This window comes from Nuphar pumila, chromosome 15, assembly GCF_984573655.1.
Source record: "Nuphar pumila chromosome 15, dmNupPumi1.hap1.1, whole genome shotgun sequence".
In the NCBI taxonomy this organism is placed as follows: Eukaryota; Viridiplantae; Streptophyta; class Magnoliopsida; order Nymphaeales; family Nymphaeaceae; genus Nuphar; species Nuphar pumila.
In genome coordinates this window covers 81,140,393-81,206,583 of record NC_143263.1, presented here as the reverse complement: position 1 = coordinate 81,206,583, position 66,191 = coordinate 81,140,393, and the positions used below count along the sequence as shown (strand labels likewise).

At 37.2% G+C, this 66,191-nt stretch overlaps 2 protein-coding genes across 3 annotated transcripts; one reads left to right on the top strand and one right to left on the bottom strand.

Moving 5' to 3' along the window:
- Positions 1-27,803: 27,803 nt before the first annotated feature.
- On the top strand, positions 27,804-35,848 carry LOC149815752 (uncharacterized). 2 transcript variants are annotated; one of them, XM_089989166.1, is made up of 3 exons: positions 27,805-28,280; positions 31,134-31,223; positions 35,645-35,848. In XM_089989166.1, the coding sequence occupies exons 1-2, from the start codon at positions 27,848-27,850 to the stop codon at positions 31,199-31,201; spliced, it is 501 nt and encodes a 166-aa protein (XP_089845292.1). In that variant the 5' UTR covers positions 27,805-27,847; the 3' UTR covers positions 31,202-31,223; positions 35,645-35,848. The 2 variants fall into 2 exon arrangements, with proteins under 2 accessions (XP_089845293.1, XP_089845292.1); XM_089989167.1 differs by lacking the exon at positions 31,134-31,223 and having other exon boundaries at positions 27,804-28,280.
- A 16,799-nt stretch (positions 35,849-52,647) lies between these two features.
- LOC149815751 (uncharacterized) lies at positions 52,648-54,639 on the bottom strand. Its single transcript, XM_089990624.1, has one exon. It carries the CDS (start codon positions 54,637-54,639, stop codon positions 52,648-52,650), a length of 1,992 nt encoding a protein of 663 aa, XP_089846750.1.
- Between the last annotated feature and the right edge of the window lie 11,552 nt (positions 54,640-66,191).

Genomic DNA, 66,191 nt, shown 5'->3' with positions numbered 1-66,191 from the left:
TTCATGTAGTTCTTATCAGGTCCGGGTATAGTTTTTCTTATAGTGGACCTGATTAGACTTGGGTCCAAACCCGATATCATACCCGAAAATCTGGTTTCACCTGGGTCTTAACCAAACCCAACATGCTGACTTCATGTGAGGGGCGTTATTTTTTCTTTTGGCTACACTAAGGGGGATAACCTCCTAGCACCGGCCACACGTTGGCAGGCCTCTGGTTGGTAAAACCATTGTAATTACCTCTGCCCATTTGGGGGAGTACACCCAGTTATGGCCTTGTGGCAAGCCATGCCTCCCATGGGTTGTGAACTCGTGATGTCCCTTCAGCTTGGTGACTTTCAGAGTCACCCCTACTAGATGACCAGCCCTCCATGGTTGGTGGTTGTCTTCTTGTTTTGGGGGGAGAAATAAGATGGCACTGTTTTTTTTTTTTTTTACCTATCTAAAAAAAGTCATTGCCATCTTGTTCCTCTTCCTTCATATTAACAGGAAGACAACCACCAAGGAGTGTTGGACCAAACTGCATGTGGTTTTTAAATTTTGGGGATCCACAGAATGAAGAGCACAGTTGGACTACTCGTCTAGACATTGAAACAGGAGATCTATGGGATTTTAGCGCTGCAAGGTCAGTTTGGTCTTTTTTTTAGTATTTTCGGATATTGGATGCACTTTGAATCCAAAATCTATTTCTGTTTTTCTTCTAAGGCTTTAAAAAATGCACAAAAATAAGGAAATAGTTAGTTTTCTGCTGACCTATTTTCGTTTTTCGAATCATATCTCGTCACCACTCTAATTTAGAAAATCAGTATTTTTACATCCATTGAAAAACTGAGATCCTGATCTAAAAGTGCTGTGTTTTGAGTTGGAATAAAAAACCCCTCTAGGGTTGTCATTTATGGGTTACAAAACCATTAAGACTTTGCTGGATCTTCTTGAATATCATAGTGGCCATCCTAGCCAAAATAATTGGTCAACTTTGGCAAGTTGATTATGTACCAATCATGGTTAATGAGGAAATGATAAGTCACTATTAATCAGCTAAATCACATATTCAGTTTTTGGCAATAATAATCAACTAAATCTTGGAAGACAAACTTTTAAAAAAACCTAAAAATGCTCTTAAAATTCAGGTCATGTTAACCTTTCTTTTGCAACAAAAGTTTAGGCATATTGGCATTCTCAAAAACCTAATGTTTGCAATTCCTGTTAATAGAACCAGTTATGGTATCGATGTTAGGTGTCAGCTGCCAATCACTAGCATAAGTTTTACTCTTCAACTCACTTTCTGCAAGCAAGAGCAGTTGCAAAGGTTGTCAGACTTGGTTTTGTACATGACCACACCATGTCTTCAAACAAGAACCTGTCCCTTGATCACATGGACCTACCAAGCTGCATAATGTGATGAAGTTTTAGAATGGAATTTGAATTACCCCCCAGCATAGCGCAGCACTTACTGAACCTACTAACCTTGCAATGATCATTCATTTTTGTATTGCTTCGTACAGTGCCTTTGGCCTTTCAATATTTCAACAAACAGTTTATCTGCAGAAACCGAAACCCCAAAAATTTCAGCATGTCAAGCAATACTATTGGCGACAAGGGATGAAAAAAGATAGGGTGCCATGTGATGGCACATGCATCTGAGCACTTGGGCCCCACAACTGACAGACCCTATCTTCAAGATGAAGGGCGATCAGGTGCAGTGTGTGCCATCACAGGGATCGCTTTCCAAATGATTCGTAGAAAGAGCTTGGCCCTGTTTGGAAACTAAGAGCTGGGATAAGAGTTAATGCATTTGGCAAAAACTTGGTCAAACTACCTTGTGGTCGTTTGGAAACTAATAGCTGGGATGAGTGTTTATGCATTTGGGATGGGAAGTGAGGTTCCCTCACTTTTGTATTTACACTAAATAATGAAATCCACAGCTACCACCTCCGATGGCACCAAGAGGTGGTAGCTGCCAAATTCAGGATTTGGCAGTTCCCACTTCTTCAAATGACACTTCGTGTCCCAGCTACTATTTTCCAAACAGGGCCTTACATACTAAATCTTTGTCTTTTAGGATAGTCGAAACAAAAATAATGTCAAAAAAGATTATCAAAATCCAAAGAAAATATGTGTTTGGTAACCCTCAAGCAAGTACCTCTTCTTTTTGTGCAAGAAAAAAGGAGAAAAAGACCAAAAACCCTTGCTTCTTTTGCAAAAATAGAACACTATCTAAGTGAGAACTTATGTCACAAGGATTCGCCTAGATCAGGACATATGACACTGGTTAGACTTGAAAGTTCCAATATTTTTTTTGGAAAACAGCACACGAGGACACTAATTTTTTTAAATGTTTAATCAATAAAAAATAAATTTTTAATAGTTTAACATTAAAAATGTATTTTATGACAGGTGATAACCTAATAGACACACCTGCTAAACAAAAGAAAGATTGGTTAAAAAAAATGCTGACTAAATAATTTTGTAGGTATTTTTTAAAAAATAATCATATTGTCCTTGCAAAATGGCATGTTTTCCAAAAAACTTAGCAATTTGACATAATCTCTCGCATAACTAAAATCATTGATTCTCAACTTTTTTATGATATTTTTTTCTTCGCACATGCGAACTCGTTGAGGTTCACACGATTAATAGCTACAATATAGAAAGTTTGCAACCCTTTAATAAAAAGGAGATTCAGTAAACATCTGCGTATGGATGGTAGTGGACTGGGGGACAATGGGCCCCTCCCCACCTCGCCCCATTTGGACTGGGTATGAAGGACATGAAACAAGGATGGAGGCGGGGATGAAGGTTAAAATCCATCCCCGTGCGGAGATGGACTTACGCTTTCCCCCACCTCGCCCCATTCTTGTTTCAATCCCCGTCCCCAATCCTTCAAGGAATGACCATAGACCGAGGAGAAATGGGGCCCTGCCCCGCCTCGCTCCCGTTTGGATCGGGGATGAAGGTGGGGGTGGAGGTTAAAATCCATCCCCGTGTAGGGATCGAGGCAGGGATGGAGATTCGGATTTTGAGATGGGGCGGGGGTGGAGACCTTGTCCCAACATTCATATGAACTTCACGAATATAACCTACGAACCTCACTTAAGTAAATACTCTTCAAAGGAGCTCTGCAAGTGTTTGTGGTATTCACAAATACCTGTTGTGAGTGTCTTTGACTTTCGCACTGTGAGAAGACCTCTACAAATATAGTATGAACTTTACAAATATTACCTATGAATATCCTTTAAGTAATTATTCTTTGAGGAGGTTTGCAAATACAATGAGACCTTCACAATTACAATACAAATTGCACAAGTGTAACCTACGAACCTTCTTTAAGTAAATACTCCTTGAGAAAATATGCAAATGTATACTTACATTGAAAAATATCAGTATATGTTGATCTTGTGTTTCATTTAAGGACTTTCTGAACATTTGCACATTGGACATAAGATTCACAATTTTTTTTAAGACTTAAATGTGAATCTTTCTATTATTTATAAATGTTTGTACTAGCATTGAATGTGGCACTTTGATATTTAAAAAGCGATGGTTCACATTTTAGCGTTTTTTTTCTATTTTCAGGCTTTATTTGTAGTCCCCAACCCCTTTTGCCCCATTGTGTTTTCCTTGACAAATTTTTTTGGCATTTTTTTGACAATTATTTTTGGAAACTATTTTTCTGTGACTATTTTCTACGGTACTTCTTTGACAATTTTTTAAGCGTTCGGGACATCATCGACAATAGGATATTCTGGTAAGTACAACTTTAACGGTCGAAATACTTATTTTTTAAAATTTCTGGCAATGATTTGTTATTTTAACTGAACATTGACACAAATCAGTTATTTTGGCATTATCTTCTCTTGTTAAATGAATAGATAAATGTACAACACTAAAAATTACTTCATATTTTACTTATTTATGTTATTTTGACAATCTCTTTTTCAATAAGCACATATTTTTAACATTATCCTTTTTCTATATATTTTTTGACTTTTAGGCATGTTTGTTTATGTTATGCATTGCATTTTATTTTCTGATGCTACTTAATTCTACTCTTGATCATAAATCTAATATATTTTGTGAATCTTGATTTTGGGCTTCATGATAAAAAAAATTTATGGTTTAATTTACTCTAACATTGTCTTATTTTAGTCTATGTTGAAAATACAAGAAAAAACTAAAGTTTATATTATAAATACTGATAATTGCATAGCTTTGACCACTTTTGAAAACTAATATAAGTGTATCTAGTGGGAATCCACAAAAAAAAAAGGAAAAGAAATGGTGATTTATTTATGAAATAACAAGTTTTAAAGAAAAAATAATAATTAGACAAATGATCTTAAGTTTCGATAATTCCAAAACTGGTATTTTTTGGATGAGTAGAAATGTCATAAGAATGTTAGTCTTTTTTGCTTGCCAAATTTTGACTCAAGGTTGCTATCAACTTCTCTTGTCAAAAGTTGCTTGGCGGGGGGGGGGGGGGGGGGGGCAGAGGGGGTCGAAGTTGGACTCTCCTTTGCCCAAGGTTTTTTAAGAGGTGTTCCCTTATCATGTTCTCATCCTAACAAGGGGTGAATAGTATTTTACCATTCCACGGACGCAATGGACGCCTAGCATTTGATGAGTACATGCCATTAAACACACCCTTAAAGTATATCCAGACCATGACAATCTAATGTAAACTACCTTATAGAAATTGTAAACTATTTTGCAATTTAATAAGCGAATGCATATTTAATCTATTTTTTTTGTATTCTTATATTTTAAGGGTTTTGTATTTTAATCCTTATTTTTATAATTTATGGAGTAAATGCATGCTAATTTTTTTCAATATTGCTTTAGATTTTAGGAGTTTGAATTTAAATCTCTAATTTTATAATTTATTGAGTGAAAGAGGCTAAATCAAATTTTTTTGATATGCATTAAAATTTAAGGATTTTGTATTTTAATTCTTATTTTTATAAATTATTGAGCGAATAATGCTAAATCAGTTTTTTAATGTGTTTTTAGATTTTAAGTGTTTTGTATTTTTAAATATGGTTTGGATTTTCAGATTGCATGCTAAATCCATTTTTTTATGCTTAGAATATGCCTTTTTTTTTTTATCAAAATACACAAATTTTAAACATTTACCTCCAAGTTGTTCTCATGATGAATCAAATGCAGAGACACATGGACAATAGTGTTCTAACTTAGTCAATGCAAACAATAGACAAAGACATCATGTTTTGGACGGGGTCAGAACAGAACATAGTGTCCTTGCGCAGCATTGTCCGTGAATCAAACTTCCCCTAGTGGGCCGCATCTTGGTCAACGGCCAAGTGGGTCCGGTTCGTTGCCCACCATACTTGGCAGCATTACGTGATGGACTGGATTTATTCGTTCTTTCATTGTCACAGAAGTGACCACTCTTCCATTTGCAACATTGCATTTGCACCTATTCAAAGAGGTTTCCCGCGTACCTCACAAAATTTGGAGAGGAAAGAGAAAGGATGGAGAAGGATGATCCATGGGATGGCTTGGACGTCGATGATTCCGACCTCCAACCCCTCGTCCGACCCTCCACTCTCCTCCCTTCGAAGCGTCCCCCTCAAATCTCGAACACCCATCTCGAGAAAACCCTCAACCCTTCGCCTCTTTCCCTCAATTTCACCCAACTCCCGTCTCTAGAACCCTGTTCGCAACGCCTTCGCACCTCCGCCTTTCAATCCGAGCGGTGCCGAGATGAAAACCCAATTCGAAGTTTCGAAAATGCTGCTGCCGATCGGCAGAATTCCGGGGAAGATGTGAAATTGGAAGCGATTGGGGCTCATGGAGCTCACGAATTGGGCAGTAGGTTTAGGGTTCGCCATCGGATTCCTGGACCAGCTGGGGATGTTCAGTTGGCTATGCAGGGAGATAGTGAAGTTGGTCGGGATCGATCTCGGTATTGGCAAGATGGTGTTTCTTTCGAGCTAACTGGATGCGAAGACGATGAAGATTTCAAGAAGAATCCATGGCTATACGCCATGGATTTTATCGAGAAGCAGAAATCTGAATTGGGTATTGCAGTTTTTGTGTTCTAGGTTTTTTTTTGCAGTTTCATTGTTTCATTGAATAATTTAAATTAAATGGTAGATTTTGTGTTCTTTTTAGGCGAGAAAGGAGTTTCACATACAATAACGATAAAATCGATTAAATCAATTGCTCAGAGTGTCGATCGTTTGCCTCAGGTTCTTCCTTCTTTCTTTTCAGATTTTTTTTTTATATAATTGGTGGTTGTGGTTTGCAGAAATAATCACGTACTGATTTCAGGTGCTTTTCGAAGTTTTCATTAAAAAGTTCTTCTTTTGTAAATTGAGATTAGGAATTGAATAAAATCGATATAAGATGTTCGACGTCAATTGAATTGCATTATCTGTGTTTGATTTTTAGGTTGTGGGGATTATTAAATCCTGTATGCTTGATGGGCTCGGACATACTTTTGTGACTCTAAAGGTACTCTACTAAGTAGGGAGTTCAAGAAAAAAAAAACATGATATTTTGGGACTTGAATTCGACTATTTTGGAGTAAATTTTGTATTGTTTCATTATTTTAGGATCCTACGGGCACTATTGATGCAAGCATTCATCGTAAGGTTCTCAAGGAAGATAAACATGGAAATGATGTTTCAGTTGGATCTGTTATCATACTTCGCCAGGCATGTGTATTTCTAGCCATCAGAATTTCTAGTCTTTTGTATGTTTTTTACCCATGACCCTGTGCTTTTTATAAGGATTGCCAATGCAGTTGTTTGACTATGGCAATTGACATTTGCAGGTTGCTGTTTTTTCCCCTCGTTGTTCATCTCATTATCTCAATATAACATTGAATAATGTGATTAAGGTAGTCCCTGTTAGCAACAAATTTTTCTTGGGTAAATTTCAGGGAGCTAGATATCTAAGATGGTACATTTTCACCATTATTTTGCAACCACATTTCTCAGGGAATTTGAAAAGGTTCCTACAATTTTTATGCATTATGTTTCTTTGCTTCTTTCTCCTGTTCTCTCACTTCATCCAAACAAGTTTCAACGTAATTTATACCACGGAGATTGAATGGAGGTTTAATTTGTAGTCGAAAAGTTTTAAGGCATCAAAAGGCTAAAACTAGTAGAGTTACCACATGCAACTCTATCCTCATGTAACACCCATCGGTTTTCAAGCTTTATTTTCCTGTATTTTTCGTATCCCGTGTTTGGTTTTGGTGTTTTAGGGTTCTTTGGATCCGAACTCGGATCCGTTTAGTAGGACATGGTGGTGACATGGGACTTGAACAGAGGGTATTATGGGGATGAAAAGGGCGTATAGGCCATTTTTTTTGGCTCCAAGGGTGGGATGGGTAATTTACATGGATTAGAGACTAATGGGTGTGCCAATCATCTCCATTCAACACCTCACCCTAGGCCATCATGACCCCCCCACCCCCCCTTTTCCCTTTTCCCTTTTCTTTCTCTTCACCTCTCTCCCTCCCTCGTTCAAACTCTCTTCTCCCCTCTCCCCCTCGCTCTTTCTATCTCTTCTCTACATCCACCCCAACTGAAACCCCATTTTGGAGCATTTTTGTAAAGTTGATACCGGGGAACCATCATTTTGCTTGTTGGAGTTCATCTTTTTGGTGGCTTGTTTGGTGGAGTCGTGATTGGAGGTGCTTCTAATTTTTTTTGGGATGGTCTAGAGATATGTTACCCTATGGCTCACTTGGAATCTAGCATGAGCATGTAATAGGGATTTTTGTGGTGTGAATAGGTTCGGTTCTGGCATGTTATCATGTGTAAATTTTTGTTGTTAATTGTGGGCATTATTGAATTAATAAGTGTATGCTTTTCCAAAATATGTAAAACCAGTTCATGCATATGAGCATATGTTGTTTTTGTTGTTATATTGTTAGCATTATATATATTGAATGTTCAGAAATAGAAAACCGGTTCATAAATGAGTGCATGTAAGATTATTTAGTTGTTTTGGCTATAAATTTAATTGTATGATTTTCTAAAATGGAAAATCGGTTTATGGATGTAAGTATGTGAAGAATTTCTAGTTGTTTTGGGGCTTTTAAATTAAATCTTATGATTTTTTTTTCAGATTTAATCAAAACTGAAAAATCAGTTTTTTTAACTTAAAGTGTACATAGGAATCCTATGAGTAAAGATTCAACAAATTTTTAAATAAGTATTCTTTGATTATACCAAAACTGAAAATCAGTTTGGATCTATTATAGGTGTAGGGATTCAATAAGTTTTTATGGAAATGATTTTAGAATTTATCAAACTGAAAGATCATTTCTAAATTTACTATACAGGGGTAGGAAACCTATGTGAAAAAAAATCCCATTATTAGTTAAGCATTTTAATGTGTAGCTACTTGGCATGTAAATCTGATATACATATGATTTAATAAAATCATATTTGAAAATTTTAATATATGTAACTACTTAGTATGTAAATCTGATATGCATATGATTTAATAAATTCAAATTTGATAATTTTAATATGTGTAGTTACTTAGCATGTAAATTTGATACACATGATTTAATAAAATAAGATTTGAAAACTTTAATATGTGTAGCTAGTTAGTATGTAAATCTGATATGCATATGATTTAATAAAATCAAATTTGACAATTTTAATATGTGTAGCTACTTAGCATGTAAATCTGATATGCATATGATTTAATAAAAAGAAATCATAGATTTTAACTGCTCCGGTAAGGTTTTGTTAAAGTATCTTCAATAAGATACTATGATCAAGACCTCAATATTCTTGATAACAAACACATGCACATATGCACAATAGGCACTCTTAGAACACTTGTGCACAAAAGCACAACTCACTAAATCTCACAAATGCAGAAAGGCATAAAAAATAAAAAGCTTTATTATCAAATACTTGGGCTTTGACCCAAAGCCATGAGAAAATACAAGGGAGAGGGGCTCAATTTATAGATCACTTAGTGGGCCTTGGAGGGGCTCCACATGTAGTCGTTGGAGCCCCTCCAATAGTCGCAAATGTGACTGTTGGAGGGGCCCAACGACTATATGTGGCCCCCCCAAGGTACACAAAGTACAAGGAATTAAAAAGAAAAAAGAAAAGAAATAAAAAATAAAAAAAGTACAAACATATTCAAAAGATGAATATGCGTAAAAAGAGGAAAAGACTAAAATACCCCTATGACTGATATATATTTATATATATAATTAGATAGATACATATATATATATATGTATATGTATCTTTCTTTATATATATAAAATATATATTACAATGATAATGGATTACAATTTAACAGTTTTTTCCCTCTGGGGCTTCTCGACGACCGTCTTTCCCGTGAGATCACTGACTCTGTTCCAGCCTCCTTCTTGATTGCCCTTTCTCGTCCTGGTGCTGGTGCACCATAACCGGCGGGGCTCTCTCTCAATTCTCCTTCAGCTAGCGTGCTAGAAGCAGTTGAGAAGCGAGGTCTCTTCCTAGGTCAATCACCCTCCCCCCGTGTCCCACTTGGGGAGGAGGATCTTGTTAGTGAGATGATTGTTCGTGTCGATGAACGTCATTCGTTTGGCGAGCACGTCCAACGTGCTGCAGTCATTATATCATCTGGCTTGCCGACGTTTAGTGTCCTGCCGGCCTCTACCTAGGTAGGCGTAATGTCGCTCGGTATGGAAGCCTACTTGTTGAAGGAGTCTGCTTGCTTCTTCAACTCTTGGGAGATCGGCTCTGAATGATCACCAGGAGTTTGGCTTGGTTTCAACGACAATCAGATCTGGCTTAGGCGTTCCTCCTCCCTTAGGTTTCATCTTTTGTGCTTGTGAATAAAGACTACCACACTTCTCATGCGCAGGGTTCTGATACGTAAAAGTTCTGGACTTTCTGTACTTTCATCTCGTTTTAGGTATTATGAGTCTTTTGTACCTCATCATCATGCTTTCCTAGCCCTAATTCATTCTTGTGTTGAGCCTGGGTTCTATGTAAAAGCTGCGGGAAAAGACTATGATTGATAAAATGAATGCACTGGAACGAATGCAAGCATGAGAACTAGTAAAACCTCCTCCCAAGAAAAATATTATTGAGAGCAAATGGGTGTACAAGGTAAGGACAAAGGTAGATGGGTTAGTAGAGAGGTATAAAGCCAAATTGGCAGCTATGGGGTACAATCAACGATTTGAAATTGACTTTACGAAAACCTTTGCTCCTGTGGTTCATATGACCACGATTCGTACTCTTCTAGTAGTGGAAACCAGACAACAGTGGTACCTTTGGTAGTTAGATGTCAAGAATGCATTCTTGAATGGGGACTTACAAGAAAAAGTGTATATGGATCTTCCATAAGGATACTCAGATCCAGAAGGCAGAGTGTGTAGACTTCACAAAGCTTTATATGGTCTTGAAAAAACACCTCGAGCTTGGTTGGAGAAGTTCAGTTCAACAGTAAGGCCACTTGGTTTTGAGCAGAGTCATCATGATCCTGCCTTGTTTCCATCTTCCTCTATTCTTGGAAAATGGATATTACTTCTTTATATAGATGATATGGTTCTTACTGGAGATGACATAAAGAAGACTGAAGAGACTAAAAAGAAACTGGCCAATATGTTCGAGATGAAATATTTAGGGCGTTTAAAGTACTTTCTTGGGCTTGAGATAGCTTACTCTTCAAGGGGGTTGTACTTGTCCCAATATAAGTATGCTATAGATTTGGTTGTGAAAGCAAGATTGGTGGATGACTCAAAACAAGTAAATTCCCCCATGGAGGCAAATTTGAAGATGAGAGCTACTGATGGTATTGAGTTAGACGATCCTGTTGTATACAAGCAATTAGTTGAAAGCTGACTATATCTAGACTAGATATATTACACTCAGTTCATGTAGTAAATCAATTTATGAGTGCTCCCCGATCAGTTCACTTGGCAGCAGTACTCAGGATCATAAGGTATGTCAGAGATTCTATGCATTATGGTATATTTTTCTTTTCTTCATCAGGCAAAGAGTTGATAACTTTTTGCGATGCCTATTTTGGAAGCTCTAGTAAGGATCGCCTTTCCACTACATGATTTTGTATTTTCCTTGGAAGCTCCCTGATCTCATGGAAGAGCAAAAACCAACAAAGGGTGGTCTTGACCATTGTTGAAGCAGAATACAGAGCGATGACTCAAGTTGTGGCTGAGACTATTTGGATTCGATGGCTATTAGGGGAATTGAGAATTCCATGTGAAAAAAACTCAGTTATATTGTGACAATATGTATGCTATTCATATTGCTAAGAATCCAGAGTTTCATGAGCTCACTAAGCACATTGAAATAGATTTTCATTATACAAGAAGAGCTTATAAAAATGAAATTATAGATTTAGAGCGTGTCAGCTCAAAGAATCAAATTGCAAATGTGTTTACAAAATGTCTTTCTCCCTTGCATTTCAGTTCTTTCCTTTCTAAACTTGGAATGATTCCTTTACATCCTTCCAAGTTTGAAGGGTAGAGTATCATAGTTTTATGTAAAGTAGTCTTATGTAAGTTAGTATGTAATACCCTATAAAGAAAGGGACATACTAGTCATTTTATTCTTTTTACCTTTATGTTGTATTAAAGGGGATCAACCCTCTTAGAGATGTGCTTTTTTCTCATTCACGATATTAATTTAGAGAAACTTTGTTATCTCTCCTCTAACCCTAACCTCTTTTCTCTTATTTCTGAAATTGACTAACAATAGCCAGCCTATGTGATTATATTGTGATAATCAAGCCGCACTTCACATTGCGGCCAACCCGGTCACCTTATTGGAGAAAAGATCCAAGCAGGCCTCATCTCCACTGCTCATGTTCCCACTAAATTTCAATTGACTGACATTCACTAAACCTCTTGGTAAGGAACAATTTCACCTCCTAGCAAACAAGTTGGGCATCACAGATTTACATACATCAACTTGAGGGGGAGTATTAGAGTTACTGCATGTAACTCTATCCTCACGATCCTCATGTTATCGTTATCCTCAGCCATATGTAGACGGATCAAGGGTGGCACCAATTTGGGATTTTCTGTTTCTTTCTCTTTGACGGATCAAGGATGGCACCAATTTGGGATTTTCTGTTTCTTTCTCTAGCTCATTCAAATCTGTGGATTACTTTTCATTTGTTGTAATTTCTTGTATTGTAAATCTGTAGATTTTAATCAAGGGATTTTTTCTGTTGGTTGTATATATGCTTAATTGATCTAATGAGATAGACATACACATTTTTATCCTTTCCTGGGATAGCTTCTTCTCAAAAACTGTTGCAGATTGTTATTCTTCCTTTTCTAATGAGATGATTAATTGTGTATGCTTGCTGTACCATGTTATTTGTGAATCTGAAATTCATCTTAATGCTTTATTTACAGATGGTGATTCTAGTCCAGGAAATTCTTTTTTGCTTGCACCACAGCATAGTTTTACCTGTTCTGCATATTGAGGCATCAGTTAGGAACTTAGGATGAATTAGAAAAGTTGAGTTACCCGAGAGCTTAGGTGCTTGTACAAGGTATTGTAGATAGATTGAAAACAATAATATAAAAAAGTTATGTTGGTTGCGATTGATGGCAAATTTTGCATGCAATGTGTTTTGAAAATGCAATGTATAGCTGACTTCGTTTATGCTTAGATTATAGACTGTTTATGTTTCATTAAATGCCAGTATGCCAGAGAGAGTCTGGAGAATAATTAGAGTATGCCAAAGGCAGACAAATAAATGCTCACCAGAATCCTTCATTTGTTCATGGTGCATGTTGGGATGGTGGATGTATGTGAAATGAATATGATAGTTATCCCCACTGAATAGAGTAAACAGAATGACCTTTGGCAACTGGGTCTCTGGTGCTCATGTGACTCCTCAACTGTTGCTTGTTGCTACCCGGAGCCCAAGATCCGGTATCCCTAGAGATAGGATCAAAGGGCGATTGCGGAGCCGATACACCTGCTGTACCCCCTAGGAAGCAGGAGTTGAGGTGCAGCCAAGTAGGTGGGGGGCTCGGGGGGAGGACCCCTGTTGCTTAGTCAACAAAAAAAACCCAGGCCCAAAGGCCTGGTTTTTTGACAGTGAAACACCTCTTTTTAGGGAACTCCCAAAAGGAATTCCCTAAAAAGAAACCTTGCACCTTTTTTGGGGAATTCCCGAAAGGAATTACCCAAAAAAGATCCACAAACTTAGTGCCCTCCGCATTGTTGCTGTTTTACTCATTATGAAATGAACAAGTCAAACCCCACTATTCCATTGAGAGAGTATGGAGACTAATGATGTAACGATCCCGACTCATACCTGTTGAAAGGTGAACTTTTTTTTTTAAACAATTGCGTAAACAATCCCAAAGACCCGGGTCTTATAATCATAACCACATTCACAACCAAAAGGTATCTTACACTACCATCAGCGAAACCAAGTCAATTTTATTCATTAAAACCATAATGTCTACGAACAATGAACATAAATAAAAACAAGCCTAAAAGTGAAGCCTCTCTGTCTAAAGCAAAAACTATTAAGCAATCATGTAACCCTCGTAGCTCCCCGAAGCAGCAAGTCCCATCACTGAGTCTCAGAGGCTGTGAAAAACATAAAAAGTAGGGTGTCAGAATCAAAGATCCTGCGTACGAATTTCTCTAACAATTCAAGTAAAAAGAACATAAATTAGATTCAAGTAATATTTTAGAGGAAATATAACACTAGCACATAACCTGAACAATTATTCATGCATTTATGAGCAATAATCATGCGACACATTATATCACAAGTAGAAAAACAGTAAAGATGCATGATCTAATGCAAAGCAGTAAATATTCATGGACTTAATGCACATTCATGAATAACTTATTAAGTTATTATTAGAGTTTTCCTTTTATATGCATGGTCTTATTAAATTCACACAATTTTAATTTCACTTTCATTAAAACTCGCGAATACTCAAAACGGGCGCAACAAATTCTCGAGTTCAAGTTAGGTTCTCAGTTGTAACTTAACATAATTTATATTTTATTACTGGGTTCTACACTTGACTCTCAACTAATATCAGGAATCAATATCATCCATCAGAACATTAGAAATCAACATCTAATGTCTGGATGCCAGTGAAATCAACACCCACTGATGCCACTTTCTTGGTATACCAATAACAACAGTTTTGTCTATACACCACTTCCAGGCAAAGTGACAAACTATCCTTAAAACTGTGGCCGAGAGGTGAACCACTTAGTTGGGTTCAGGGGCACAAACACACACAAAATTTTAGTATCCTCACGGTTCCCCAAAATCGCAGTCCATGATTTTTAGAGATATCTAGGAAAAACATTAATTACACCGATTTCTTTTTTTATCTTTTATTAAAAGAATGATTTATTTAACAATACTTGTTTTGCAAATCAACACGCAAAACACAAAAATATTCGTTTCACAAATCAACATATGAAACTTATCACGAGACCTCAGTCCGTTACAATATGAAATAGTGCAATTTAATTCAAAGATTATCAAATTGTTTTTTGCGATGCATAAAGACTAAACATGGATCAACACCTGCTTCAGGCCCACACGGCCTACAGTGGTTCACTTTTGACCACCGATGCATCTAATGCAAAAACCATAATGAGCATGCCACTTATGCAATCATTCAACATGCTCTCAAATGCACACTCATACACACTACATAAGAATGTACAATAATAACAAATTTCGCATGCATATGATCACATGATTGCGAAGATACATATTTCTTTTTATAATTCATATCATGCTTAATATGCAAACATTCATGTGATTATGCAAGAGCAACAAAAAAACCCAAATTTCAGGATTTACATTTTCATTTCATGAATATGTATATAAACAACATTTTATATGTCAAGTTATGCATAACAGTCCAATCATGCAAAAAATCTGCAAATGTACCGACCTGAAAATCTGCATTTTGCATATGTATAATTCTAATATTTAACACGTCTCATATCTATATTTTTCACACCTAATTCTGGCCATAATTATAGGCCTTTCAATTATGCAGATCGTGACATAACTATGCTCATTCAACATACTTGAATCTAGACAAAATTATGCGCATTCATCATACACTCAACATGCATATGTAAATCTGATCCTAAGTCACATGGGTGCGGGTGCGGGGGTGCGGCAGGGCAAAAATGTAAATATATATATATATATATTATATATAATTTTGAAATTTTAACAGTTAACATTATCATAATTTAACATTTAACATTGTCATAATATCATTCATCATGCATACAATATATCAACCTAAATATCAATCAAATAAGTAAAGCAATTACATAAATCAACCTAAATATCAATCAAATAAGTAAAGCAAAAAAGAACTAAATTACATACCAAAAGTAATGGATTTTAATAATTTTCTTCTTGATCATCAAATACATCATTAGAAGGAAGATTGGGCTCAGATAAATCCATGTTTGTCATGTTGAAATCATGGTCTCCCTCGAAGTTACTCTTTTGGGTTTATATCCCAAAATTTGGATGTTCCTTGTCTGCGTTACAAACCCAATTTGAAAATGTTAAATATAATAAAAGTATATTTAAATAAAAAATCTAAAAATTAAAAAAATAAATAATCAAATAACTAATAGAGCAAATTAGTACTTGTATTCATCATTAGTTCGCGAAAGTAGTCTAAGATTTGAATGAATATATACTAAATCCTCTGCACGCTTGCTTGTGAGTTTGTTTCTCATCACGTTGTGGATTTGAGAATATGTGCTTTAATTTTTTTCACAACAAGGTGAACTAGCAAGTTGCGATAGCAATCATAATGCAAGACGTTGAAGAAGAGGTGTTTCTGATCCAAATGTTGACCACTATGTAATAGGATCTATATTATCCTCCTCTCTCGCGAATAATGATGGTCCATATAATCTCGAAGATAAAATTTTTCCAAACTCTTGTGTGACTTGATTTAGAAGATACGCTTCAGGAAAAAGTCTTATTATACACATATTTCTATGTCTTGATAGCTCTGGGTTTAGATTTGGAGGGACACGACCAATACCACCTGCTTGCCACTTTTTTGCATAATATTTTGGATTAAGAGAATGTGCTATGCAATGCAAATGAGTGTTGCTCTTATCCCATATTCTGACTAAAATTGAATAAATATGGTTAAAAAATTCTGAATCATCTAATGCATGATTTTTTTCTTCACGCTTGAAAAAAACTTTTATTTTTTCAATCTTATTATCCCACATTTCATAAATTCTGTGAAACATGGGCTCATTCTTATCAACTTCTCTCAACATTTCCCAAATAGGTTGGGTAAATTGAAGAAAATATACTACTTTGTCCCAAAACTCATCATCAACAATGAATTTCTTAATTTCTTGAGCCTTGACATCATCATCAACACTATAGAATGCCCAATTTTCATCAGTCACCATGCTAACCAAATCATTCTTTACTTTTTTAATCCTCTTCGCCATCACAATGATGGACGCAAAACATGTTTTAGCAACCTTAGCACGATGGTGGTTAACAACAAAATTTCTAATGCTTTTGACATTTCTTTTTAAATCTTCAATCCATGAACATAAAGCATATGCTTGTGATTTTTCTTCTTTTTTGGGGTTGTATATGCTCTTTAGGGTCAGATTTAAGCTGTGTGCTACACAGGGAGTCCAAAAAATATGAGGGTAGTCACTCTCCAAACTCAACGCTGCACTTTTACAAACTGGAGCGTTGTCTGTAATAATTTGTACAATATTTTGATCACCCACTTCTTTTATGACTTCTATAAACAACTCCTTCAAATACTCTGCATTTTTATATTCTCCAGATGCATCAACTGCTTTAAAAAATACTGGGTCAATAAGCGAAGAAACAATGAAATTGATCAATGGATGCCTTTGAATATCTGTTCATCCATCAGACACAAGAGAAACTCCATTTTACTCCCATGACTATTTTTTAATCTCCAACAACCTCTTTACATTTTCCCTCTCTTCTTCAAGAAGTGTGAGTTATATTTTTTTTGAGCTTGGATGTTACAATTTGCCAAGAATGTTACTAAATCCTCCAACAACCTCCACATCTTTGCACATAGCTACTCAAATTACAATTTGCCAAGGATGTTACTAAATCGTTCCATTAAGGATTTCTAGCCGCATTAAATGGGAGTGAACTAGAATAAAAATACCTCCCAACTTTTCAATCCAATTCTTCTCTTCCATATGTATTGAATGCTGCTTGTATCGTTCCTCTACCTTCTACATTGACTTTTTTTTTCCCAGCATCTTCTTGGTGACTTGCAAATGACACACTAACTGCACAAGAATCGGTCATTGTCTTTCTCTTCTCATATTCTTCTTATATTTTCTTGTATTGTCTTCGCATTGCCTCGTCAACTTTTCTACATCCTGAAATGCCATGTTCTGGTATCTTCAACAAATGAGCCTTCACTATTGTGTAAGACACAACAAAATTTCTTTCACAGAGCTTGCATCGAAATCTCTTGTTTCCACCACCTCCTTCTCCAGTTTTTGCAAGTTTATCTACATGTATCCATAGTGGCCCTACCTCATCAGTCCCACTACAACTATCAGCAAAACTAGCAGCAAAACTCAAATGTTGGGATGAGGATGACGCAAGTCCTTTCCCTTTATCCGTCATTTTTATCCTGAAAAAAAAAAAAAAAAATACATTCAAAATTTCAAATCAATTATACAAACATTATCTTGATATAAAATATATATATATATTATATATATATATATCCCCTGCCAAAAACAGGGAGGGACTCAACCCATCCCCTGAAATAAGAGGTAGCAGGGAAGGGGGCTCGACCCCTACCCTGCCGACCCAACAAGAGAGCGAGGGGGGGGGGGGGGGGCTCAACCCTCTCCTCTGCCGAAAACAGAGGAAGCACGGGGGGGGGTCAACCCCTCCCCTGCCGACCCAACAAGAGAGCGAGAGGGTGGGCTCGGCCCCTCCCCTATCGAAAACAGAGGGAGTAGGGGGCTCAATCCCTCCCCTGCCGAAAACAAACAGAGGGAGCACGGGGGGGGGGGGGGGGGGCTTGGCCCCTCCCCTGCTGACCCAACAAGAGAGCGAGAGGGGGGGCTCGGCCCCTCCCCTATCAAAAACAGAGGGAGTAGGGGGCTCAACCCCTCCCCTGCCGAAAACAAACAGAGGGAGCAGGGGGGCTCGGCCCCTCCCCTGCTGACCCAACAAGAGAGCGAGAGGGGGGGCTTGGCCCCTCCCCTGCTGACCCAACAACAGAGCGAGAGGGGGAGTTCAACCCCCTCCCCTGTCGAAAACAGAGGGAGCTCAGCCCCTCCCCTGCCGACCCAACAAGAGAGCGAGAGGGGGGGCTCGACCCCTCCCTTGCCGAAAACAGGGAGGGGTCGAGCCCCTCCCCTGCTGAAATCAGAGGGACCAGGGGGGCCTCGACCCCTCCCCTGCCGACCCAACAAGAGAGCGAGAGGGAGCAGGGGGGGCTCAACCCCTCCCCTGCCGACCCAATATGAGAGCGAGAGGGAGCAGGGGAGCTCGACTCCTCCATTGCCGACACAAGAAGAGAGAGAGAGGGAGCTACATGGTACCTGCGACGAGGGAGAGAAGTAGGTGGTGTCGGGAGGACTCGAGCTGAGCTGCATGGGAGAGGAGAGGAGATTAGGGCAATTTTTTTTTGCCTTAATCCTCCCTTTTCATCATTTTTTTTAACGTCCAAAAAATTAGACAAAAATGACCCTCGGTGCATTGACCGTACCCAAGGTCATGTTGATCGCACACTCACCCGCGTCGCGTTGCGGCGACAACGCGACGCGGGTGCAGCACCTGCTTTGCCGAGTCTCTGTGACTTAGATCTAATCCTACTTGAAGAGTAAATCTAGCCGTATAATATGTAAACATGAACATACATTACATGTGATTCTGAGTAACCCTGAAGTGTTCACTATATATATATATATATATATATATATATATATATTGAACATGTAACATATAGCAATCTGCACATTTATCTATCAGTACGCTTGACGTGTACAAGTCTGGGACTTTAGCAGGTATCCCAATGTATGTAAAATTCTTCTTTTTTTTTCTCTGCTCAGCCGAACTGAGTTCGACTGAGCATGGCAACCTATACCCTTGCCTCTCCGAACCTGGATTGGCTGGGCCCGACAGGCCCTACACCTGCCCCTGACAGGTCCCGAAATATACAATTTTTTCTTTTTTTCATTTGCATGCTTAGCCGGACTGAGTTCGGCTGAGCCTAACAGGCTGCCCACCTGTCCAGCCGAACCCAGGTAGGCTGGGCCTAGCAAGCCACATGCCTGCCCAGCCGAACTCAGGTCGGCTGGGCCTGGCACGCAGCGAAACAACAACAACAACAACAACAACTACGCCTTCATCCCAAAACAATTGGGGTCAGCGATATGAACCAAAAAAGAAATTCATTTTGGGTCTTCCACATGAATCCTTTTTCTCCAATCATTTCTATCCAACGCCATGTCCTCGGTGAGGTACAAAGCATTCATATCCTTTCCTATCATCTCCATCCAAGTCTTCCTAGGCCTACCCCGACCTCTTTTAACTAATATATTTTCCCATTTCTCCAACCTTCTAACTGGAGCATCATTAGGCCTTCGCCGAATATGTCCAAACCACCGTAAACGATTCTCTCGCATCTTATTTTCAATGGGTGCAACACCTACCTTCTTACGTATCTCTTCGTTCCGAATCTTATCTTTTATTGTATTTCCACACATCCATCTAAGCATCCGCATCTCAGCTACACTCATTTTTTTAATATGATGTCGCTTGGCAGCCCAACATTCCGTACCATATAGTAAAGCGGGTCTAATAGTCGTCCTATAAAACTTTCCCTTCAACCGCAATGGCATTCTACGATCGCACAACACTCCAGTAGCACTTTTCCATTTCATCCACCCAACCTTTATCCTATGATTTACATCTCCATCAATTTCTCCATACTTTTGAATGATGGATCCCAAATATTTGAAATAATCATTCACCGGTATATCTTGCTCACCAAGCTTCACTACACTCCCATCACTACTTCGTTGCTTACTAAACCGACATTCCATATATTCAGTCTTACTCTTACTCAACTTAAAACCTCTAGCTTCCAATGTCTGTCTCCATAATTCTAACTTAGCATTAACCCCAGCTCTAGACTCATCAATCAAAACAATATCATCAGCAAACAACATACACCACGGTACATTTTCTTGAATTGATCTCGTAAGCTCATCCATCACTATCACAAATAGGAAAGGGCTTAAAGCAGATCCTTGATGTAACCCAACCGTTATCGGAAAATTGGTTGTCACCCCTCCACAAGTGCGGACATTGGTTACTACTCCTTCATACATATCTTTAATTATACTAATGTACTTGAGAGAAACACCTTTCTTCATCATTGTCCACCAGAGAACGTCCCTAGGTACTCTATCGTATGCCTTCTCTAAATCAATAAAAACCATATGTAAATCTTTGTTCCTCTCTCTATATCTATCAATAAGTTGTCTAAGAAGATGTATAGCTTCCATAGTTGATCTTCCAGGCATAAAACCAAATTGATTCTCCGATATCATGACAACCTTCCTCAACCTAGACTCAATCACCCTCTCTCAAAGTTTCATAGTATGACTCATGAGTTTTATACCACGATAGTTTGTGCAATCTTGTATATCACCCTTATTCTTATATAAAGGCACCAAAGTACTCTTCCTCCACTCATTAGGCATCTTATTTGTTCGCCAAATCAAGTTAAAAAGATTTGTCAACCATTCTAAACCTTTCTCTCCCAAGCATTTCCAAGCCTCGATAGGTATACCATCTGGGCCAACTGCCCTTCTTGATTTCATTTTCTTCAAAGCCTCTGCAATCTCTTTCTTTTGAATCTTGCGCATGAAGTCACGATTTATCTCATGAAAAGGAATGGAGAAGTCTCCAAGATCTTGAGCATGACTATCATTAAATAGCTTATCAAAATAATCTTTCCATCTCTCCTTAATCTCCTCATCTTTGACTAAAACCCTTTGCGTTTCATCTTTGACACATCTAACCATACCCAAATCCTTCGATTTCCTATCTCTCATCTTTGTTAATATTTGTTTTTTTTCCAAACCATAACCACCATAGTACTGTACTCATCCATTTTTTCATATTTCACAACCCCCTTTTAGATTTGTACAGATCTGTCCACCATCATAGTGGACAGATCTGTCCAGATTGGACAACAAGTGCGTTGGGACAGATCTGTCCCATTCTGTTCAGGGTTGAAATGGTCAGATCTGATCGATTATTTCATGGACAGATCTGTCCGCATACACACACACACACACGCACGCACGGATATGCACATAAATTTGAATCAAAGCATGTTGTTATAAGGAAATCGAATCCTAAATCTGAAATAAAACTAGATCATCATGCATATATCGATTTTCCCTACTTTGAATATGGAAAACCGGACCAGATTCATGATTTTCTTTAGAAAATATCGCCTAAATCATATTTAAGCTCTTTTTCCCTATTCAAATAGAAAAAAACGGACCCATACCTTGTCATGAAGCTTGAAAAAAAAGCGATCGGAAGAGCTTCGAATGTTTGGAGAGGAAGATGGCTTCTTCCTTCTTCCCCTTCTCCTTCTCTCCTTCACACGGTCTCTCTCTCTCTTTCTAATACACTAATTTTTTTGTTTAAATAAAGAGTGCCCCTAGAGGGTGATGCCCCTCTAGGGTTTCTCATATGGTGGCACTCTATCTCAAATCCCCCTTTTTCTACCTTTTCTCTAACTTCCTTTTTTTCCTTTTTGTTAAGTTTTTCAAACTCTTACCTTTGTTTAATTTTTTCTAACCTTTTTACTCTCTTTACCTCGTGTCCATGTTGGACTCTTCTAGAGGCTTATCATTAGGTAACTGCTGAAATTCAGAATTAATTACCATTTAATATTAATTATTTATTAATAATTAAATATCCAGAACCTTCTAGAGGGTGCCTTATCCCTCTAGGAGTCTTTTTAATTTTAAATATCTCTAAATTAGACATGTATTTTAAATTTAAAGTTGTATTTTTGTTGGATCTGGATCTGGATCTAAGATCCAAATTCATAACAAAAATCCATTTGGATTTTAAGTTGGATCAGATCCTAATTAATATGGGTCTTGGACTGAGTCTAGATCCATATTAATTTGGATCATATGGATCGAATCTAGTTTGTTCCAAATCTGAACCTGTACTGTTGAGGCATGCTTTTTTTGAAAAATTGCATTTTTGGGCCAACAGTAGCCCGAATTCGGAAAAGTAAAATACCATTGAGCTCAATATTCTAAGACGCATCTAATGGTGTATACTTCAAATTTGGCCTCTGAAATTCACTCGAATTTTGCTTGAATTTAAAGGTTGAAAATAAAACTTTTTATCACCCTTCAATTGGTTCGTTTCGGTCTTTTCAATGAGACCTGGGCCACGCCTAGACTCAATTATCACATCCTAATATTTAGAATTTATCGATTTTTCCTCAACACTTAGCCAAATTTCAGAAATCTGAACATCTAACTAAGTATGAAAATACACGATATTACAAATGAGACCCGATCAGGAAGGTGGAAAATGAAGTTTGTATCGGCATCCATGTTTGCCCCACCAAATAATCATTTTTTCTTTTGCAGTCCAAAGGAAACCAGTTTTCAATAATTGTTTACTTCAAAAGATTGCAACTTTTCCCTCAAGTATATATTATGTCCAAGATTTGATTAATGCTTTCATATTTACACAAACAGGGAATCTGTTTTGTATTTCATGAAAGGAATTGTTTTTCAGCTATAGGTTTTTGCCACTTCAGAAATCTGCATCATGTTTGATAGTTTTTCCTCTAATCCTTTTATGGGCTTGTTTAATGAGCAGGTTATCAGTAAAGAATGCTGCTTAGTAAGTGAAATGGATTCATCTACAAGAAAATGTGTGGCTGGCAATAGAGGTGGACAACATTTTGTATATCTGTACTAAATTGCATTTACTTTATTAATGGTGTTTTATTAGGAAGACAACACGGTTTTATTTGAAGTTTTTGACAATCAGAAACATTGGCTGGAGTTGGAGCATCTCAAGATGCAAGGATGGCAGAGAATGCTGAAACAAATCAAGAAACTCATGGGCAACAGGGCAGTCAGGCTGACTCTGATATTGCTCACATTTCCAGGAGAGAAATTTCTATTGACAAGTTGAAGCACACTGTCAACATGCTGAATTTCCAGTCAGAAGTTTCAGAAGAAGGCCACCCACATAGCATTGCTGTTCCTGGACATTCAGGTCTTCACATTAATAACACTACAGATCAAACTGCTGGAGTTAAGAGAGTGATTACAGGAACTTCAGTCACTGACTGGACAGATGAACAAATTGATGAGCTTTTATCTAATTGTGAAGATATGTTCGAGTTTATGAAGTCAGCCATCCATGAGAGCTAGGATGATCCAATTTTTGAATTGTAAATATTTCAAGGATGCCTGTGAAATCCTTTTTTGTTGGGCTGGTCAACCCCCAAAAAAGGGTGGAGCTATTTTAGTGAAGTACTGACTTTGTTATCATGGTTGGAATTTTGGGGCGGTTTCAGATAAATCTTGAGATCTATGTCCATTAATTGGCAGGATCCACACTACCACAAAAATAAATGTGCTTGGTATGTCTGATAGGTGCAGCTTAAAACTTAACATGCTGTAAATAGAGTGAATTTCATGACTTTAGTGATCTTATGAAACGAGGCATATTTTCTCACCATGGAAATCACGACATTGTCTACTGCAACCATAACTACAACTACAACCATTATTAAGCTCTGTTTGGGAGCCTTGAATCAGAGGTTATGTGGTTTCCCCAGTGCTTTCATGCTCTCGGTTGTTTGGTAGCAATGGTGTTGCCAAAACACTGCATTGGGAAGGGTGTTGGCAGCCCCAACACAATATTTCAACACCATGTACAAAAGGATGTTTTTGGCAACTCCATCCTCAACACCACATTTTGGTTGCACATGTAAAATGGTGTTTCCATCTCAATTCAAGGCTCCCAAATAGGGCCCTGTTGTCATCATTGTCCTTGTTCTTGTTGTTGCTGCTGCTATTGGCTTTGATATTTCATATTTTCTAGGATTTTCTTGTCTTCATGTAATGCACATTCATGGCTCAATCAACTTGTTTAATTTTCCCCCTGCAGTTTTGAGTTGGTCCAACTTTTGGCTGATATCGAGAATTTGATTGCCTGAAACTGTTGAGCACTTGAAGGAAAAGTTTTGCTATGCTATGGCACCATGTAATTATTTCACTATCTTAAAAAATGAACTTGAGAAGATGCATCGGCTGCTTATGAAAGACATCTAAGTTGCTATGTTCCCTCTGCAAAAGGACACTTCAAGGCCTTTGTTTCATGGGAATGTTTGGAGCATCATGTGAAAGGGTGAGCAAGTCTGAATTTCATCAATTCTACCACTTGCAATTTTTTGAAGTTGGATTTCAACCTGCAACTGGTAGGTATCAACCAAACTGGATCCCTTTAACTTCTTTTAGTCACCTCTATTTTGACTGTCAATCTCATGTGGCCAAGTCAACCTATCAAGCAGTTAAAGTGGTTTTGAGTAAAATCTTTTCTCAAAAACCTTGTTTCTACTGTGATTAAGTTTTTGACCTACAAGTCAAGTTTTTTGGTTCTTGGCTTGGAAGATAAAGATGTTAACTAACAAACAAAACAACATTCAGATCTGATATGGAAGTTAAAAGTTAACAGATTGTGAACATTAAATTGTTCAGATAATAGTCCTGTACAGTAAGGAATTTTGTCATCTAGAGCATTGACATTGTGAGAGAATGATCCTCGGCTACACATCCCTTAATCTTCCTACACCATGTTGGACTTGGTAAGCAGGAGCTCTGATGGATCCAGCTCTCAGGTGAGGTGCCTAAGTGAGAGTTCTGCCAGATTTACATGAAGAAGTCTCCTAGAGCATTAGATGCCTTAGGTGGGGGTTTGGAGCATAAAAGCAATGCATACTTAAATGATTTTGTTTTTTAATTATTTTTATATTGCATCTTACCTAAATCTACTAGTTTCTTCATTATTCATAACAGTTCTCATTATGACTATTGATACACAAGCTAATATAGTCACATATGCTTTTTTAACAGGCATTTGCTGCAATTGGTTGGGTAAACCAGAAACCTATTAACAGATAGGAACACAGTCCCCCTAGTTCCCCATAATGAGAAAATACTTTATAGCAAAAAGCATTTAGAATTTAGGATTACAAAAAAATACATTTGTTTTAAAATCTAGAAGCAATAAAATTTTTTATTTGAAAATCTGTTTCTTGCAGGTCAAATGCTTCAATCATCTGTTCAACACTGTATTACATGATGTAAAGTATATTTAAAATATATATTTTTCTACTTAACAAGCTTATATGAGTACTGTGTAACACTTGTTCATGTCAGCTTGCCAAGTTTCAAACCTCTTTGCAAACTGAACCTGAACCTTCGCTAGAAATGTATCTTGGATCTCGACCTACTTCCCTGAGGACCATCAATCAGTTCCGGATCCAATCCACTCAGAAAACTATGGTTGTAGTTAGGGCTGTCGACTGTTCGTGTATGAATTGATACCGTGCTGTATATAACCTAATAGTTAGTTGAGTCGGGTTGTAAGATCCGGCTAGTATATGGACTTGGCATGCTTTATAAATTTCAAATCTGACTCTGGTCTGGCTTGAGTTCCATTGATATCAGGATTTTTTCTACATAAAATATATAAATAGTAAAATATTTTATTTTATTGAGCCTAATTTTAACGTCAGGAGCCTGAACCTAGATTTGGTCTGGTCCTGACTAAGCCAAGTTGGTTAGACCAATGTTATCAGTGTGGGCCTGTATCGGCCGATACACATTGTATCTGCAGAAATTCAATATGCTGCAGGCCTGAATCAGCTATTTTTAATAAATGTAAAAATACCAAAAAATACTTTTTTAACATTATTAAATTATTACTATTTTTGGGCCGATATGAATCGGCGGCCCAACTATTCAGGGCCGATATTGACAACATTGGAGACCCTTATATCGACCTGGTCTCAGCAGTCAGCACCTCAAAGATGGATCTGGATCTATATCAAATCCAACCTGTTGTGGTACTAGAAAAACCAAAATTGAGAAAAATAGGGATGGCAGTGAACGAGGCGGAGGCGGGGGACAAGGTCTCCACTCCCACTCTGTCTTAAAATCCTTCCCTCCATCCTTGTAGGGGTCTTGAGTTTAACTTCCATTCCTGTTTCATGTCCTCCATCCCCGGTCCAAATGGGATGAGGCAGGACAGGGTCCCGTTTCCTCTTGATCCACTGCCATACCTAAAGAAGAATCAAAAACGGGACTGAGCGGGGCAAAGCAAAGATTAGAGATGAAAACGGGGCAGGGAAAAGCGTAAGTCCATTCCCACATTCATCCCTGCATGGGTTTTGATTTTAACCTCCATCCCTGCCTCCAACCATTTCATCTCCACCATCTCCTATCCAAAAAGGGCAAGGTGCGGGGGACAAGGTCTTCACCCCCGCCCCGTCTCAAAATCCGAACCTCCATCACCACACAAGGATGGATTTTAACCTCCACCCCCCACCTCCATCCCCGTTTCATGTCCTCCATCCCCAGTCCAAACGGGGCCGAGGTAGGGCGGGGCCCCATTTCCCCCTTGGTCTATTGTCATCCCTTAGAAGGATGGGGATGGAGCGGGGCGGGGCAAGGTGGGGGTAAGGCGGCGATCGAGATAGGGACGGGTGGGGCGGGGGAAAGTGTAAGTCCATCTCCGCCTTCATCCCCGATGGATTTTAACCTTCATCCCCCCCTCCATCCCCGTTTCATGCCCTTAATCCCCAGTCCAAACGGGGCGGGGCTCCGGTTTCCCCCGGTCCACTGCCATCCCTAGGTGCGGCCCCGTTTTCCCGGGTCCATTAGCCAAAGTTCAACGGAGCTGAAAACTTTAGAACGAAATTACCAACGTGCCCCTGAGTCAACGAAACTAGCAATTGCGTCAAACTCCCTGTTTTTGTATTCAGCGTTGTGAACGTGACCGAAGAAGAATCTGGCACCAACCCACGATATGCACCTTAATAATACGGCACCCTTCTAGATAATATATCGAATCTGCCACTATTGTGCCAACAGATCGGTTCTAATTCCAACAAACCTCAAAGGTGGACCCGGTTTTAGTTTTTCACATCCTAATCAGGAAAAATCAAATTTATAAATGAAAAAAAAATGATAGCGGTTGTTGGGTACATGACTAGCGGATCACCAGACCATAGCCTAGTCTAGGCTGACTTAGCAAATGCTAGCGAATTTAGCTTGAGTGTGCCAATAATCCTACTACCCAATGTATTTTGGATAAGGTTTTTGGTGATTCTAAAATTACCGACCCAAATAATAAGCAAATCTGATTCAGACATCCAAATGTTCCATCGGTCCCAATATGGGAAAACCAATATCCGAACCATTTTCATTATCAAAGCTTGGGTCGTCTCATGGATCTGCCTATTTGCTCCGAATTCGCTAAAGGCGATGGCTTACCATCGTAATTCTTAACATAACTAAGCCCAGAATTCAATTTTTTTTCTTTTTTCTCCATCCGAAATAGGTCGCCTATAAATACTCTCCTTCCGGCATATCCAATTATCCATGTATATATATATATATATATATATATATATATATATATATATATATATATATATATATATATATATATATATATATATATATATACAGTGAGAGAGAGAAAAGAAGAGGAAGAAGAAGAGATGGCGATGAGACTCATAGAGTGCTGCATCAGCGACGTAGGGAGCCGAGCGTGCCGAGCCATCTTCCCTAGCTCGAGGCTTCTGAATTACCGGAGCAGGTCGTCGGGTTCGTCGCGGAAGAAGGAGGGCAAGAACGACAGCGGCCTCGGGGAGCTCATCGAGATCGAGGTTATCGAAGGGTCGGACCTCGCCGAAGAGGTGAAGCGGCTCGAGGACGCCATCCACGCCATCATAATCCGGCAGGCCGCGCCGGAATGGCTCCCGTTCAGGCCGGGGTCTTCGTACTGGGTCCCGCCTCGCAAGAGCACGTCGGCGGCCGTGTCGATGAACCTCGCGGATCTGATCGGGAGGATGGTGAATCCGATGACGAAGGAGGAGTCTCTGTCTTTCACCACGGCGAGGGGATGGCCTTCTTATTCCTATTACATCGAAGGTTCTTCTCTTTGACCTTTCCCTATTAAGTTTTCCACTTTTCTCCGGAAATTCGTTGCTATCAATGCATGAAAGTTGGATTTTTTTACCGAGGAAAGGGTTCGATAAGGTTTGAAGCTTGCTTAGGAAGATTAGATTGATCTTTTTTCCTTTTTTTTTTGTAATTTTTCTGCGTCACAAAACTGAAATCTTCCGAAAGAAAATAAACGTCGTAATGCGTGTGCGATTACGGATATCAGATCTTTCTTTATGACAAAAAGTTATGGAGACTGATGCTGCAGTTACCGTTTCGAAGTTAGTTTTTTTTTAACTAAATGAATATTGTAAAGCGGTCTGAAGTTGTAGCTATTAGGTCTTGTGTTTGAGAATTCAGTAAACGTTTGATCTTTTGTTTTATAAATGCTCTGTGCACATGTTTAACATTCAAAAGCCTTTCCTTTTAAGTTCTATTGGGGATTTTATTTGAATATTTTGATCTTCGTTCTATGAAATTGTCCCGAATTTATAATTTAAAAAAGGCGTTTTTTTTTTGTTTCTTCTATTGAAATCTCATGTCGGTCTGATCAGTTTACGGATAACTATCGTTTGATGACTACTTGGTGATGTAAGTGATTCCAAGTCTTTTACTATATTATTAATGCAAGGCCCTTCTTTTCTTCAAAATCATAAAGTAAATTATGGAGATTTGAGGTTTTAGAATGAAGTTTGATTTTTTCTTGCAAATCACTTTGAGAACTTCTCATTGAAGTAAAACGTTGGCTGTTCTTTTCCTCATTTGTCTTTCCTTAACAATAGTTATTCAGACGTGAAGTAGAGATGTAGTATTCTGCGTGGTGGTTGGGCTTTTCCTTCGATGTGATTTTTTTTTTCTGAGCAAAATAATGTGAAAGGTTGCTCTTTGAAATTTTTGTTCGAAAGGCATACATTCTATTATGAAGTTCAATGTTTTGTCCTCGTTTATGTGACGGCATCTGATTCAGTTATTGATTTTGAATACTGATCATTGAATCATTCCAGTTTGAATCTTTTCAAGTTAGGAGGCCATATAAGACATGGATAGCTGTACTCTTAATGCGAATGAGGTGTAAACTTGGCAACAAGAAGAATGTAGATTTAGTTTTTTTTTTTGTCCTAGCCAAGGGAAAAGACGGTCGTGAACCCTTGAATGATCATAATGATGCATTTTTTCTGTTGGGAAGTTGCACATAAGCCCCAAACCGTCTATCTTTTTTTTGGACAATCTCTATGCCCCAAAGCATTATTCTAAGTTCCAGGGAATTCAAAGTACTCAGCAGTTAGGAAGAAAATTGTTAATGATAGAACTATTCCATGAGCAAGATGAGGTCCCAATCATTGGAAGTGCTAATTTGTTGACATGTAGGGTCTGGAGTATCATTTGAAGAGATGACTTTGGGGTTCTGTCAATCTCTTTTTTTGCAATATGAGATCCCAGTTTAAGTGGGTATGTTTATTACTGGCTTTTGAGGAGGCTAGGGTTTTAATTTTGTAAATTTGGATGTAGTAACATGTAATGTATGTGATTAAGAATATTGAAAAATTGCATTTTCTTGCTGCTATGCTTATATTTTATTTACAAAAGTTTTAGATGCCTTTCAGTTGCATGATGCTAATGCTAAGAGTATGCATATGGCTGGTGCTAGAATTGGCACGTCTGACTGTTGAGAAAATCTAAACTTGGATCAGGGAATCATAAGAGGCAAGCGGATGGTGATCTTAAGTCATTTATATATGTGCACAGACCAGAGATGACATTGTATGAGTTTTAATTCCACTACATTTATATAGTTAAGAGGGTTTGGCTTGATGACGCAAAATTGTGAGGATGTAGATGAGCATGAATGGCCTGAACAGATGAATCTCAAGAATACTTTTCCATTACTGACACATGTTTCTTGTGTAAATGTTGCCTAACCTCCTCTCTGCATTTGCATCCTTTCAAATGTGCCATCTTCTTAAAGTCTTTCACTCTAGATCGCTGCTTCCTCCACAAATTCCCTGTTCCCTATTTACCAACCAACCACTTTGTTACTTGTCCATCTAACTGGACCTTCACTTTGTATGCTGCCTTTATCCATGACCCTGGAAACCATTAATGTGGTAAAAAATCTTGCCTTCCTTGAATTGATTGAAAAATGTTCAAGTACTTTTAGTCAATAGGAATTGTCTGGGACAGATTTAGATTGCCAACTTGGAGATTTATAGCCAAATTTCAAACTCCGCCTGAAGGGCTAAGTATGGATGCCTGATAGTCCAAGTCCGACATTATCTGTGCTCATTCAAAGCCCACTGATGAATCTAAATTTTGGGACAGAATTTAGATTGTAAACTTGGAGATTCAGAGCCAAATTTGAAAGCATGGTGAAGTATTGAGGTATAGGTTCCTAGTAGTCCACATGCAACATTATTTGTGCTCCTTCTTTTTGGTTTAAAAGATCATCTTGGTGACAAGGCATACCTTTTATCTTCTTTAAGTACTCCACTAAGTCTGCATAAAGCTTGACTGTTTTTATAATTTAGTGATATATTTGATGTGCACTGGATCCCCTTTTTTGTGCTTATGTTTTCGAAGATTGCATTCTTAACATATACTTCAAATCGTCGTTCTAAGCTACATTGACTTCTCTCTGAGATGTACTAAGATTGATTTTAATATTCAACTTTGTTTTTCATTAGCACACCACAGGAGTTAACATTTGTATAGTGCTTTATGGTTGCATTGTTTTTGGAGTCATCATTCTGGTTCATACACTGTTGAAATTTGTGTTCTCTAGAATTTAAGTTGATGTTATTCATCTTCTCTAAAGTTATTAACAACATGCTAATTTATTTATAGGTGCATCTCCTCATTCAGTGGAGACCATCTCGAAACAGATGGCAAAATCTGATGAGGAAGAGGGATAAACTTTTCAGCAAAGCTCCTGAAGTAAAAATGATTTTTTTCCCTTTTTTCATTAGTGCTAGGAGCATGTTACTATGGTTACTTGGATTGATTTATCTTGCATTGAGAAAGTATGCATTGAAATTCATTTTCATGCCATCTGCCGAATATTACAATATAGTATCTTGCTTGGTATTGCTTTCTTATGACTTTGAATATGTTATTGTATTTTTGTTTATTCCATTCTAAGGCGTATTTATGATTTTGAGGCGTTGAGTAATGTATTTTGGTTGCGTGAATACATGTAGACATGGAAGTGCATACTCACGTGCACATGATGTTTGGAGGGAGAACTCGTATTGTCACTAATCATTTCTGTTACTGATGTTGAAAGAATGAACAGAAAAGATCATTAGAAATTTGTTATAGAATAGATCTTTTTCTGCAAACTGAGGGTTGTTGCTTCCTTTGGTTCAGCTCTGTTAGGCTTGTTAAACTGGGATCCACATTATGTTTGGTCCTTTTTATGTCAAATATCACTTTGTAAGGTATATCATGAGGTGTTATGTCTCTCAAGCATTTCTTGTGTGCAAGACCCACCATTTCTCTTTTTCATATATTGTAATAGTACAAAAGATTATAGTATTTTTTATTGGTCCTCTTTAGTAAGTGAGCCGTCATGTCTCAAACTGAGTGGTATCTCATGTTTGTAATGGTGCAGTGTGAAACATATGAGTGTGAGTGTGTGAAGAATATGGTGTGGGGATATGTTGAGAATGTGAAGAAAAAGAAAGAGTATGAAGTTAGGAGATCAGGGAGAAAGAAAGAAGGTTAAGTAAATAATAGGGCAGGAAAAACGATACATCTATTCACTCTGACTCACAGTCATCTAAGTATTCACACTATAGCGGTCTATAGACAGAAATGGCCTTTTGTACAAACTAAAATACAAAACAGTATCAAATGGGTAAAGGACCAGATTACCCCTGCACAAACAGAAACTATGTCATTCTTTCTAACAGCACGGGCCTGGCTGGAGCTTGTGTCAAGTTGAACCCACAAAGCATGAGCTGGCAAGCTCTGTTCTTTTGGCTTCTCTGTCTTGTATTTTGTGCTTTGTGTGTGTTGAATAAAACATGGTTTTAAAACTCACCGAGTCAACTTGGTGACTCGGCTCGGCTCGGCCCTCCAACGAGTCAACTCGGCAAGCTAAACTCGTTCTGCGAAAACTCGGCCTGACTCGGGTTGACTCGGGTTGACTCGGGCTGACTCGGGCGAGTTTTGGACACTTTTTTCTTTTTTCATTTTTCAAAGGCTATGGGCATTTTTTTCATATGTAAGTGTTCATTTTTCAAAGAACAAATAGCATAATAACAATAGGCTTACCAACTTAATATAAAATCACAAAATTAGTAAAAGTCAATCAAATTTCACATGTCCATCATTCATTCCTTTTGGTAGCTCCAGGTAAGGAATCAAACCCAGTACCCCTCAATGAACATAGAGTGAATCCACTAATCCAGCTAACATAACTGATCCCTCATGCAACCATCTCTGAGACCTACACAATAGTTGGCAGCCAGCCTATTCAAAACCAACAGCATAAAATGCCCACATTTATCATTATAATATATATACATCACAGCATTCTCATTATCCAAAGCTTATATGCATTTTATGTGCAGATATATAAGGCATGGTCCAATCAACTCTACATCAGAAACACACTTACAAATATCAAGATAAAGTTCAATGTTCCCAAAAATTTGCAAGGATTTTCTGAGGCCCTGCAACACAACAGCTATGTCCATATATTCAGGATGTAAACCATGATCGAGCATGGCTATTAAAGTTCTTGAAGTTAGTAATTAAGTCATTCTTTATATATTGTCTTGAAAGACTTGCTCCTGCTTGTGTAGTTTCTTTAGTAAATGTGAGATTTGAATTAAGAGCAGTTTTACTTGATGTTATTTTACTTATTAATCAATTAAACTAATAATTAAGTCATTCTACAAACCTTTATATGTTTAAATGACAATTTATATATTGTCTTTGTTTTAAAATCAAAAGTTAACAAAACCCGGTCCGAGTCACCGAGTTGACCCGCCGAGTCACGAGTCAATAAAGAACGAGTCGAGTTCCGAGTCACGGGTTTTAAAACCTTGGAATAAAAACTGAAGGGCTTGAGTATGCTTTAGGAGAGATCCATACATGTAATATAATTTTAGTCAGCAATCTGAAAGGGCTCCAAACCTTTGTTCTTGTGAATCAAAAAACAAAATTCTGTTAACCAATTAAAACAATCTCTCTCTCTCTCTCTATATATATATATATATATATATATATATATATATATATATATATATATGTCATAGACACACACACACTAATGGATAAGAAATTGAAAATAACTGAAGATAAATTCTTTCTCTAACAAGACATGAAATTCCACATACGATCAAGAAAAGAGTACCTATAAGAACATGACAACCATGAAAGCCAATTGCTAAGGAAAAGATAGAACAATGAATACTATTTGAAATAATGGAAGGTGCTTGGTAATATTTCATCCCTTGAAAGCCAGTAGATACCATTGGAAGTGAAACCGTAGCTAGACAAAAAAGGCCTTGCCGAAAAAGCAAACCCACCTTTTTGCACCAACATACAAGCTCCTTGTCCTTCGTTGCAGCAGCTCAAAAACAATCAGGTGAGGGTGACTTTTTCTTATGTTTTCTGAAATAACGTCCTTTTCGGAGCAACCCTCTCTACTATCATAATAGATCTTAAACTCATTTCATAACTAAAACTCAGTTGCTGATTTCTGGGTGGAAGATTTTTAGTGAAGAACAAAAATCAAGAATTTTCCTCTCTCTCTATCTCTCGCCCTCTCTTCCTGTACCAAAGATGAGGATGCATTTTTATGAATGGGGGCAACAGATTCAAACAGTTTACATGATTGAGGGGAGGGTGATGGTGTACATATTTATAGATAGAAGTAAATAAGGTAGGTTTTTAAGAGAGGTAGGCTTCTCTCTTTCTTTTTTTCCATATTTTGTGGTGTGTGGGAGAAGATAAGGGTAGGTCTGCAATTGCAGTGTAAATAATGGTAGCTTTTAACAGAATGAGACTTTCGTCCTTTTCAGTTGAACTTTTTATCATATGATTGATGCTTTTTCTATTATTACTATTTTTTAAAAAAAATTCCCCTTAGTTTTATTTATGATGATTTTGTGGGAAGCATTTATAGAATTAAATGAATCCTCATATTCTGTTCTAAAGGATTGCAGATTCTTTGAATGGTTGCTCTGTTGAGGAGGAATATGGAATTAGGATGTCCAAGGGGAGCTATTTTTTTTCCTAAATATATGTTGGGGATCTAATTTAAGAAGATGCTTCTTCTTCCCTATAGAATAGACAAACCTACATGTTTGTGGTCATGATGATCAAGAGTGCATACTTTTCCTTCAGAATCATTTTTTTCCTGCAGAGATCATTCCAGCATTATAGAGTCTAGAATCCAGATCCTTATTATTTGTCCCATGGTTTCCTAAGGCGGTGTTTGCATCTCAGGATAAACACCACATGGGCAGAATGCATGTCGTTTGTTCTGGACTTGCCAGGGACGTCCTGTGACTTAGTTTGTGCTGTCTTGAACACTGTGTGCCCTGCACATCAAACGCGGAACAGCTCCCGGGCAGGGATCGACCGGTCCCCGCACGGGTGTGTGCCATGTATCAAATACTCCCTAAACCTAAAGTTCTTGTGCAAAACAATGGCTAACTCCTGTTAACTTTTTAATAATATTGCGGTGCCCGGATATCCCTAACAGGCCCTGTCATGAAAGACCTAAATGTCTTATTCTATGTCCACTCAAGTTTTGGTGATAATGCATCAATGTCTTCTGGTATCATTTACGTAATTAAAGAATTGATCATGGAAAATTTTCAAGCCTTGTTGGATACCACAACAAGTTTGATTTATTGGGCAGTTACTTTCTGCAGTGAGAATAAATTAATGTATAACATGTGTGCAACTTTTGGACCCCATACATCTCTGTCTTTTGCCAGTTTCATGTGGTCTTATGTTTTGTTGACATGGTCTTTCCTTTTATGACCTTCACTGAAGGAAAAGACCTTTTGAGTGCAAAGTCCCTGAACCTGACATCTATTATATGTTCATGCATCGGTGTTAGAGTTTTCTGGATCCACATGTAGATTTGGTTGTAATCTGCTTTATGTTTATCTTAAACTGATGGGCTTAATGATGCAAAAAGTTCTTTTACATGATCCTTTGGATAAGACCAATGCATGGATTCTTACGTTCCTTGTTTCTTCTCATATCTTGTGCTGAGAAGTTTGTAAATCTATCCTGTAACTTAAGAGTTAGAAAAGATTGAATTATCACTTGCATTGGTTACATGAAATTTACCTCGTGTCTAATCTGATTAGTTCTGTTGCAAAATGCAGGAACTGGAGCTGCATGAACTGTCACCTTCTGATCTCTTCTGAATGATGTCCATGATGTCACTGCAAATAGTTTGGCCTCTCTTGTTTGGTTCACTTTGTAACTTTCATATGTACAGCAAATCAGTTTAGGAGCTACATCATTATCTTCTGCTAATGTCTGTAAATTTATGCTCTCTCAATTTATAGTCTGCTTTGCTCATTGCATTTATGGCTCTGAAATTGTCATTAGCTTCCTTACCACGTTATTTCTTTTACTTGAAATTCCTGAATTATCTGTGTTTGCAAAACACATTAAGCAGGGGAGGAAATGTAGTTTTGCCATAGTTACCAGGAAATGAGATGGATACAAGAAGAGATGCGTGAAGCGGAAGCAGGAAGCGAGTGTTAAAAAGTAGTCTGTAGTGGGAAGCGGGATATGATTATGAAGCAGTGCATGAGAAATGAAAAGGAATCTCATATGAAGCGTGGGCCGAAGTAAATAAGAAATGATGTGAACACGTACAAAACAATATAAAACCAATATGCAAGTTTGTGATAAGAAAATTCTAATTTTTTAATATGAAAAATGTAGAAAGTGAGGGAGTAACAAGTGAGAAGTGACAAGAAGCGAGAGAAATATGGTGCCAAAGAGAATTGATTTGGGAAGTGAAAAGAAAGCTGGATTTCTCCTAAAAGGAATAAAGTTTCTTATATTTTGGAAGCGGGTTTTCCAAAGCTTTCCCTCCTTTAGGGGGAGGAGTTTTTTGCTTCTGAAGCGATCTTCCTCATGTGGCAAGCGGGTTTCCCAAAGCTCCCCCTCCTTTTGGCAACTATGAGTTTTGTAGTTCTTAAAGAAAAGGAATGAGCATGTCCAGGTTACTCAGATATGGAAATTTAGAGAGATGAATTCTGTTTTGATATTTTTTGGATTGAGAATTCAATTTTTCATGTGAATTCTCCTTCATAGTATGTTAAATTGCAAACACGGCTTCCTTTTCATAATAGCTCTTTTTTTTCCGCATTTTTTGGTGAAAAGCATCTATCCTACCACATAGAAGACACTACCTTCTTTCTCTAACTTTTGGTACCTACTACCGTAGCTATATCTTTGCTGTATTATTAAATTTGGTTCACTTTCTATGACTGCACATATTCTTGTCTTGCTTTGAGAAAAATGCATATAAAAATTTCAGATAAGGGTTCCTGTGTTCTAATGGCCGAGCTGTAAACCTAAAAGCAAATGACATGATAAATGGGTTAAGTCAGAAAGAAAATCGCTGGGTGAAAATGCTTCCTTTTGATCTATATCTTCATGTTATTAGCTTTGAACCACATCTTTCAGCTAGCTACTAGTATGATATTTCTAAAACATTGTATGAATATCAGTGATATTCTGCTAGTAATGTTGCAATAAAGCGAAGATATCATACAGACAAATACATGCCATTTTTTTATCGGAATCAGCAAAACTTGAAAAAAGAAAAGAAAAATAGGATAATTTTCTTTGGCAAACCAAAGAGAAAAATCTTCTTGATTAATCAACTATTGTGGTGTAGCAGTACCTCATTTTCTAAAAGCAAGTTGAATATGACATCTTTAGAATTGAACACATTATCTCTTTGTTATCTTTCCTTTCCAATTATTTAACCTACCATCCTCTTTTTATTGCATGGCCACCGCGTCCACTCTGAATTTTTTCTTTCACTCTGCACTGTGAGAGGAATGTTCTACAATTCTTTTTTTTTTTTTGGTTTTTTGGCAAAATAGTCCTTGTTTTACTGGCGTTTTGCAAAACCATATCTGCCTAATCTCGTTTTGCAAAACCATCCATCCCTGCTTTATCTGACGTTAGTGCAAAGGAGTCCTGTTAAAAGAGCGTTGTATTAACTATGGTTAAACAATGGTTTGTGGTTATGTAAAATGACTGTTCTGTCCTCATGATCTAAAATGAAAGTAACTTATTGATCTCTTGCAGGAAGTCCTTTAATAAAGACAAAATGGTTATTTCAGTGTTGTGAGAGGCGTACGCCTCAGTACCTGAAGCGTACGCCTCAGAGGCGATGTGCACACTCAAGGTACTGAGGCATTGCTGTGATGCTTCCCTCATCAACCTCCGACCAGTTGTGACCACCGACCACCGGAGTTGCTGTGCTGCAGCTGCTGCTCAGTCTTCTCCGACCACCGGACGACCGGCATATCCCTCGCTTCCGTACCAGCTGGGCGCATGATCCTTCTCAACGACTCTTAATGCCAAAGATGGCATTGCAAGTTTTAAGCAAAAGGGAGGCACCAATTTGCAAAATCGCATAAAGTATGGAAAATTTTGTAAATCCACCAATAAACAGGGACTAATTCTCTAATAACTTTTTTCTTTTTATAACTTCATGCACTCTGCTCCCTAGCATAAACCCCCATGTCCCTCTTGCCCATTGGAGAGAGTACACCTAACTTCAACCTTGTGGCAAAGGACACACCCTTGTGGTCGAATCTGTTACCCCTACACAATGAACTGAGCCCTAGTGGGATGCTTTATCACTGTGACATGGGGGCAATGTTTTAGGTATGTCCTACACATGATTGGTTTGCCTAGGGTTTGGTTGTGAGTAGGGGTGGGCAATGGGTGATTCAGCCCAGTGCGCCAAGCTGACCCAGCCAACCTGGAAGGGTTTGAGTTAAGGTTTTAGGCCTTGACTCGTTAGCTACTAGGCCAATACTCGCCCGTTTACAAACAGGCCTTGCCTTGGAGCAGCCCAGGGCTACAAGGCCAGCCCGATGCCCCTGAGATACCTAATTAATTGCTAAGAATATAAGCTGATAATTTTTAGTATTTACTTAATTAGTAGCATTAAATTTATGAAAACTAGAAAGATAATTAGTTGAGTGCATGCTAAGTTAACTATTACTTAACTAGATGCCTTAATTTTATAAAAACTAAAAAGATAATCAATTGGGTGCATGGGACTGTTGGTTTACCATTTACAACATTGTCTTTGATGGAATAGGTGAAGATTTTGCATGTCTATAATATACATGGAATATGGAGTGTTTAATATGATGATGAATTACCATAAACGCATCCATGTTTGGGTCAGGCCTAACCGGCCTGCTGAAAATTGGCCCATTGAGCCATGTCATGGTTGCTCTCCAAACCCAAGCCCTTTAAGAACCGGGCCTGAACCTGGTCTACTACCAAATGGGCCATGCCGTTTCTGAGCCAGGTCATGCTCAAAGCTTGACATGATGAGCTCTAAACAGGCTTGAGCCGGGCCAGCCCGATGGCCCCCTAATCGTGAGATGCAAACCTGTGATGCTGGCTATTGTTATGACAAAACTTAGCCAGTTCATCCATACAAGATGAATTTTGTTTGATAAATTGCATTCCCAAGACTCTTAGTAACCTAGTGCAAACTTGGGAGGCGTTATCTACCACAGGAGATCAAACAGAAAGAGACAAGAAGTTGAGGGATTCATGTATTATTGATTTTGAGGTTTGTTCCCATTTGTGGATGCTGCAGCATTTCAGAGTCCTATAATGGCCATGACCAGCTAATATATATATATATATATATATATATATATATATATATATATATATATATATATATATATATATATATATATTTGAAAGGCAGGCTGGGGTTAGGCAGACCCTACCAGATAACTCTTAACTTCAGCTTGGCACAGGACCTCGCTTACCACATGGGATACCCACATCGGTGACCTGCTAATATAATTCCTTTGCCAACTTTGAGACATGTTAGGCACTGAGTATCTAGCATTATGCATCACCATCATTGTTTGGATTTTACTGATGATGGAGAACCACGCAGAACAGGATTGCCACGATGTAAAAACACACACAACAGCGAATTTCAGTGTCAATAGACACTAGGCATAATAAGGAGAGAAATGAGAAAGTAAAAAAAAAAGAAAAAGTTAAATTTAGGACTGGACATTGGGTCGGCCTGCTCATTGGGCTTTGGCTACGCAGCCCGACTCAGGCCGTGCTCGAGCCCAAATTTAAGGAACCTGCCCGAATAAAATCGGGCATGGCCCGACCTGACAACATCTGGTTGGGCTCTGGCAGGGGTCCTGGCCCGTCACTATTATCATCAGTGATAACGATGAACGACTTTGACACCAGCTCAAGATTTACCTTGTTGCCTATAAATGCAGATTGACCATATCATCTTCAAAAGTTAAAGATAAAGTTAAAGATTTGTTGGTTATTGCCTTTCCTCTTTTGTTACATATATATATATATATATATATAGAATCTGTTATTGTTCTCTCTATATAAACTCGTGTATCTCATTCTAAGAAATACAACACAGCAATCTTGGTTGGTGCTCCTTTCGTGGATGTAACCGAACCACGTTATATCTTGTGTTGCTATCTTCTTACTGAAATATTCTTGAGCAGCGTCTCTCTAACATGGTATTAGAGCTACAAGTTCTTTCTCTCAATATATGATATCCTTAATGTGTTTGTTTTACTCCTTCCATGGCTGATACAAACACTAGTTCAGAAACCTCCACCATGATCGGCAATCAAACTCAATCTGATTTGATTCAAGAACAAAGTAATGCGTCCCTCAAGATCACCACCGTCCCATTAAATGGACGAAACTACACTGTTTGGGCAAAATCGGCGTCGGCAACAACAAATCTAGATTGAGACATGTGAATGAAAGAAAAATGAAACCTGCTGAAAGCGACCCCAATCTAGAAGAATGGCAGTCCCACGATGATATGGTCATGACATGGCTATTAAACTCAATGGAGTCACACATTGCCAATAACTTCATGTATCGTGATTATGCCAAAGAAGTATGGGACGCAGTCAGGGATGTATATGGACAACAATATAACATTGCTCGCCGGTACCAACTAGAGCAAGATATTCATGCTCTAAAATTGGAAAACTTATCTGTTAGCGATTATCATGCATCTCTGAGAGGCATGTGGGATGAATTCGATTCCTATATTCCCCCGATTACTGATGCCATTTCTTTCAAAAAATGGCGTGAACAAGAAAAGCTATTTCAAATGCTTGCTGGTTTGGGTTCACAATATGAACAACTTAGAAATCAAATTCTGATGGTGTCAGAGTTGCCTTCTTTAAATGCTGCATGTGCTACTATTATGCGTGAAGAGTCACGATCGTAGTGTGATGAATTCTGCTACAAAGGAACAAGATGTTGACAGAGCAGCTCTCATTTCTCAACATATAGCTGCCTCAAAATTCAAAGTAAAAGATGACAATGAGATTGAGCCTCAACGTTTTAAAGGAAAGAAAATGTATTGCTCCTATTGCAAAAGGGACAATCACACAAGGGAGCAGTGCTGAAAATTGAATGGAAAACCAAACAATTTCAAAGGAGAAGGTAGCCGAATGAAACAACAGGCTAATACGGTGCAGTTGGATTCAAAGGTGTAGGAGCATAAAAACGAGTTTCTAACTATTGAACAGCTGAAGCAAATCCTTCAGGACCTTGGTTTGGCTAAAAATAATATGGCTGCCATGGCAACTAGAGAGCCAGGTAATTCTTTACATTCCTGTTTTGCAATTTATTCAAATGATTCAACTAGTTGGATAGTCGACTCAGGTGCTTTCGATCACATGACCGGGCAGATTTCGTGTTTAAAGTGTGTGCAGTCTAATGATTCTTTAAACTAGTTTTTGCTGCAAATGGATCCTTAATAGATATTAAGGGAGTAGGAAAAGTGGAATTGCGGGGTAAATATGATAATGCCTTTTTTATACCAACATTGACTACCAATTTACTTTTTGTTAGTAAAATCACCAAAGCATTAAATTGTAGTGTTATCTTTACTCATACTGAGGTCTTATTTCAGGATCAGACGATAGGGAAGACGATTGGTAGAGGAACAGAGTCACCTGGTATTTACATTATTGAGAAGGAAAATAAAGTGCTGACAATAAGTAGGATGGATGGAGAACATTTATCTCACTACAGATTGGGGCATCCATCTAATCGTGTTCTACAAAAATTAAAACCAAACCTTGTTTTTGATTGCAATGAATGTGAAACATGTAGGTTTGCTAAAATGACCCGACAACCATTTTCGATTTCTGAAAGTACGTCTTCTCATAAATTTGATTTGATTCATTCTGATGTTTGGGGGCCATCCCCAACTATGCCTTACAATGGTTACAAGTATTATTTGACATTCATTGATTATTTTTCAAAGGTTACATGGGTTTATCTTCTTAAATCTAAAGATGAGGTATTTGATAAATTTGTGAGTTTCTATATGATGGTGCAAACTCAATTTGAATGCAATATTAAAACATTGAGAACTGATAATGGTACTGAATATGTTAATAACAAATTTATAGAGTTCGGAAACAGGCATGGATTGTTGCACAAAACCACATGTGTAGGAACACCTCAGCAAAATAGGGTTGCAGAGAGAAAAAATCGGCATCTTCTTGAGGTAACAAGAGCTTTATTGTTTCAAATGAATGTTCTTGAAAATTTTTGGAGTGATGCCGTTCACACTGCTTGTTACACTATAAACTGTCTTCCTACACAATTGTTGAATTTTAAAACTCCCATTCAAGTTCTCAAGGGAGCGGATCATTATATCTCTCATCTTAAAACCTTTGGATGTATTGTTTATGTGTGGAAACTGCCAGTGTATAACAAACTGGAACATAGAGCTGCCAAATGTATGTTTCTTGGTTACTCACCTTCGCAAAAGGGGTATAAGTGTTATGATAATCAGAATCATAAGGTTTATGTATCTCGAGATGTTTCATTTGATAAAGGAAAACCATTTTTTGAAAAACATCACAATGAGATTCAAGAAGGAATGTCCTATGTTCCAACGTTGCCTAATATTGATCCACACAGAGAGATTATTATCAGAAATGTTCAAGATAATCATGCCCAGTATAAAAAAGATCAAACACCAAGTATTGATCAAAATGAAAATATTGTTCATTTGCGTCATTCAGAACGTTTCACACACATGCCTGCTAGACTATAAGATTTTGTCACATATTCAGTTGTTTCTCATCCTATTGAAAAACAAATTCAATACAATAACATCTCTCAAAATTATGTGACTTATCTTGCCAAGATAGCTGCATATCGAGAACCGACTACTTATGAAGAGGCATGTAAAGACAGTAGATGGGTGGCAACTATGAATAAGGAATTAAAGTCCCTTAAACAAAATGGATCCTAGAAGGTCGTGAATGTGCCCCAGAACAAAAAGATTGTTGGATGCAGATGAATGTACAAAGTTAAATTTAAAAGCGATGGGTCTATATAAAGATTCAAAGCTCGATTGGTCGCAAAGGGATATTCTCAAACTGAGGGAATTGACTACATAGAAACCTTCGCACATGTGGCAAAAATGAATACTCTTAGAATCTTATTGTCTATCACTTGCAACCAAAATTGGGATTTGTTTCAATTAGATGCTAAAAATTGCATTCTTGCAGGGAGATCTTACTGAAGAAGTTTTCATGGAAATGCCTCCAGGACATCTTCAAAGAAATGATTTAAATGTTGCCTACAGATTAAGGAAGGCTATATATGGTTTAAAACAATCTCCAAGAGCGTGGTATGCTAAGTCAAGTCAGGCGTTGGAAAGCAAGGGCTTCAAAAAATGCATGTATGATAACTCCTTGTTTGTCAAAAGAAAGACCTATCATGTTACTATTATATTAGTTTATGTTGATGATATACTAGTAACAAGAAATTATGAGAGTGAGATTAAAGAGGTAAAAGGATATTTGCAAAAAGTCTTTGATATTAAAGACTTGGGAAAGCTAAAATACTTTCTTGGAATTGAGATTGCACATTCAAAAAGGGGGTTGTCTCTATCTCAAAGAAAATATGCTATTGACTTGTTGACAAAAACAAAAAAGTTGGGAGTCAAGCCCATCAACACTCCTATTGAGGTAAATCATAAACTTGAGAAAGATGAGTCAACCACTTCAAAACATGAAACAATATCAGACTATTGTAGGGAAGCTTATATACTTGACGGTTACAAAACCGGATATATCTTATACTGTAGGGGAAGTAAGCAAAGTTATGCACAAACCTCAGAAGGTTCATATGGATGCAGTTGATAGAATTCTGTGATAATCAAGAAATCTCCAGGTCAAGGTCTTCACTTTAAACTGAATAATCATCTTAATATTATTGGCTATTCAGATTCAGATTGGGCAGGAAGCGCTCTTGATAGGAAATCCACCACTGATTTTTGCGTTTTTATTGGAGGAAACCTGATTGCTTAAAAAAGTAAAAGGCAAAATGTGGTCTCAAGATCAAGTGCTGAAGCCGAATGCGAAGTAATGGCCAACACAACATGTGAGTTGATCTGGACTAAGGCTCTTATGAAGGAAATGGGATTTGAGATTCAAAATCCAACTTCCATGTATTGTGACAATCAGAAAGCAATTCATATAGCTGCAAACCTAGTTTTTCATGAAAGAACGGAACATATAAAAATAGATTGTCATTTTGTAAGGGATAAAGTGTAGAGTAAAGAAATATCCACTCCCTTCACATCCAGTTCAGATCAGCTCGCTGATATATTCACTAAAGCTGTCACCAAGGACACTCTAAATTATGTCTTGAACAAGCTGGGAAGGTTAGATATTTACGCCCCTAAGCTTGAGGGGGGGTGATAACGATGAACAACTTTGACACCGGCCCAAGATTTACCTTGTTGCCAATAAATGCAGATTGACCATATCATCTTCAAAAGTTAAAGATTTGTTGGTTATTGCCTCTCCTCTTCTGTTACAAATAACTATAGAATCTGTTATTGTTCTCTCTACATAAACTCGTGTATCTCATTCTAAGAAATATAATACAGCAATCTTGGCTGGTGTTACTTTCATGGATGTAGGTCATACCGACCAAACCACGTTATATTGTGTGTTATCTTCTTATTGAAATATTCTTGAGCACCGTCTCTCTAACAATCAGTTTAAAAAAAATAAAAACTCAAAAAACTTGCCCGGTTTGAAAACTAGTATCTGGGATGGGAAGTGGCAGCTGCTACTAGCTGTCAATTCCGTGTTTTAGTGTAAATACAATGCCACTTCTCATCCCAAATGCATTAACTCCCATCCCAGCTACCAGTTTACAAAACAGCCACCGGTAGTTTGACCAACTTTTTGTTAAATGCATCAACTCCTATCCTATCCCAGTTTTTAGATTCCAAACTGACCCTAAAAAGCAAAACCCTTAAATGGAATCCCCATTCAAATTTCAAAAAAAATGGCAAGAGTTGCCTTGTCCTGACTGAATGCTGTCATTGTAATGACAACAGCAGCAGAAAAAAAGGCTTGGTGTCTCCCTTTCCCCCTGTTTCTTTTCTAGTTATTTTGTTATCCTCTCTCTACGATAGAGCAGTACGATAGACAGTGGAGCTGTGAAAAAAAGGCTTGGAGGTCCTGACTCGTGGGTTCTCTCAGAACGATAGACAGTGGAGCTGTGAAAGGGTTGGGCCAACCCAAGGTGGGTAGTGGCCAGTAGATCGACTGCAAGAACGGAAGGTGGTCGTGAATAAAATGGCAGCCAAAAGAACTCTCTCTCCCTCTCTACACGGGTTCGTGGGCTCTCTCTTTCTCTCTCTGCACAGTACTCAATGGAGTTGTGGAGGGGTAGGTCAACCATGGGAAGGTGGGTAGTGAGGGTGGTGGCTGGTGGTGAATAAAATGGCAGCCAGAAGAACTCTCTCTCTAGCCTATCGGGTTCGTTCAGGCTTAATGTTGGGTCATAGACATCACTGTTAAAACTTAAAACCCCCACCTGATAATATCGGGTCATCCTTTACGGGCCCGTAATAGAGTGGGCCCGGCCCGATGTCCACCCCTAGTTAAATTTTCCACATGGATGTGATAAACTTTCAGAACTGTACCCCACAAGGGCTCCCACATCTGGTAGGGGTGACTTGTGAATGTCACCAAGTTGATGGGACATCTCAGGTTCCAAATCCCTTGCCGCAGAGCCTACCCCTGAGTAGGCAAGGGAGACTTTAAGGGTTTTACCAGCGGGAGGCCAGCCAATGGGAGGTCATTGATGGGGGATTTTCCTCATTGAACTATCCAAAGAAGAAAAAAAACTTCAACTGTAAATGCACAATACACAGGCTAAACCATCAACAATAATATATGTCCACAAAATAGCAAAGTGTACTTTACCATTTGAAAAACACAAATATGTTTTTCAGAAATAAAGACTATATATGATCACAAGAATATTTGATCACCAATCCCACAATCAGAGAGATTCCTCTTCCATCAACACCAACTCTTTTTATGTTCTCATCAGTGTATTCGAACAGATCACTTGGAACAGTTTAGCATCATCTGCTTAGGTACTTGGGAGTTCAAAAGCATGAAACTTCATGAACTTCAAAAAATCCACATCTTGTCAATTATTGTCACATATGCAACATAAAAGCGAGTCTGCATTTGCGAATGCCTAGTGTGCAGTCATATATCTCTTTTGAGTCACAGCTACACTTGCAAAATGAGTATGGAGAGAGCAATTTAGATTGATATGATCATTAACTAAAAGAATCTTCTTATTTCAAAAAATAAATAAATAAAAGAAATTAGAAATAACATACTAAAGAATCCTAAACTGCAAACAAAGAGAATTTCAGAGTAAAGAGGAAATTAAAGCAATGGTCAATCGACTCAATCCTCTTCTAGCTTTCACATCTATATCCAATCTTAGGAGAGCAGCCAAAGTAACGGTTAATCTTCCAGCTACACACCAAAGCACAAAACGAAGAAAAAAGAACAATGAAATAAAAAAGTTCAATATCAAGGAACAAAATTAAAGAGGAAAAGAAAGGAGAACATCTTGTTCTGAAGTTTAAATCCCTTTAGGGCATTTGGATGATGAAAATCATCTCTTTTGGCATGGTTTTCCTGGTTTTTCCTGAAACATACCTGCATCCCCTAATGTAACATCTGTGCAGCAAAGGAACTATTTTCAGATGTTCAATTCCACCCATGAGAGTGCCTGTAACCCTGCATCAGAACCATTTTACTGCAGTTCCATTATAATGCTTTCATAATCTACTTTCAAATCAGTTGTGAAGGGCACAGCTTCGCATGAGTCTAACAAAAATAGGTTTGTTATGGCAGGGCAACTTAAGATCTCTGGTTCTCAAAATTGGACATGGAGATGCAATTTTTCAAGTGCAATGACAGATTTGAAAAGCTTTGGTGCATGTCCAGTAACTATGCCATCAATTCCAATCATTAAACTCAGGAAGATACTAAACATTGAGAGGTGGATTATTAATGTCACGCTTAGACCTAGAGGAAGATCTAGCAGTCTAGCACAATCAAGTGTAGAGTTACAAGTCTATAGATGCACGTATGTAAAAGGAAATAATAATAAAAAAATAGAACAAGAACTCACATCATACACAGACAAAAAGTTATCAATAAGAAAAGACAGTTGACAGAAATAACCTTCGTCCGGGGAGCAGTACACTAAAAATCAACCTCAGCGATGCAGCTTTACCAACATTAAAACACCAACCTCAGTATATGTTATTAAATTAAAGAAAGGAGAAAAACCTACAGATAGGGTTCTGTTTACAGGGAATTGACTGAAAAGTTTCTGCAATTGATAAAATCACTCTATTTTTCTTTTTTTGCTGGCCAGTTGGGTCAGGCAGCACACTAGTAGTTTGCTGAAAAACCAGTGGTGCAGTTAAAATTCATATGAATGTTTAAGCTGTGTCACATAGGCATGGGCATGGTTACAGGGTATGAATGGGTACAAAGATTATAACATGGATATTTTTAAAGGATGGGTACAGGGCATGGTCACATACACATTAAAAGGGTACAACTGTATTACATTTTAGGAAAAACTCTATATATAAAGTTGTAGATTGTCAATTCCAATTCCAAACTAAAAAGCTAAAAGGCATAAAAAATCTATAAATAATTACAAATAATAATAAAAAAAATCTAACACTGGATGCTTTTAATCCGGAGTGTTAACCAAATGTTGATTGAATTATAAAATTGACAGTCTGAAACCCAGTCATTTCATACACGAAGACCAGTGCAGCTGTGGTACAGGTATGTTACAAAGGTTCAAGCTTAACTGTCCACATTGAAACCCTTGACCATTACAAGCTCATATTTTGGAAAAAAAAAACTGAAAACACTATTAAAAAAGGTTTACCATAAAGACATAATAGTGACAAGACTCTTAAAGCCAACCCCATGTAGTCAGGACAGGGCTTGCCGATGATGATGACGATAACATGATAATGACAACTAAAAATAAATGGAAACATCAGTTGTTCAGGAATGTCAGATTCCTGTACAGATATCATTTTTCTAAGTTTTAGCAAACTCTTCTTTTCAAGACCATGTCACAAGCTGAAAAAAAGATCATTTTCTGCCAAGTGATACATTAGTTGCTGATCTTCTTCAATGTCAGATTCTTCTCACTGATCACTAAAAGTTAGTACAGATGATATCATTTCATAGCAATTTTTAGCCAGCACCAATTCTCAGGACTTCCCATCACAAACTGCAAAATTGATCATTTCTGTCTGGTAGTTTTGCATTGCCAAATTTTCAGAGGAAAAAAGAAGACTCCAAGCTCAATTTTGCAGTTGTCCCTAATCATACGTTACTTTCTGCATCAATACTACAATTTTGTGGTTCTTGAAAGATGCCCATCAATCTTGGTTAACTTTGTAAAACCATCATGTTCCGATAACCCCACCATAGTCCACCCTTGGTAAAGCCACCTAATCACGTTGCTCAAAGTCAGATCTTAGAAGCTCCTCTTAAATCATTGAACAGAAGAACCTCAGCAGAAAAACCATCAAACTTGTATGCTAAAGGAAGGGCATTCAAACACTTCATGATACATTCCACCCTTATGTGCCCCTTCTTGAGAAAATAATATTTCCTTGTCAATCTGACCAGAAACAAGGGAAAACATTTGGTCAGGGCAAGATGTGGTACAAACACCTCTTTTTTTTTTTCCTTTTTTCTCCATTTGTTTGGATGCTTTTCATGAACCAACCTTAAAGATGTGATCTACATGTTTTTTTTAGTGATCGCACGTAGACATGTTTTATAAGGCTTCAAAAATCAATGGCCTACTATGTGTGATACTTGCTCGGGTCAATAAAATCATGTTTTCTCATTGAAAAAAGATGATTCAAAAGCCAATTCCTACTATTTGGAACATGCTAAACCATAGTTGCCTGTATCGTTAAAGGTAATTTCTTGGCGAGGGTATTTCTCAGAGAGATTTTCAAAAGTTGATAAATCTCGAGAATATCTCCAGAGTTTAAAAAATTGAAAAAATATAAATAATAATAAAAAAGCTAAGAAAATAATAAGTTTTGCATTATTTTTCTTTCAAAAATATAAAAAAACATGTTTTAAAGGTTTTAAAATATAAAAAAAACAAAAAAATAGAAAATGCAAACTTAAAATAAAAAAGAAAGTTTTTTTTTAAAAAATATTGCAATATTATCGTGATAATATCATGATATTTTGAAAATAGCGCGATATATTCCCGATATTATCGGCTACCTTGAAATAGTCGATAATATCGTGATATTTTCAATATATCGGCGATATCAGTGACAGTGTGCTAAACACATCTATGATGACCGATTGGTTTAACAACATGCGCCTATGACTTTCAAAGGCAACATGACATCATGGCAACATTACCAAATGTTTCCCCTAGAAACATTGAACATGAGCTCCTTACTATCCACTGAAGATTGCAGCATATTTTTTCACAAACTCCACAGTAGTAGTAGTAGTATCTAAAATCTCCACCACATTAGAAATTCACATCCAAAAGTGCTTCCCTTAAATGTCTGAACATACATATTTATTACATAAATCATATATTGTTTCCAGAAATCCAGCTTGATCCTGTTACTTTGCAGGTCTCATGGAAATAACTTGTTGAAAAAGTTGGTGAATCTAGTGATGGTTTTTTTCTTTTCTTTTTTCAATTGGATGGCTACTCAATTTTTTAATGGACAATGAAAACAGACTGGGGATTAAAAAACAAACTGAAGCTTAGTAAACCATGTAAGTAATGTAAATTTCGGAGGCATTCACAGAAGTTCATGAGCTTCAGCATTTAACAGCAACAATCACCAAACCTTGCAATATTTTGAAAATTTTGTGTTTTAAAAGGTTTAAGGGAAAAAGAGGGCAAAATATCACAATATGTACAGAAAAATTTCAATTTGAAAGAATCACAGCAGTATTGCAATATTTTCTGATAAATCCAAGTTTCAATTTTTCAAATTTCAAGTTTTCCAGTTATTATTATTGAAAAAAAAAAGATTTTTCAAAAATGAATTGTTTCCTACAGAGTCACTGCCAGACAGATATCAGTGACTGCATAGTTGGCAAACCTGGCGAGTCGACTCGGGAATCTCCCGAGTCGACCCAGATCGAACACCAACTGGGTCACCGATTCAGGACTGCCGATCCACAGGACTCTTATGTATTTTTTTCATGCATTTTTATTTAATCATAATTCACATAAAAGAATACTTGTTATAAAGAATTACATGTTTTTAAATCATAAATATTAACAATTATGTATAGTTGAATACTTATATAGCTTAGTCATTGATGTCATGCATTAAATTTAGTGATTATACAATATCAATTTTGATTTTTTCCATATCTTAATACTAGAAAACACAGTCCTAACTTGTCCAAGTTACCGAGTCGACCTGCTGACTCACGAGTCAAGAGTTGGGCGATCCGACTCCGAGTCAAGATCATGGTTGGGTTGGGTTGGGTTGGGTTGAGTGATGGGCAGCAAGTATTTGAGGTTCAATAAAGGAAAGCTTTGTGTAAATACAAGGGGTTGAAAAAGTGGTCGTCTCCTTCAGGCATCTTGACAAGAGAAGTGAGATATAGTAGTGGACTTTAGAAAAAAAAATTATCAGAAAATGAACCTCACCACCAATGGTAGATATGCTCTGCATGTGTGACTTTGCAGAAATCTTGTTCTATGCTTCTCCTCACCAAGCAAAAACTTGTCCTATATAGAAAAGTAATTCATGGTGTTCAATTCGTAAGATTCCCAAGAAGCAACTGAAGATGCTTGACAATAAGTACTTCTCATGTGATGCCAAGACCTATGTGGCCAAAGTTGGCGACTAGGAGCCTAGTTGCCTTAGCATGGGGTCAGTGCCTTAAAAGGTCCTGATTAGTCTGACTAGTCCCTACCTAGGCCCAAACTTTTTTCTTGCCATTTATCTATCTATCTATCTATCTATCTATCTCTCTCTATATATATAAACTGTATTTTTTAGATGTATATCTACTCTTTTTCTTCAGATATATAAATATATATTCTCTTGTTTTTCAGATATATGTATATATAGGCTTTATATGTATGTATATATGTATAGATTTTATAAGTCCTATACAAATATATATTATTAATATTATAAGTTTGGCATGTTTTTAATATTTTTCTTTTTGGTTCTGACTAGGCCAACTAGGCCCGACTAACCTCTTTAGACATCTGCCACCTAGGTGCCAACTAGCGCTTTTGACTACACAGGCGAAGACTATAAAAAACTAAAGGTACTACATATTAGAGATTGCATATGGTGGAGGGAGATTCTTGAGGATGTTCCAATGCAATAACTCATAGTGGAAGGCACAAGAAGGAACACCGTGCAAATGGTGAAGACAGCATTGGAAGGAAGAACTAACCGAAACTTAATTGAGCCACATTTCATTAATTTCTTTTTTAAATTTAATAGATTCAAATGTATTTGGATTAGAACAGAGTGCATCTATACTGAGGTGCACCTTGAGAAGCTTGGGATCCTAGGGTGTGATCCTTTTTGGGATAAACGACCTGACGGGTTTCCTTCAGCATTGTAATGTGTAATGAAATGTCTTGATGTAACAGATCAGGGCCGGCCTAACCCCAGCTTGCCAAACCAAATTTTTTTTTTATAAAACCTTTCTTCTATTTGATGCAATTAGTTACCATTGTGACACAAATGGTTACTGTAATACAGATATGACAGAAAGAGAGAGAGAAATGCATCTTGTAACAATCGGATAAACCAATTTGGGTATATAAACCAAATAACACACTAAGTTGTTACTCAAGATGTCACACCAAAACAAATACATGCTCACATTGCATTGGTTTGTGCATTAATTATCCTTGAACCACTAAAATCAGATGTAATGCTATAAGCCACGTATGCAATTGGCAATACATGCATAATTTGAAGTAATAGCTTCATCATCATAAATGTGAACTTACTTATCTTGCCAATTTGAACTGAAAATAAGAATTTTGTATATCAACTAAGAAGAAATAAATACAATTCATATCCAAAATAAGAAATATAATTTGTACCCAAACCTGTTGTCTAGAAGCTTCAATGATGTTAAGTTCATCCCTGAGTGTTGCTTGGCTGCACAATTGCACTTATCAACACTCATCTTCTTGAGCAGCTGATGGTTCATCATTTACAACTTCTTACTACATTAAGATGAGAGTAGAAGGCTAGCAGACTCAATCTTAAATTATGGCAAGAATAGAGTAACAATGGCAATCTTTCACCAAGTTCACATGTCATTGAAGTTCATCATCATGCATACGCATACCCTATTGGCAATGATTGATGCTACAGAAAATTACTGGACAAAAATAAACCGGATGTGCTAAAAGATTTTAGTACATATGAGCATGTAGAAACCATCAATGAAGGAAAAACATCAAATGCTGTATCAACAAAACCGACCCGTAAATGGTGCCTCGATCAAAACAATGCTGTTGCGTATACAATTTCAGGTACCTCAAGTTTCAGTTACAGAACCTTGAGATTCTGGATTGAGTTCATCTTACCAAAGAAAATCTAAAACCATAAACAAAATTAGGCCTAGAAGATCTACAATATAACCATATCCATTCAACAAAACATGGTATGGAGCGGCATAATATGTGGGACCGCTTAGCTTTTTTCAATTGCTATAGCAGCAGGGTCAAGCTGTAAACAGTTTCTCTGGAGACCACGATCCTCATCACCAGAAAGTTCCTTGAAAGGCACAGAGTGGGAGAACCTAAGATTTTCATCAACAGGCACTACTTTTCTTCTCTGTTCTCTTCGAAAAACAGAAACATAATTGTTCAATTTGGCAAGTGGAATCACCTCAAAGCCAACATTTGCATCGAAGTCTGCTGCTATCTCAACCATCTCATATACATGTACTACTTCTGAAGGTTCTGATCCATTCCATGATGCATTCCACTCCTTATAAAGAGCCCAAACCTCTCCTTTAACGGGCATTACCCTGAAATTCCCATCCACTGTGTTCTCCCAGTAATGAATCTGATGGGAGAACGATTCGAGACCATTCACAGTCTTAGTATCACCAGGCTTGAATTCTCCAAAACCCAAGTAGAATTCAGCATCAATCCAATCTGCAATAGCTTGAGACTCATCTGTCTTTGCCTCCAGCCATTGAATTTTCACCTTGAAAGGATGCCTAGACACCACATGTTTAATATATGCATAGAAGCGCGGCATCTTATCGTCATCGTCATATAAAACCCAGACCTGTCCTTCTTCAAATTGATTTGCAGATACGTGTTCACTAAAACTAGAAAAGTCAGCATTAGGAACAGTCATGGCCGCCCTCTTCCTGCCCTGAGACTTCTGTCTCTTCTTAGATTGACAATAATCAACCCTTTCTTTCTCTCTTGTTCTCTTCCTCGCTAGTGTGTTTTCTGCAAGTCGTTTGCCACAGCAACTGCTGCCCGCCTCTGTTACTTTCGCAGGCGTTACATCTTCTACAGATTTTTCACGCTGGTCGTCATCCATCGGCTTCTTTCGCCTTGTTTGTACTGTATCTCCTTCTGCCTTTTCATGTTGGCCGTCTAAATGTACCCTCCCTCCCGTCGTGGGCACTGCATTTTCTGCAGATTTCTCGCATTGGCCATCAAAACTCGCCTTTGTTTCCCTTGTGGGCACTGCATTTCTTGTGGAGTTCTTGCACTGGCCATCTTTACCCACCTTCATTTCCCTAGTGGGTATCGTACTTTCTGCAGATTTCTTGCACTCGCCATCTTTATTCGTCTTCACTCCCCTTGTGGGAATCGCAGTTTGTGCTGTTTCCCCGCTCTTGCTGTCGCTGTTCGACCGCGTTTTCTTGGTGGGAGTTATATTCCCTTTGATATCCACACTCTGGCTTTCGCTACACTCCCTTGTCACGTTTTCTTTGAGTTCTCCACCTTGGCTGCTACTATCTTTCACCCCATCCGAGCAAGAATCCTTCTTATCCCGCGGCAATGGTCCATCAGAATCCCTATGCGAAGAAGACGCCTCGTCCGCGTTTTTCTTAACAGCAACAAAAAGCTTATTGCAAAACTTGCACGAAATGAGGAAGCCAAGCAACCGCTTCATCACCTCGGAGACCTTCTTACAGTGGGGACAATGGGTCGTCACGAACACCACAGCACCACCGGAATCAGTAGGTGGCGGAGGCGTCGGGGAATGGGCGTCCTGGGGAGGGTGGCGAGCGGGCTTGATGCGAGGATTGGCCCTCTGGGCATCGTAGACAGCCCGGGCGGAAGCGTTCGAGAGCACCGCCCACGCCTGAGCGACGAGCTTGAACGCCTCGCCGGCAGAGTGAGAGGCGTTCTTGTCCGGATGCAGCAGCAGGGCCATCGCGTGGTACTGCTTCTTGATGAGGGAGAGAGAGGCGGAGGAGTCGGGGAGGCCGAGGACTGCGTACCAGTCGGGCTCGGCGCTGGAGCTACGGTCGGGGGAGGCGGCAGCGAGGAGGACGTCAAGGAGGGTGAGCATTTGGGGAATGCGGGGGAGGGAAGGAAAGAGACGCTGGGCCTTCTGCGCTAGCCGCCGGGCTCCCTCGAGGTCTCGCTTCTGAAGCTTAGTCTCTGCTACCTCCAGAGCTCGGAGGGCATCCTCCCTATTGCATTCCATGGTGGTGGTGCGGACGCCACCCGCCAGGCAAACGGTGAGAGGATGACCCTCTCTCTCTCTCTCTCTCTCTCTCTCTCTCTCTTGAAGTCTGCAACTCTTCTGCGTTTTCCCGCCTGATGGTGTGTGCGTGCCGAGGGAAGCCAGGAGAGGTCATTTCAGTTTTTCACCCTTTTCTGTCCTTTTGTTATATACCTATCATGGAAAACAGTTAATATTTTGATCCTGACGATGGGAGGTACAAAAGCCTTTACAGGAACGAAGTCAGATTGTTTGGTTTTTATTTAATCGGACCATTAGGAAACAAAAGATACAATAAGCCATCAGTGATGCAAAAGCACAAAAGAAAGTGATAAAAAGTTGTATAAAGTAAAAAGCTTGCGATGAAATATAAGAACCAAAATATGAGAACCGGAAATATGAGCATTTTCAATACTTTTTTTTTTTGTAAATTCAACCGTGGATGTGCTTGGCATAATGAATTTGCTAAGAATCAACCATTGGATTGTATATTTTTTTATGAAAAAATATGATTTTTTAATGCTTAAATATTTATAAAGAATATGAGTCATTAATTTTAAAGTTTTAAAAAATCTCACTTATGCGTCAAAATAGAATGATTCAAGAGCGTGTTGTTACGAAATCATACCAAGCATTATAGTTAGATTCAAGAGAAAAGAATAAAAAAATTATAAAAATTATGGTTCACACATTAGTTGTCATATTCTAGTGACTTATGAAGCGATTATACAAGAACACGAAGAATGAAAAGAAAACACAAATAAAGTAACACGAAATGTGAGCAAAAGTAACTAAGCAATGACATAAACACAAATATAAAATAATATAAAATCAATATACAAGCCTATTAAAAAAACTATAATTTTTTAATATTAAAAATACAAGAAGAAAGAAAAGTGACAAGAAACAATAAAAAAACACTATAGAAGCAAAAAGAAATCCATTTGAAAAATAAAGAGGAAGAACAATGATTTTTTTTTTTATATTTTGAAAGCTTCTCTTCCTTTCAAAGAAGCGACGGGTCTTATCGCTTCCTAAACGAGCTTCTTCATGTAGTAGGAAACTTTCAGTAACTATGGTCCAAATAAGACTTGGATTATGTTATTTTTTACCTAAAAAAACCAATTTTTTTATGATAGAAAACCTTTGCCCAAGCAGGAAAAACCCAATAGGGCCCCACAACCACCTTGCCTTACATGGCCCACTCAAAAACATCTTACTACATGAGGAAATTGTTGTCTTACAATCAAGTCTACCCTCTCATTCCTAACTCAAGATCCATTCTATAAATCTAAGTTCTCAACACAAAAAGCTTGTTGAGCAAACATAAATACAAAAAAAGAAGGCAAACAACAAAACAACCAAAATTGTTGCAAAACATGCTAACCATACCATTAGATGCATCTATTTCAACTCTTCTAACAAACAGTTGGCTTGCACCTTTTCATTCCTCATAATTTCGATAAATAATGATCGAACATTCAAAGAATTGCTTAACATATTCAAATTTACTTTGTCCATAAACAATGTAGTAGGGGACACAACATTTCATTTGATCATTTTATCAAACACTTGGTCTACATCTTCCAAACAAACCACTTCACCCTCAAATAACCAATTGGCTTTGATTGATGCCTTGTGGTAACTTAAAGTATCATATACAACTCAATTGATCTACTAGAATTAGCCAATTAGGGCTTGAATTGTATGAGAATCATCAACTAACTTCAATAAAAAAATCACACACACACACAACAACTGGCTTACCTCTTTGATAGCAAACATCAATCAACGTTCGACGAAAATAGTTGGTAGAGATAGGCAATGATGGGTTTTTGTGAAGTGCTAGGTTTTTCAAACATTCTTCTCACACCATGATCAAATTAGGTTAAAATAAAGAGAATGGGCAATGCAATTTGGGAAAATTGAAAGTAGAGTGTTGATATTTAAAAAAAACTCTCCTATTTATGTTTTGGTACATCGAACCCTTATTTGTACTAATAGAAAGAAAGTAGGATCCAACTAGTAATTGAAAAAGGTTAATTCCAATAGTCACCTATACGTAAAATATTCCACATCACTTAGTGTAAAACAAAATTTTCAACTATAATGAGTCGGAGATACAAGCATTCCTAAATATTTTAGTACATATTAAAAAACTATCAACCAACAATGATTAAAAACTTTATCTTTGAACATGTTCTTGCTCTGCCACCACAATGATTCAAGTAGATTGTGATACCATTAATTTTTTGGTAATTATTTTAATAATAAAAATGATTTTATGTCTTATTTATGAATTTTTAGGTATTCAAATATGCATTGAGATTAAAATTGATTATGTTTATTAACTAAGAGATTAATGTCAAGTGTGTTAGGATTTTAACTAAAAGTTAAAATAAAATTCAAATTGAACTCATGGTTAATTTCATGAAAATTAGGTTTTAAATAGAAATTGAATTTTTTAGATTTGAAATTAATTACAAGTGAATTCAGATATGGTGTGTAGATTTGGATTCATATTAAGTTTGAAAACCAATCAGATTTGAATTTGGTATAAAATCTAAGATTTAAAATAAATCTAGAATCCAAATTAGAAATTAAAAAATTTAGTAAATACACGAACGAAGTCAGAATGTTTGGTTTTTATTTAATCGAACCTTTAGGAAACAAAAGATACAATAAGCAATGTGTAAAGCAAAAGCAAGAAATCGAGTGATAAAAAGTTGTATAAAGTAGAAAGCTTGATAAGATTGTGAAGCGATGAATCTCTAGAATATGAGAACCAACATATGAGAACTAAAAATATGAACATTTCCAACACTTTTTTTTTTGTAAATCCAACCATGTGGATGTGCTTGGCATGGTGAATTTGCTAGGAATCAACCATTGGAACGTGTATTTTTGAAGAAAAAATATGATTTTTGAATGCTTAAATATTTATAATGAATATGAGTCATTGATTTTAAAGTTTTAAAAAATCTCACTTATGCATCAAAATCGAATGATTCAAGAGTGTATTGTTATGAAATCATACCAAGCACGTAGATCACATTCCTACAGTTAAATTCAAGAGAAAAGAATAAAAAAATCATAAAAATTACGGTTCACATATTAGTTCTCATATTCTAGTGACTCATGAAGCGATTATACAAGTACATGAAGAACGAAAAGAAAACACATATAAAGTAACATGAAATGTGAGCAAAAGTAACTAACAAATGACATAAACACAAATATAAAATCAATATACAAGCTCGTTGAAAAAATTATATTTTTTATGATTAAAAATACAAGAAGAAAGAAAAGTGACAAGAAGCAATAAGAAAACACTAAGGAAGCAAAAGGAAATCAATTTGGAAAACAAAGAGAAAGAGCAATGAGTTTTCTATATTTTGAAAGCTTCTTTTCCTTTCAGAGAAGCGACGAGTCTTGTCGCTTCCTAAACGAGCTTCTTCATATAGTAAGAAGCTTTTGGTAACTATGGTCCAAATAAGACTTGGATTATGTTATTTTTTACCTAAAAACACCATTTTTTTATGATAGAAAACCTTTGCCCAAGCGGGAAAAACCCAATAGGCCCCCACAACCACCCTGCCTTACATGGCCCACTCAAAAGCTTTTTACTACATGAGGAAATGGTTGTCTTACAATCAAGTCTATCCTCTCATTCCTAACTTAAGATCCATTCTATAAATCTAAGTTCTCAACTCAAAAAGCTTGTTGAGCAAACATAAATACAAAAAAAAAGGCAAACAATAAAACAACCAAAATTGATGCAGAACATGCTAACCATACCATTAGATGTGTCTATTTCAACTTTTCTAACACACAATTGGCTTGCAACTTTTCATTCTTCATAATTATGTTAAATAATGATTGAACATTCAAAGAATTGCTTACCATGTTGTTCAAATTTACTTTGTCCATATACAATGTAGTAGGGGACACAACATTTCATTTGATCATTTTATCAAACACTTGGTCTACATCTTCCAAACAAACCACTTCACCCTCAAATAATCAATTGGATTTGATTGGTGCATTGTGGTAACTCAAAGTATCATATACAACTAAACTGATCTACTAGAATTAGCCAATTAGGGCTTGCATTGTATGAGAATCATCAACTAACTTCAACAAAAAAATCACACACACACACACACACACACAACAATTGAGTTACCTCTTCGATAGCAAACACCAAGGAACATTCGATGAAAATAGTTGGCAGAGATAGACAATGATGGGTTTTTGTGAAATGCTGGGTTTTTCTCACATTCTTTTCTCACACTACGATAAAAAAACTAGGAAAGGAGAAAATTCTTCTTCTAATAAGCTCAAATTAGGTTAAAATAAAAAGAACGGGCAATGCAATTTGGGAAAATTGAAAGTAGAGTGTTGATATCTTCAAAGAACTCTCCTATTTATGTTTTGGTACAATGAACCCTTATTTGTACTAATGGAAAAAAAGTAGGATCTAACTAGTAATTAAAAAGGGTAAATACTTAAAAATTAATGTAGTCTATTTTTTATAGACTTTATCAACTATGTTTATTTTGGTTTTTGAATCATCTTTAAACTCCAAGATAGGGAGATAATTTCAACCAAATTTTACTATATATAATTTATAAATCTTTGACCGGCTTCTTTGATCCATTAAATGAACTCTATGACATTGATATGAACCTGAACATTGATCCAAATTAATTCTAAATCATGGTTTCTCTTATTTAGGGCATTTAGCGCCTACTATATTAGAGCAAAAGAGGGAGAAACTCATTTTTCTCCTTTTCTCAATGATAACATATAATATGCCACCCTACACAGATGTGCTTCAATTACAATAATTTTGTAAAAGACAAACCAAGGTCTTTATTTATCCAAGTGCTATAAGAAATGGTTTTAAAGAGAGTATTTTTAACAACTAAATAAAAGTTTGTTTGGAATGTAGTAACCAAAGAGAAATGATACTAACCGGGTAGAAATAGTTCATGTGAACTGCCATTTAATCTATTTGAGAAAGAAAAATTGCCAGACTCGTGAAAATTGGAAGGTAGTGCACGCTTGTCATTTTTTTTCTTTTCTCTATATTGGTTTCCTTCACATAAAGAAAAGAGTACATTTTATCAAATCCTTGTTCCTAAAAACATATAGTTGAATGGCAAACTTTCAACCAGTAAATAAAGATAGTAAATCCTACTATTACCAACCTTTATCTACACTATTTGTTATATATATATATATATATTATTCCTTTCGTTCTACATGTTTAAAGATTTGTTTTAGACAAGATAAAGAATCAAAGAGAATTGAGTAACCTAATTACTTGAGAGAAATAAAGATGCTATCAAACAAGATATATTTTACTAATTCTTTTCAAATTCATTTCTCTATTTTACACCAACTCATTTCCATTAATTTGCTTAATTATTATATCACAAACAAAACCTAATAAGAAAAAGTTTTTCATATCAACCAACTATTTATTCTTTAAGTACAAATTATAAATTAAACAAACAATGATGTAGACGACAATAAATTTTATTACAAATGTCATAAGTGACAACAAACAAGAAGATGCAACAAACATAGTCATTTTATTGTTTTCTTGAGCTCTTTTGTTCAATTGAAATCATGGTGCATAATTTTTTTAAGAGACAACTTACATGGTGCCTGATTTTTTTAGGTGATAACCAAGGTACCCAACTTTTTTAGGTGACAAAAAGTAAAATTATAAAGAAAAATTATGGCCATGTTTGACATATTTTGAGTTGTGAATTGGTCATGTTTGTCATATTTCTTTAGTCTCGACCAAAGCAAGAATAATAGAAGAAAAATCTTTCACCTCTATTGAGTGTTATTAAGTAAGAATTATAGAGCAAATGATTGCACCTCACTTCGTTTTTGTGTCTTGAAATAAGACTTGCAAAATAAGAAACTTACCCTTAGTTGTGTATTTTTTCTAACAATGATATAAATGGCACTTACTTTTGACACCATTCCGTGTTCTGGATGAGACTAGAGAATGTATTAAACATGGCCAATTCACTACTCAAGATATGCCAAATTTGGAAGCTTGACTTTTTATTGATGATTTTACCCTTTGGCACCTAAAAAGTTAGATGCCTTGGTCAAACCACATGCCTAAGTTGTCACCTAAAAAATTAGGCACCTTGTAAATGTCGCTTGAAAAAATCAAACACCATGTAAGTCAACGCTTGAAAAAATTAGGTGCCATGTAAGTTGTCTCTTGAAAAAACCACTTGTCTAAGTTGTTGCTTAAAAAAATTAGGTGGGATGTAAATGTCACCTGAAATAATCAAGTGCCATAGAAAAGTTAAGCATCGTGTAAGTTGTCGCCTAAAAAAATCATGCACCATGTATGTTGTCACATGAAAAGTCAGACACCACGTAAGTTTTCTCTATATTGAATATAAAACTAAAAATACTTAGTTACAATTTAGATTGTAACAACCTAACAATTTGGACAGAAAATTTTGGTTATTTTTTTTTTTTGAAATAGCGGAAGTGACCAGTTCAAGTGTCGGGCAATTTACAGGGTAAAACAGAGAGTACTAAAGGACTTTTCATTCATTAAATAAAGTAATTTATTCATTTATTACAACTCATAAATGCAATAATAATTAGACTAATCAGAGTTCTAAACACGATCACTGAAGAATGAGATCCCATGGCTACTCCCGTAGTGACACCCACGATCGCTCCACTTACTCGCTACCTGAAAAATATTAATGCAGAAAGGGTCAAAGTCCCCTGTTTAAGTAAGAAGCATTGTATCTATATCTTGTGCTCAGTGTCTGGTGTACAAATATATACAACATGTTTCAAGTATCATTAATATAAAATTTCAAGCAATATAACTTGCTAAGAAGGAAATTATTACTAAGACAAGCATGGTTTCTACTTTACTAGACAATGATGAAATATACCAGATACAATAACATTTTTTACAAGAATCACTTGTTACTGTAATTTCTAAGCATTATTACAAGAACTACAAGAAGTGCACTCCAAAAACTATACAAGAAAATAGTAAAGTTTTATGTTTATCTTTTACTTACCCTGTGGGTACGCACAGGCATTCGACATCGTATCAGACCGAGACCATACGAGGGTCTATTATTTAATAACTCGTATGACTAGCCGTACAGATATACAAAGGGGATAGTTCGTGACCGAGAGAGTACTCTCCAGTAGCTAGAACTAGAATTAGGATGCACCCTGGAAACTTTTGCAGAAGACTTGGATCTACCACCTAAGACATATTGGTAGTTCTGCCCCCCTAACTCCGTGGACTGGGAACCGGGTGAGACGCCTAGCTCTCATAAAAACTTAACTGTCCCACAGAGCTTGTACCATCTACCCTCTCTAAGGTAGACCACGGGTCTAGTAACATACACCATCTTTCAGGTGTACCCAGAGCTTAGAGAATCTGGTAACATATACCGTCTTTCAGTTATACTAAGAATCTCAAAATTTTTATATTTATGCATACATTTATATTTTTCATTTATGTTTTTGTGTGAGCCATCGCACCACGAGGGGTCCAGTAACATACACTGTGTTTTAGCTGTACCCAGAGCCCAGAGAGTCCGGTAACATATACCGTCTTTCAGGTATACCCAAAGTCTCATAATTTTTTTTTGTTTATGCATACATTTTTATTTTTCATTTATTTTCTTGTGCGAGCCATCGCACCACGAGGGATTTCCAAAATCCTGAACCCGCAACTGGGTTCAAAAATATAGTATGCATCTTACCATTTGGGTGTCATAAGCACCACCAAGATGTGTAAATTTCTCAGAATTCGGCTCAACCTAGAGCCCACATTCAAACATTTATTTTCTGAGCTATGTCGTATGCTTTCATACCCATGAACAATGTCATACTCATGGCAAGCTTTGTTTATCTTGTATATGCACATTTTTTTTTCTTTTCTCTTCTTTATGTGCACTCTTATTGAAGTCACATGGACTTCACACACTGCATCGGGCTGCCCTGAGCCCGCCCGTGTCATGGACGTGTGGCTACCACCGTCAAGTGATACCAACAACGAGACACACTAACCATCGCTAGCGCTCGTTGAGGAGCCCGTCTGCCACAACTATGTATGCAGGGCCCATCATGCACCCGAATGGTTTTTTTTTTTTTGACCCTGCTACACCAATGTTAGTGGTGCAACGTCACCATTCAATTCAGCAGGTCACAACAGACCCATATGGGTCCACCAATCATCACCAACAGTGGCCTGTGACACTGCTGCCACCAATCCAAAACCTGCGGCACACAACCCGGTTGATATAGATCAACCCAAGGTTGTGAGATAACCGAAATCAGGCCGGCTATCGACGATACATGGATCAAAAATTTCAGAACTTACAATATTCACACATGTATACTCATCTGTTCATGCAAAGTGTAAAATAATCCTTCATCATGACTTTCATGTATAAATCAACAGTCTTATGCCCAATTTATCAAAATAACTGAAAGTAAATGAATGTGCATGAAGTCCAGAACGATATTACAAAAAATTTCATTTCAACTATATCATGGTCATGCATGTAAAAGAATCTTTTGAATTTACAATAAGAATAAAGGACTAGCCATCAAGCGTGAAATGCTTAAAATACAAAAATGATTATCATGCAATGAACCTAATGCATACAATACATATACCTATTTTTTTTTACATTTTAACATCTAATACCAAGAACCACTATTGGTTTGAGGTTCATTCCAATCTGAACCCTCAAACATGAATTAAGGTTTAGTCCTCTTGAACCTTCCCAAATCGATCAATGAAATGACCGAAACTATCTATGCAGTTAGTAAGCAAACAACAATACATGAATAAAAAAAAAAATAGAGACTGAAGATATTGACACATGCAAACCAATCAGTGCATGCACAATTTATAAGAATAATACAAACCATGACTATCATGTATAAAAATTAACACAGCCTTATGCCCAGTTTACCAAAATAAACTCAAAATAAATGAATGTGCATGAAGTCTAGAACAATATTACAAAAACTTCATTTCAACTATATCATGGTCATGCATGTAATATTTTTTTCCCAGATCAACTAACCGAACATCTGAATACATAGCAATAATGCATACTCTTGAAAAAAATCTGATGGTAATAGATCACTGTCTCATGGTCACATTTTTTTTTATGTTATTGACAGACTATGTGCGTGGGTGTGGGCTGGGTGTCCGGCCTTGTTCATTCAGCAAGAACATGTCTACGTGCTAGACTCCATTAAACCAGAATGTATATTAGTAATAAATATATGCAGCAGATTGGCCTTTACAAAGGCTGCTACAATAAAATATATATGTGGCAAGAACCAAACATAAATCATATAAAAATTTTCTTCTCATTAATATCTACTTGCAACTAAAATAACCCTATAGCATACTACAATTATAACACGGTTCATCTAATCACATATAACATATTGATTAAATGTTGATCCACTAATTCTTTATTTGAACTGATCTAATAACTGACATGCGTAAGTGAATCATCGACATATACACTTATGCTCTTTAAGAAAATGATGAACTCTGCTTAACATAACAACATTTAATCAAAATGTTAGGTAAACATGAAGGCACAACTACAACATGAAAACTTCAGCAAAGAAATAAGTTAGAGACTTTCTTTCTTTTTTTCTTTTTGACATATGTTGTGATATGTGTGCTAGTCGTGAAACCAGATTTACCATGAAGCTACATTCTACAAAAAAAAAATATTAGGAATGTTAGCATATGCAGTCTTAACATCCGATGATCATAAAAAAAATTTGTTGTTAAGGAGACTCATAAATGCAGAATCATCATCAAAGCACCTGGCTAAGAAAATTATTGTTCAAAATACCAACATATGTAAAATCTATTACGCGTGTCTATCATTAATCAGGCTTTTACAAAAGAAAATGTCATATATATATATATATATATATATATATATATATATATATATATATATATATATATATATATATATATATATATATATATATATATATATATATATATATTCCCTTTTTTTTCATTACTTGATTTAGAAATTTGATATACATGAACACGCAGGTTTATGTTTGGACTAAATAAATATGCAGATCTCGAATACCTTGATCTGCATATTTTATATTCTCCATTATCCACCGCTAGACAAGATTTTTTTTACAACTTTTCTATATGATTCTTTTTTGGAGTAAGTGTGGTTAGGCAGTACTATATCCTCTGATACAAGATTTGATCATCGCAAGTACCAACCCGTTGTTTCGGGTGCTGCGAAATGACCAATCTCGCCTCCACCATGAACAATTTTAATGGTGGTACGCAGCCAGACACTGGACCGTGTGCTCACTTGCAGAAGTACCACGAGACCTCTGCATCAACCATGGCGAAGGTTATTGGCTGAACCTCTATGTATCATCGTATAGGCAAATAGATGGTTTAACCCATACATGAGTGTGTCTTATGACACTAAGCACCAACAATATAGATGATGCCGTTAATGAGGAAAAAAAATCGAAGGTGCTGCAGTGTATTTGTGCTACAGGGCACCTAGCACACACACACGAACATAAGACCCCTTACCTTATTTGGAAGATTGAGCCGATGAAGATGAAGCTTTCTTCTTCGGTTGGAGCTCCACGTAAGGTGAAGAAGAGAGCTTCCCGCATCCACAATGGTGGCTTAGAGAGAGAGAGAGAGAGAGAGAGAGAGAGAGAGAGAGAGAGAGAGAGAGAGAGAGAGAGCAAAATCGTGGATTCACGATTTGCTAAGAGTGCTCCTCCTTATTTTGGCTCCCTCAAATTAGGTTAGTTTCAAAAAAATTTGAAACACATGAAACCGTCCCCATCACCCACAATTTTTTTTCTCTCACTTTCCATGTTGCCCCTCCCCTATTTTGAACATTTGTTCTTTTAACTAATTTTTTTTCTCATTTATGTGGTACCTTTCCTCCACTTGTGGTGGGATTCCCCTCAAAACATGGAAAAGTGAGGAAAATATCTTTACCTATTGAAATTTTTCAGCAAGTGGTATCCCACGTTACCACTTGCTCTTTGAAATGGCTAAAATGTAGGAGCTTTTAGCCCCACATTTTCTCCTTTTTTTGAAAAAGGTTCACATCGACATCGTGCAAAAAGCCGTTGCATTGGGAGGTTTCGAACTGAGGTCAGTCCCTAAAGAGACAACGAACCCCACCACTGCACTATGTTGCATTTCATTGCAAGTGGTGTGATTTTTATTTTCTTTAAACTCGTCTAGGCCCATTTTCGGTTTTTTGACTGGGGTTGCAGCTCCATACAACAGTAGGTCCTACCACAATACCCATTCACCACTTGTTGTTTGATTTTGCATAATTAATTCCCATATGCTTACTCTGGACGTTTTCCTATTCGGCGGATTTTCGTGTTTCCATGCGGGCTTTCTTGATTCTTCTTGTCCCTGCACTAACTTACATGTAATATGCTTCGTATCTCAT

Excerpts from the sequence above, each read along its gene's own strand:
- LOC149815752 (XM_089989166.1), top strand. The coding sequence starts at position 27,848 with ATGGCGATGAGACTCATAGAGTGCTGCATCAGCGACGTAGGGAGCCGA. Across the intron at positions 28,281-31,133 it reads TTATTCCTATTACATCGAAG|GTGCATCTCCTCATTCAGTG; the intron begins GTTCTTCTCTTT and ends ATTTATTTATAG.
- LOC149815751 (XM_089990624.1), bottom strand. The coding sequence starts at position 54,639 with ATGGAATGCAATAGGGAGGATGCCCTCCGAGCTCTGGAGGTAGCAGAG.